Source organism: Vespa mandarinia, chromosome 7, assembly GCF_050613455.1.
Source record: "Vespa mandarinia isolate Hongniang chromosome 7, ASM5061345v1, whole genome shotgun sequence".
NCBI classification, from domain to species: Eukaryota; Metazoa; Arthropoda; class Insecta; order Hymenoptera; family Vespidae; genus Vespa; species Vespa mandarinia.
This window is the reverse complement of record NC_140816.1, coordinates 1287894-1341022: the sequence shown is the minus strand read 5'-3', so window position 1 is coordinate 1341022 and position 53129 is coordinate 1287894. Positions and strand designations below refer to the sequence as shown.

The 53129-nt window shown below is 36.6% G+C and overlaps 1 protein-coding gene across 6 annotated transcripts; it reads left to right on the top strand.

The window, feature by feature from the left end:
• The first annotated feature begins 13855 nt into the window (after window positions 1–13855).
• On the top strand, window positions 13856–51927 carry LOC118440421 (protein tramtrack, beta isoform-like). 6 transcript variants are annotated; one of them, XR_004837831.2, is made up of 6 exons: window positions 16076–16216; window positions 28529–28924; window positions 29036–29777; window positions 29931–29990; window positions 48404–49549; window positions 50245–51927. XR_004837831.2 is itself a non-coding variant. In XM_035863407.2 (5 exons), exons 2-5 carry the CDS (start codon window positions 28706–28708, stop codon window positions 49351–49353), a joined length of 1971 nt encoding a protein of 656 aa, XP_035719300.1. In that variant the 5' UTR covers window positions 13856–14159; window positions 28529–28705; the 3' UTR covers window positions 49354–51927. The 6 variants fall into 6 exon arrangements, 5 of the variants coding, with proteins under 5 accessions (XP_035719300.1, XP_035719299.1, XP_035719305.1 ...); XM_035863407.2 differs by lacking the exon at window positions 16076–16216 and adding an exon at window positions 13856–14159 and having other exon boundaries at window positions 48404–51927; XM_035863406.2 differs by having other exon boundaries at window positions 48404–51927.
• Window positions 51928–53129: the final 1202 nt, after the last annotated feature.

The window sequence follows — 53129 nt, the reverse complement described above, 5'->3', positions numbered from 1 at the left end:
CGCCAAAAGCGTAAGTCGTAAAAGGAGAAAGAAGCCCGGATGATAACCCTATAGCCCTCCGAACTGGCATAGCATCTCTCGGTGAAAGTCTCTCTCTCTCTCTCTTTTTCTTCCTCTCTTTCCCCTTAACGAGAGAATGGAGATGAGAGAGAAGACGAAAACCGTATAAGCAGAGTTCACCGTATTCTCAAGAGGGACGTGAAGGAGAACACTCGCATGGACAAGACGATCGTCATCGTCATCATTTCACCGTTCCCGACGACGGCTTCTCCTTCGAAGAGAAGGAAGAAAGCCAAGAAGAGCAAACGGGGTGCGGTGTTGTACCCTCTTACTCTCTCTCTCTCTCTCTCTCTCTCACTCTCTCTCTCTCTCTCTCTCTCTCTCTCTCTCTCTCTCTCTCTCTCTCTCTCTCTCTCTCTCTCTCTCTCTCTCTCTCTCTCTCTCTCTCTCTCTCTTTCTCATATGCACATATAAACACCATACGTAAAGATAGATAGACGTAACCCATACGTAAATGCAAACATGTGTATACATCTATAATGCGTGTATTTGTGTTCTCTTGTCTTTATGTATACACGCATACACACGCATATACGAGTTGACTCCTCCTCCTCCTCCTCTTCCTCTCTCTCTAGAAGAGCTGCCGCCAAGCGACGACCCGAATCTCTCTCGACGGCGAAGCTGCTTTTGTGGATCTCTTCATGAGAAGCACGTTGGACGCGATTTGTCGGCGTCCGGGGTGCGACGGGAACTCGGGGAAGATCGTAAGGCAATGCACTGTAAGGAGCTCACTTCTCCTCCTTTTCCTCTGTCTCCCCACCCTCTCTCTCTCTCTCTCTCTCTCTTTCTCTTTTTCTCTCTCTCTCTCTTTCTCTCTCATTCTCTCTCTCGTTCTCGCGCCCTGCCCGTTTTCTCTACGTTCCACCTCTGAGTTCACGCTCTCTATCCCTCTCTCTCCCTCTTCCTCCCTTCTCGATCTTTCTCTCTCTCATTCTTTATTTCTTACTTTCTTTCTCTATCCTTCTAGGAAAGGGCGCGTTAGAGCGGGTGCACTACTCGTGATATCCTCGTGATTTCCAACATGAACGTTGCCATTACCTTTCGCTGCTTTGGTTGCTTCCAGTGCGCCCTCTATCGATGAAAATTTTAATGAGGGTTCTCTTCGTTGCATATCTACCGATGGATATCCCGACGATGCGTAGCGATGGACAACGCAGGGGAGAGCAGAGACCAAAGGACTCGGAAGTTACGACGTCCGGTGCTGAGCGATACTATGTCTCGTTTCCTGTTGTCGCTGACCCTTGCCTCCCTCTTCTTTTTCTTTCACCCTAGCTAGCTAGCGTGACCTCACTTCAAAGAATATCGATTACGATTGAACGAATACACGTGAAAACAGCAAGTTTCGATCTAATCATTTTCGAATTTTATTTCATATCTAACAAGGCTGTTTTTATTTTCTTATTCTTTTTTATTAAGTATGGAACTTTTGTCCAATTTGTTCTGAGGGAGAAGGATCATGTCTCGTGATATGGAATACGTGACATTTTTGGAAGAAATACATGAAGAAATGCTTAGGTATTTAAATAAGATATAAAGACAAATGAAACTAAAATACCATTACATGATTTTTAAATGATTTATTTTTAAACGATTCTTATTCGAATAAATCAAATTGAATTTATTCATGAAAAATTACATATGATATACTATCATACGAATAGAAATGAAAAAATACCTTAAAATTTTCCCGTAGTCATATATGTTGTTCATATCGTCGTCGTCGTCGTCGTCGTCGTCGTCGTCGTCGTCGTCGTCGTCGTCGTCGTCGTCGTCGTCGTCGTCGTCGTCGTCGTAGTCGTTCTACAGTTCACTTTCGTTCCGATTCTCTCATCACGTGCGTGCGTGCGTGCATGCGTGCATGAAGCGATGAGCGACCGTCATGCAGGGTCGTTGAACGAGCAAGGGGTACCGAGGACTACAGTAACGACTGTACCGACCAATTTCTCTCGACCCTATACGAGATGCATATATACATACGAACATACGAGTACAGTGCCTCGCAATAATCTTCCCCAAGAGTGTGACATACCTTTGTGTACTTGAGATTTTATTATGAGCTAGCCCATGCCCATATCTTATTTCATAATAGTTATTAATCGAATATGAGTTAATTCTTAAGACAGCTCTTTTCGAAATGATCGATATGTCAGATATTATTTTACATAAATGATTATGATTTTTACCACTACAAATAAGAAAATTTGACGGTACCATGCTTTTAAATTTGCTCGAAATTTGTATTCTTCCTCCCTACCTCTTACAAAATAAATTCTTTCGATATTACCGGACGATGTGCGAGGAAGAAAGTAGGTAGGTAGGTAGGTAGGCAGGTAGGTAGGTGGACAGACGGAAGTCAGTTTAACGGTATCGTTTGAGAGCTCCGTAGCTTTTCTTCATGGTTTATGTACGATGCGTATGTTTAATAAAATTCATGATTCTTTTCTTCTTTTTCTTCTTTCAAAAAATTTGAGAACGTGGTAATTTAAGCAAAAAATATATTTTATTATATAGTATATAGAAAAATATTTTTTTCAATTCAATTTTCATTAGATCACGTTTGAAATATTAATTCATATTATTAATATCTTTCTTTTATTTTTCAAAAAAAATAAATCGATAAACTTTAATAGTAACAATACCGTGATAGCAATTCATTATTGACTCGAAATACGTTAAATTATTACAACGACATGGCTTAGTTACTTCGATTGTGATAGGGTTGTAGGAAAACAATGGGTGTTAGAAAGACGGGGCGTTGACCCCCAAAGAGCCAAGCCGCTCCCACACTACATTACGTCAGGCTACATCCAACGCATTTTGCCTGTCTTCTTTTCTATCGTAACATGAAGTTTTCACTTTCGGTATTATTTCGCGATATTAGATTTTGAAATGTACAGAAAAATAATTTCTTTTGTAATTTCTAAGGAAACGAAACATTTCTATAAAAGATACCTACATAGACTACTGAGAAAGAAAGATATAAAAGCGATAAACATACTTGCATCGAACCGTTGCTCCCCTTTTTTTGAAGGATGATAACAAAGATAAAAATATATTGCTTTATCATTACACTCTAAGGATTTCCACAAGGTATCTGCTACGTAAGAATCTGATAAATCTGTTAAAAAGAAAATAGAAGAATTTCCAAGAATTTGATTTTTATAGATTAACTTTACGATAGAACTTTATAACAGAATTTATGACATCACCTGCGATACCAACAGAGGGTCGCCATAATCTTACTTTTTCGAGTTACAGGTTGCTAACAAAAGGACACAACTGTTTTCTCTCTCTCTCTCTCTCTCTCTCTATATATATATATAGATATATATATATATATATATATATATATATATATATATATAATTGAAATATATAAATCCTTGAGGCTGACTTTGTTCTACAACAAAGCATAGCTGCACGATTATGGAGACTACCTGCTGGGGTACATTAAGGGGTTCTGCGTAAGGGAATTGGTCGGCCCATTCTACGGGAGTAAAGGGGAATTCTCAACGTTGGTAATGGTGATCGTGGTAGTGTTGCTACTGCAACCTGTTGCAATCACCCCGACAGACAGACGCAAAGAGGGAGACTTCTCTGACCGGTCTCAAGCATATCGCTAACTTTATAATAACCATAGAACTTTTTATCTTGGAGTAAAGTGTACAGGTAATACTACGTCCCTTCATTATTCGAATAATGAAAGTATCTGATGCATAATGTCGTAGCTAATTGCCGATTTAATCGAATCCACTTTTTTCCACCATCAAATCAAAAAGGGGTTACTTCTTTGTCGTGGAAATTATATTTATGGGTATCCTTTACTAATTAAGGTGAGAAGATTCTTTATAAAACAGTTTTAACGAACTTAAAACATCATCCTCTTATTGTGAACAAATTAATCATGCAAGATTTAGAATAAATCAAGAATAAAAACGTTCGTTTATATAGAATTAAGAACCGGTGATAAGTCACTTTTTCAATTTGATTGATTTATAATTTTTTGAAGCAGAAACAAGGTCGTGTCTTCTACTCTCTTTGAATCGAATCGAAATCAACTTTGCTACTGCAACCTGTCTACCTGCTCGACCGCAGGAAACACGGGGTGAAAAGGGAGACAAGAAAGGAAAGGAAAAAGGGAAGGAAGGGGAACGAACGGTCGAACAAAGCGGCGTATTCACGCGTCAGAAGTCACCATAGCGTGACGGTAGGGTGGTCTTACAGTAAAGAGAGAAAGGAAGAGAGAGAAAGACCTACAGGACCTCCTTCGGTATTTCACTGTCGCAAGCACTTGTCGCGTATTTATCCCCTGGGAGTAGTCGTCCAGTGTAAAGTCCAACGTCTGCCCCTTTTATCGTATAAATTAAAAGGACGATAAACCGTGTTACCCTATACGTTGAATGCTCTTTTTAACTGCACACATCGAGCGTAAAAAAAAGTAATCATTATTTTGTATATGATAAACACATGTGTATGTGTTGTATTATATCTAGCTTATAGCATATGAGACCATATATATATATATATATATATATATATGTATATATATATATATATATATATATATATATGTATATATATATATATATATATATATATATATATATATCATATAATTAAATCTATATTGTGCTATATACAAATATCCCTATATAATATTTATATTGTATATATAGTATGTAAAATTTTATTACTATTTAATTTTATTACTATTTTTTTACTATTCAATATATAGTATAAAATATTTTAGCGTATTCAAGAAAACCTTATCTTTGCTTTAGGTAAATGTTTCATCATTCAATAGATTAACAGATTTAGAATATAACTGTAGAATGTAATAACGTAAGGTAATATGGATGAATAGTTGAATATATGTATACATATATATATGCCTATATATATTTTTTTCTTTCTTCCGTATAATTTAAAATATATAACCACTACTTGGTGTATACGAAAAATACAGATCAGTGAAAGAATGCTAGAAGAGAACTTGTGTCTTTAGTAGGTCAACACCGATGTCTTCCTTCCCTTCGAAGATTGCGTCACCGTGGTACTCGACTCGCGCCCGCACAGTCAACAGTAGCACGTTCCGCATCGTTGGTATATGTGAAGACCTATCGCATGTATAGAGGGACTCTATTGTAGTATGTGCATATGATCACCCACTAGTCCACCCACCTATAAAACTACAAGCTACGTAACAATGTGACCACGTCAGTTATCATCTTTTCTCAAAAAAAATACATAAAATATGAAATATATACTTGAAATCAAATAATATTTGATCTTTACAGTCTATCTTTAATTAATATATGTAACTATTAATTTATGTAGGAACATCGAAATATTTCAAGAATTTAATAAAATTTTAAAATACATTTTCGACATTTGCTTATAAACTTGTCTCTGTGCTTCTTGAAGAGGAAAACTATTTTCTCTATTTTTTTATAATTTTAACTTAAACTGATTCCTCGATCAATCCGAAAGATGACAATAAAAAGATAGTTGTAGAAGTTCCCTGATGTTTTAAATGTGCTGAAAAATTACGTGATAATCGATAATATCTGTAAATAATCATTTTCTAATTCATTAATTATTTTTATTTTATTCAAACTGTAAACCCAAAACTATAAATTGATTATTATTGTACGGGAATAAGATAAAAGAAATGATCTAGGGAATTTTATTTGTAAAGGAAAAGAGACAACCTCGGTAACCGACTTGAAGATCGATGAACGAAGGAAAGCTTTACAAGCGTTCACATGTAGACGAGTGTTGAAAAAGAATAGGAGGCAACAACGGTAGAAAGGCTATGCGGGTCGGGGTCGAGTCATGTATATCGATGCTCGCTCGCATGAATTTTTCATAATTTCTTACGATTTTGAAAAGCCTGTTGGACGGCATGCATTTATAATTTTATAAATCCAATAACCTTTAGCAAAGGTTTATGACATTCGATCTCTTAGTCTAATGTCAAGCTAATTAAATCAGTTTTATAATTGATCTCAACATATGATAAAGAAAAAGAAAGTAATAATACATCTAAAGTATATGAAGAACGAGTGAAAGTTTAAGTCGACAGAATAGAAGATATCGACGTGGAAGAAGTACTTTTTCTCTTTAGAGTACTACCACCACCACTACCATATTAAAGCTACTGACTAACACGTGCACCGTGTTTCTTTAGGTCGTTAGCGAAGGCGCGATAAGCAGCGAACAATCCTGAACTGAGGAGGTATCGACGCGTGAAAAAGCAAAGGATAAAATAAATACAAAGAACGAATGAATATAGAAGTGAGAAAGGAGTATGACGATCATCCTGAAGGTAGGAGGAAGCTATAGGTAAGAGGGGAAGAAAGGTGAAAAGCAAGGAGTGAAAGATATTGATAATCGAGGAATCCGGGAACTCAGAACTGTTTGAACGGTTGGCTGCCGCAGACGCAAGGTCGTTGTCCTTGGGGGATCAACGACCCCTCGACGAGGGATGCCATGGTGGGGATATGCGTATGCCTCCCCGTCCACGACGACGCCGCCGTCTGGCTATAAGGGCGCCTCCAGGTTGGGTTAGACTTAGGGTTAGACTTAGAAGTCAGAGAACAGGGATGCGGACAGTCACGTAGGTTATATGGATAGATGGTCGGGTAGTAGTCATAAGAAGGAGAAAGAGAGAGAGAGGAAAGGAGAGAGAAGGAAATAGAGACAGAAGGAAAGAGAAGAAGAGAGAAGAGAAGAGAGCGGACAGGAGAAACGGTTAGAGAGAGAGAGGAGAGAGGGAGGATGATGGAGAGCGGAGTAGAGAAGGGTGGGGAGGGGAATGAGAAAGGGGAGGAAGAGTGGGAGGAGAAGAAAGACTCGAGGAGCGAAAAAGAGGTTGAAAGCCAGCCCGGGGATAGAAAGTCTGTACTGTGTGACGACGCAAGGAAGGTGCGTCGAGGTAGGCAAAGGGCTATAAAACATAGCAAAGGCGAGTTTCGCTATGACGACGAAAAGAAATCTCAATATGCCCAATAAAAAGGGCTAATGATGTTATTTTTCTCTTTAGATCGAATTCGCTCGAGGCCATTTACCGGGGTGGTGTATTCTAATAAGTTTCAAAATCGTCCGTGAAAATTTAGTTTCATTTTATTCTCTTTCCCATTCTTTTTGTAACCAGTATATTTATTCCTAATAGTCTTTGAATCATGTTCGAAATTTAACAAGAAGTCTGGAGCAAGAAGATTTCAATGTTAATAAACGATACTTCGTACGAGAAAAGAATTATAAGTAGATAACACTCACTATAAACACCCCACAATCCACTGTATCTGGAATGTAGTGTGATGTAGCCTCTAGGAGCATAACGGAACGTCTTGGGACGATTATAGGACACATGTGGAACATTTGAATAATAATCTAAGCAGAGCAAGGCACATTATTTTGAATACTTCGATATGTATATATATATAGAAAGAGAGAGAGAGAGAGAGAGAGAGAGAGAGAGAGAGAGAGAGAGAGAAAGAGAGAACACGCGTATTTTGCATTATGAATATTTGTTGTCAATAGAAAATCATTCAAATTTCCAATGATATTACTAAAGTAAACTCGATTTAAAGGATTTCTTTCGTTTTTTATTTTTAATCAAAGAAGTCAATGTCATCGATTTTTGAAAATAGATCTAGAGCCAGAAATGTCACAGTTCATAGAAACTTTAACAAAGCACAGGACGATAGTTGAATCCTTTCTGGACGCTGTAGATCAGGGCAACTTGGGCCAGGGAGCAATGGCCCTTTCAGTCATCCCCTTTCTCATATATATAAGTAAAACATGCACGCCGTTGCTCGCAGTTACGGTTACTACCTTTTTCCTTTTATCAAACAAAGGAATTCTTTAACTCTTTTTTTTTGAGTTTCCTTTCTGAAATGTCAAATATTTCGATACTTTTACTGTGTCCTTTCTAAACAAAGAATATATTTATACTAAGAATTTCCAGAATATGTCGGCGTAAAAAATAAAAGAAAATGTTGGATAACCAAAATACTTTTCATTTCATAGAAAATAGAAATAAGAATACAGGCTATCATTCTATTTCCTTCTAACCGTGGTTACTCAGAATATCCTTTGCGGTCGACGATGGATAAGGATATCTACCTTGAACACTGAACGACCATCCAGTCAACGAGGTAAAAGATTAAGACTCGATGAAATCTTATTGACTCGAAACTAGCTTCTCTATTTCTAGCCCTTTCTATTTGTCTTCTCATTAAAATACTTTGCTTTAACTCGGAAGGGCTACCATGAAACATCAGAGGGAAAGTATCGTGCTTCGATGTATGTAAGAGTAGTAAGATTGAATATCGTCCACGCCTTACTCATAGTATAACCAGTTAGATAAGATATAAACACGCGTTACCACTGTTAGCGAAGTTCTTGTTTTTTTTTCCAGATATATGTGACTTTATATTGTGTAAAAAAAGAAAAGAAAAAAATGAGAAAGCTGGAACTTTCCATTTCTATGTTTTCTCTTTTAATACTCATTACCTAGATTTTTTCTTCATTTTTTTTAAGTTATGGGCGTAAAATACATGACACGTGTGTCGGTTATATCGAAGTGAAAGAATGATAGGGATCATTAAGTGTAGCAGCGATGCTGTTGAACGATGAATTGGAGAAGCTCTCTCGCCCTACGACATCTTATTCCATCCTTCGCTTCAATAGTCCTAATTAGGTATATAGCGAAGACATACGTTACGATATCGTACAAGCACACAACGTGGCCATGAATGGGAACATTATCTTAGCTTCCTTACAATATTTGTCTTTCTAAAATCGGTACGATCGAGAGCCTTACTGTATTTGTATTATTAGTTGTTTTAAAAACTCGAGATTGTTGGAAAAATTAGAAAAAAGAAAAGACAAGTACCCATAATCTTCAAAATTTAGATTTTATTTTGGCTATCCTTTCAAAAATCATTCGTAGAACATAAGTTACAAATATATATAGTATTTGTACACATAAGCTACAGTTACATAAGTTGTAGCGAACGTTGGCCTGCATCATCGCTTACGATCGCCTGAAACATTAATGTGATCCATCGTGCTATGTTCCTCGTCCGACAAGGCCATAACGTATATACCTAATATGTACAGTCATAACGTTTCTGTTCACCGAACATTCATTCGAAACAGGTTCTCTTTCGGTATCCTTTGTTAGAAAAAAAGAAAAAAGAAAAATAATGTCTTCTTTAATTGGATGAACGTGAAAACTGTTCACGGTTTAGTATTTATTAATATCTTTTTTTATCTTTTAAAGGAAGACGATTGAAATTCGTTTCCTGTTTATTTTCTTTTTTTTTTTAATCGAGCAACGTAAATCGGTATCATCGTTTAATTCGAAAATATGAAGAGTTCTCAAAGACGCTTAGCTTTTAGAGTTCATTCGAAAAGTCATTCGGTTCGCGTCGAGCTCAAGCACTTGGCCATTTCTCAACCCTTTCTCAGTTACGTCACGTTAAAAAAGCTATTTGGGGTCAACACCCCGCCGCCGCGACACGTGTAGTACTCTTCGACTCGGTCTCTCTCTCCTCTTTCTTCGTCTCTTCTTCTTCCTCGCAAACGGCAGGCGCCATAACTGCCACCTCCTACTCTAGTATCCCTTCTACGCGACTTGGCTTCCATTGGATCTCCAAGCTCCCTAGATACCACCGTTTGGGGCCACATCGAGGATCCAGGGATCACGAGTTGATGTCGCGACATTTCCAATTCTTTTCGTTTTTTCAACTTCACTCCTACGTGTTTACGATAAGAAAAAAAAGATTTCAAAGAATTAATTATGACCATAATACTCTGTTACATAATTCTATTCAAAATGCCATATCGTTTATAGGTAATCATACAGATATCTTCTACGTACTAACGAATTTTTTGCGAAAGGAAACTGTTCGTTACATTCGTCAAGATAGACCTTCTCTTCTCGTTTGGTAGTGAAGAGACTAAAGCAAAGAACATGACTATTTTCTTTCACACGAAAGAGTAAGAGAGAGAAAGAGAGCAAAAAACACTCGTGGCAAAGGAAAATGATACAGCCCTGGCAGTGGGCGCATACGACTGCACATCGAGTTTCTTAGAGTGCGCGCACGAGCGTCAAGCTAGAATCAGCACGCTAGAGGCTCGCTAGAACTAAACGAAGGACACGAACGACAACGACGAGAGAGAAAAAGAGAGAGGGAGAGAGAAAGAAAAAGAGAGAAAGAGAAAGAGTCAGAGTCAGAAGAGTCAAATCATCGCGACGGCAGAGCAGCGAGGACGGCGTTAGTGGCGGTGGCGATGGTGGTGACGCTCCCCTTTACCCGGATTCACGTCGTTTACGTACACGTCTGCACCCCTCCGCCCCGTCTTCCAACGGCAAGCGCGTCGTCCCTCTCTCGCCGTCTCTACACCCCTTAGCAACCGAGCTCGAGCTACGCTCTCCACTCAGTCGCTTCGTCCTCGCTCACGCTCACTCTCTTTCTCTCTCTCCCTCTCCCTCCCCTTTTGCCTTCTCTGCGCTTATGTATCTACTGTGTGCTTCATGTATGTCTTTATATGTATGTGTGTCCGACCTCCGAGTCTTTTCCCCTCCCAACGGCTTTTTTGTCCGTATACGCCTCGTCGTCCATTGCGACGAGCCAGCCTCCAAGCCTTTTTATCAGTCGACCGAAATGATATGCGGGAATTCATCCGCAGCGGAGAGACCAGAGGCTACCCCTCGTGAAACCCGCTGGACAACGCACTGCACCATCCTCACCTGCGTTTCCCACCTTCCTCGATGCTACCTTATTATTTATCCTTCATATATATATACAATATATCCTTGATGAGTCTGAAATCAAAGAAATGAAATAAAGTGCTATATTTTCGGAATCATTTAAATTTTCGGATAAATTAGAAGAGATATACTCGTTGTCAATTTCCCTTATGTTCTTCTCATGATTTGAAATATGTAGTTTCACTATTAGATTATCGATTTTTAAATTGTGGGTAATCGAAAATGGAAAAGCTAAAATCGAAATCTTATCTGCGCATTTAAGCACGCGTGTCGGGGTAAACGTGTCAAGGTGCCGGCAGACGTAACAACGCGGCGAATCCGTCGCAAGATATAGCAGCGAGGATGGATTAAGGCGAAGAAAAAGGAGAAAGCAAGGAGGAATAAGTGGGACGAAGAAACGCACGCCCGACGACGACGACAAGCGTACGATTCAAAGGGCCCGTGAATGGAAAGTTCAAGCAGATTCGCGCGTTCCTTATGTCCGAATTATAAAGTTTAAACGGAAGGAACAATCAAGCTTCTTTCTCTATCTTTTCCTTTTTCTTTCTATTATATCTATTTAATTTTCCATTATCTTCTTTCGTCATTGTTATATTCATCCATTTACGATTTTGTTAACAAGAAAATGAAAAAGAATATAATCCGTTCGTCCTGAATTAGTTAAACGATATAGGATGAATCGTATAATCTAATTGATTAGAAATTCCTTGCTTAACGATTTTCGTTATCTACTTCGAAAGAATTTTTATATTGTAAAACTTAGATAGTAGTAGAACAGATACGAATTATATATTCTGCAGGTCTAAAATCTATAAAAAGAAAATTTAGATGATTATATCGTATTTTATGGAGTATAATAATTATAATACATTTATCGCATTAGATCCCGTTTTAACAGTTCGTAACAATTTATTTTTTGATTACAATTTTATTCGTAATGGAAATAAACTTTATTCTCTGTATCTCACTTCTTCCTCGCTATTTATCTACTTTTCTCGCACTTTTGTGTCGGTAGACGCAAATGCGGTTGGTAATTGTATACCCTACGTTTTAGTCACACTGAGAAAACGATCTCAAAACGAAAAAAAGTTTCTATTCCTCTCTCTCTCTCTCTCTCTCTCTCTCTCTTTCTCTCTCTCTCTCTCTCTCTTCCCTTCTCTCTCCCTCACTCGTGCGGTAGCAGCGCATCCGCGCAGAGGATATTGCGCAGCGCGCGTATCGTACATACGCACGCGCGTGTCCTACTAGCGGACGCGCCTACTCTCTTATATCTAGTTGCCCTTCTTCCTCGTTTCTCTTTTTTCACTTCCTTTCCGGGATGAAAATCTTTCTACTTAGACTAGTTAGCAACTTTAATTCAATAGAAATTCGTTTCCAGGAGAACCATTTCTTTTTTGAATTTGGTAGCCCACCCTTCTGTTTTCTTGTTACGTGATAATAGATACCAACAGAAAAGTCTAGAAAATGATATCAGTATAAAGTTTACTAATCTAGAGAAAAAAAGAAAGAGAGAGAGAGAAAAAGAGAAAGAGAGAGAGAGAGTTTTACAATAGACAACAAGGATTACGACCCTTCCAAAAAAATATTTTCAATACTACAATCACCTACCTCCTTTTTGAACGATTACTTTTCTGAATTTAGCAACGCTTTTTTACCTTTTTTTCTCTCTCTCTTTTTCTCTGTTGACTAATGTTCATAGTCATCCAACGATAAATGCCTCCGCGATGAAACGGAGCGTAGAGCAAAACGGCTCAAATTTCCTTCGGAACGCATCCAATGATCGATCGTGAATCGAGCTCGAATAGAAAACAAATTATTCGATAATACTCGACAATTACAAGTGTCCTCTGAACGATCTTAGAAATAAAGAATCTGCGATAAAGTTAATCGATATGTTTTTGCATGACGACAACGTGGTACATAGAAAAACGGACGTGATAAACTATCGAAACCACGTGTTTACTCCTTCTTCCTTGAACATAACCTCGAACGTTGAAAAATAATTCAAGATGTTTTTTATAAAAAAACATCCTAAGTCAAATCGAACGATAGCATGCATTATAAAACAAATCGTAGCATTTATAAGACATCGGCCGCGAAAGGGTAACGATATCGCACTGAAACGGAGCATACGATGACGTAGCGAGAGAAGAGGAGTAGGAGAGCGCGCGAAAGAGCGGAGAAGTTTGGTTACGAGCGTGAGAACAAAGGGGCGAAAATAAGCGCCCCTTTTGGAGGGCGATCGAGGGTGCGAGGGAGCGAAGGAAAGGGGCCGACGTGGCGAAGACATATACATAGACTCGGGAGGAAGAGAACATAGACAAGTCCGTTGAGCGGGACAGTCGAGAGAGATAGTGGAGTGAGAGAGAAAGAGGAGAGACGAGAGCATGACGAGAAGAGAAGGTGGTGGAAGAGGGGTATGTCGGCGATACGCGTAGTCGCGCGCGCAGGATAGCGCGAAGGCATCGAGGGTGCGGTGGAGAGAGATACGATGAAGGATGGAGAGCGGATGGAGAGGACGAGGGGATGCAGGGCGGTGGGTAGAGGGGACGTCTCCGTCGCGTCGACGACGAACCGAAGAGGGTGGAGTGGGGTGTAGAGAAAGAGAGAGAGGTGCGGAGTAGAATTGTTGGATGTTGCTTGACTCTCTTTCTCTTTCTCTCTCTCTCCCTCTCCCTCTCTCTGTTTCTCCGTCCGTTAGACTTCAGTGATCGGTCAAAAGAGGGCGCTCAAGAGGGAGGCGGGTGTTATCCGAATGGTATGACGATGACAACGAAGACGATAACAGTGACGACGATGACAAAGACAACGACGACGATGACAACGGCGAGGACGACGACGACGTTGAAGCAGTGAAGGGTACCAGGAACGGAAAGCACGGCCGTGGCGCTATGCGGGCGTAGGCGAGGTTCCGTGACGACCGTTCGGTGGCGCAGCAGGAATTCCCCAGCACGGGAGGCGCGTACCGGGTTGGTCGATTAGGTGGTATGTGTGTGGCTCTCTCCCTCTCTGTCCATCGGTCGGTCCGGTCGGCGGACCGTCTCTGTCTGTCTCTTTCTCTAGCACGCTCTTTCTCCTCCCTGGTACTCCCTATCGGTGGACGCGCGGGCGCGCGCTTGCGCCTGTGTGAGCGTCGTGCGCGTATCTGCCCCGAGTCCGCGCCTCGACTTGCTGACATGGCGTCCTAGCGCTGCACGGGCCAAGTCGCACGTCCTCGGTGGAGAGGCTCTCAACCCCGTCGTCGTCGTCGTCGTCGTCGTCGTCGTCATCGCTGCCGTCGTCGTCGAATCGAGTGCATCTCGAGGATGCCAAGGTAAGTCGACGTACCTTCATCGTCCGTCGCGTGCATTTCTACGAACCTTCCGATACGACGAGCCGTGTACGCACAACGGATTCCTCGAAAAAGAAGCGAAACGCCACCGCGACAGCAACGGCGACGGCGACCATCGTCGGATCGTCGTTTGTTCGGGTGTCATCGGAAATAACATCGGGCGGTGTCGATATGCTGAAAAATACATCTCGCGCTTTTGACTTGACTATGATCGAAAGGGTCGTTGCCATCAAACGACAGTCCTTTCTAGCCGAATCGATACTTCGCTCTCTCTGTCTCTCTTTTTCCTCTATCTTTTGTAGGGGGCGAGACATGATCGGACGATTCCTTGCCGCTTCATCCCTTTTTCGCCCTACTTTTACCCCCTCCCCTTTTCCTCGTTTCGTTTCCTCCATTCCTCTCTTCCTCCCTTTTCATCCAGTTCTCTTTTTCCCTCTCTCTCCTCCCTTCCGCCATATCAGTCTCTCTCGCGCTCTCTCTCTCTCTCTCTCTCTCTCTCTCTCTCTCTCTCTCTCTCTCTCTCTCTCTCTCTCTCCCTCTCTCTATGGCACAGTCAAGCAGGATGCTATTTTCTTACGATTCCGCGAGTCTATCTTCGCTTTGCCAACCTCGCTTATGTTCATCGACGTATACGCATGCGCACTCATCATTTGCGATCGCGTGTGGCACTCAGAAGGGTTAATCTCGAATGGAAAAAAAGAGATAGTATGAAGGAGATATTAAGGGTGTAAAAGATAGAGAAAGACGAAAGGAATTAGAAAAAAAAGAAAAGGAGTGAGAAAAGGAAAGGGAAAAGAGAGCGTAAACATAGGGCGGAAAAGAGGTTAGTTTCGTGCTTCTTAGAAAAGGATCATTGAACGAGTCAAGGCAGGCGTGAGAGAGAAAGAGAGAGGGAAAGGGTACTACGTGGCTTATCGAGGCGCATCGACAGCAACGTGCATCGACGTGGATTTTCACTCAGTATCGAGAGAGGGTTGCGTAAATCTTTTCCTCCCCTTTTCTCTTCGTCCCCTTATCTTTGTTTCTCCCTCCCTCTGTCATCCTTCCTCTTCTCATTTCGTTTATAACACATACACAAAGGAAGAGAAAGAGAAAAAGAGAGGGAACATACATACACTCAGCAGGCAGTGAATAGCACGCACGCACGCACATACGTACGGCGTCGTACAGTGTGGCACGATTGGTATATGATGCCGTCCATAGTCGTCGATACGCCCCAGGGTGTCCAGTAAACCTTGCCTCTTTTCGACTTCGTTCGACTCTTTTCGAGTTGAGCCGCCGAACGGAGCCGAATCACTACGAACTGTACCGAGTCGTACCGAAGGAAAGTCGAGTCGAATCGTACGAAGTCGGTAGGATTCGAGTTGAATCGTGTCGTCGTCGTCGTCATCATCGTCCTCCCTCCCCTTTTTGAGCCCGCTCACCCGTCCGCCGTCCATCCTCCCTCTAGTGTTCATTGAGCCACACACGCTCGCTAGTTATACGAGATTGTGGTTGGACCTTCCTTCGTGGGAGAACGTCATTATCGCGCTTCTATCTCTTTCTCCCTCTCTTTTCTTTTTCTTTCTCTCTCTCTCTCTCTCTCTCTCTCTCTCTCTCTCTCTCTCTCTCTCTCACACTTATTGTGCTACCCTTTTTCCTGATTACGCATTTTTTCGCAAAGAGAATAAAACATCGTACCACGCGGTTTCTCTGTATCCGTCCATCTTATTTGCTTGTCCTAGCACGCTCCTCTTATATCCCCTACCACTATCGTATCATCGCCACACCGTCCATAACAGGTGAGTCGACTTCAAATCTTCTCCGTTGTCGTCGTGCCTTACAAACCACCACGCATATTCCTGCTTATCTGAAAGTTGTGCCCTGAACGTTTGTTATTGTGGTGAAAAAAAAAGGAAAAGAGATAAAAGAGTCGAAGTTGTGTGATATGTGCCAATATGAGGATGTCGTCGTTCGTGACGATAACGATGATCAAAGTGTTGTTTGCTTGTGATGGACGGACAAAAAAGTGAGCCAAAAAGGCAGCCGAGAAAAACAAGGTACGTACTGTGACGTCCGTCCCATTCCTGTGCGTTCATACTCTCTCTCCCTCCCTCTCTTTCTCCCTCTCTCTCTATTTCTGTCTATATCTCTCTTCTCTCATATTTTGTTTTCGCTTTTGACCATCGGAAATTATGAATTCGGTACAATTAAATGACGGAAGATATCGCGTATTTGCAACGTGTAACGATTGCTCACATCTGGGGCGATGAGAAAGAGAGAAAAGTGTTGTATGTGTGTCTATCTGTGCATATGGTGGGAGAGTAGGATGGAGACCCGAACCCTCGATAGCGTCTGCTATAAAAGTCGCGAGAACGTATATTTTGTCATCGAAGGCGTGGTTCGTCTAGGGAATCTTGACATCGTGCCTACGTTTTATCTTTTCGACATAATTTTTGTCGTTATTATGAGGATATTTCTGCTAGCTTTTGGTTAACTTCGTTTTCTTTCTTTTCTCCTTCTCCTTCTCCTCCTTCTCCCTCTCTCTCTGCTTCTTTTATTTCAAAACTTTTTTCATTACGTTTGCTGAAATTATCACATGACACTATGTCCATATCAGTCAAATATCTTGCCTTCGCGTGGATGATGATTCATTTTAAAATAATTAATACAAGAAATTCAAAATTGAGCGAAAAAAAAGAAAAAAAAGAAAATAGAAGGAAACGATTTCCAGCGTCGATTCTTGAGAACGTTGGTTATCTCTAGGAGGCATTCGCCTTATCTTTTACAGATACGCATATAAGTACGCGACCGCGTGGTGATCAGGCATGGCTTCGTGCGAGTTCTAACCTACCAAAGTACAAAACACACGTCGTAAGAGATTAGATTTGTTCCACTTTTCCATGATTGCATACCATCCGGTGGTGTACGCTTTCACATTATTTAGAATTTTCTCGTGTATCTTCCGTCTCTTGACGGCAAATCAGACGAATCAATTTTTTTTTTATATATATATATACATACTAATATATACGTTGGCCTTTATTCTCCATTACATTAGCTTTTTCATAGAGTTTGAAACAAAGGGAGTGGGACTAGTTTACCTAAGCGTAGCAGAAGTGTTCGTAGTGACCACGTGGTCTGACAAATATCACGTCACGTCACACACCTCATTTTCATCTTACGCGAGTTCTCTCCCCCTTCCTCTCTCCTTCCGTCTCTCCCCTCCCATACTCTCTAAACACACATGCTTGATAATCATACCGTATATACGCCCTTTTTCTCGATGAACGATCTATGTAAATATCTACGTTCTCGATACGCACGTGTATCGTAATGCCTTCGAAAGTTTCGAATTTATTATGATCGCGATAAGTAGATAAGTTAATGGACTTCTTTCAAGTATATTCTAACGTATTTGCAAGTATATGTGTGATTGCTTAAACGCAATTAGAAGTGTACTCTTATTATCAAGGTTTCATCTTTTTCTTTTTTCTTTTAATTTTTCTTCAATGGAAATATGTTATATGTCTTAATTTTAGTAGACACTTAGAGACTAATTGGTGACATCGATTTTTCCACAATAACAATAAAATTGTTAATACTTGTATCGCACCGTTATGCGTTACGTTACATACCTTAGTAGCGGTACTCGGTAATTCGACAGACAGCGGTGAAACGGTAGTGGCACGGTAATGTGCCTTCTCGGTTTCAAACCCAACGGTACGCAAGTCATTTTTTACCAAATTTTTTTTTCTTTTTCCAAAGAAGAGAATGTGTGCTCTATATCCAAGAGAGAATACTCTTATTATGCTAGTTGCGTCAATCTCGCATAAACGTGACTTTCATAAAGTTCATAAAGCTTTTGATGTAAGTTTCTGCGAAATATTTCCTTCCCTTTATGCGTGACAAAAAAAAGAAAACATGTTATTTGAGATATTTCGTCGCATCGAATCAAAATTATGGTTGATTTAAATAAATATATTGCGCGTATATATATGTGATCAAACGGAAATACAAATGAAAAAAATTAAAATTTAAGAGGATTTAAAAAGCAGTTATGCTCGCATCTTTTTTTTACTTTCTTTCTTTTACTTCTTTAATTAAATTATTTCCATGATTCGTCGATTTAATGCTAGTATATTTCCTGCAATGCGTTGGTAGTATATATTATATCGAAACGTTCACATAAAGAAGAATATTAATGTTGCGCATTTTTCTGCGAATTCCCGCTTAAAGGAGAGTAACGATTTAATCGCAATGCTTGAGAAAGGGGTTGTAATGCGTTAATTATGATACGGTAACGACGACTTTTACGAAATACCCACGAGAAATTTCTTTGTTCGCCTTACTAAAAGATAGTATAGTTAAAAATTTAAATCACAAAGATGGATTTCGATTTAAAAAAAAAAAAAAAAAAAAAAAAAAAAAAATCGATCAATTTAAATTTCCCGCTTTAATAAAGTCACATGACCATTCACTCATTACCGCGGGAAATTCAAAAAGAGCGAATCGACTTTTTATGGATCACGTTTCGTAAAAAGCATAGTATGTTCTCAGTGCCATACAACGGAGAGTGACGTTAAAAGTGGTGAGGCTTCATCGTTCTTCATCTATTCTTAAGGTCTCTGATTGTATACATAGATTTACAATATGTTTGACGAATTCCTGTTTATTAGATAATTGCATTATTAGATTTTTTCACGTATTTTATGAAAAATCTTTTCGAAAGTGAAGTTAATGCTAATTTTATATATATATATATATATATATATATATATATATATATATCGATCAAGGTATATGTGCGTGCTCGAAGATAAAACGTGAGAAACATACGCGTTTATGATGATATTAAATGCGCGACTGTAACGGCGATGATGATGCACACTACATACATCCCCTCCATGAATTCGTTTTATTGTGCGTGCAAACTTCTATAACTGCGTGTTTACAATAATATATGTCTTTATAACATATATGTAATATACATATATGTATACCTCTCTCTCCCCTCTCCCTCCCCCCCCCTCTCTCTCTCTCTCTCTCCTTCCGTCGAAGGAATATCGATTTTCGACTGCGATTTATACGTTTCCTTCGTCAACGATATGTTTAGGTATCCATTTTGCTTGAATATACCGTTAAAGGTACACCAAAATCGTGTTTCTCATTCTTTCGATGATCGGCAGTCTTAATAGCCAATACTGGACGGATGGGATTCCGTTAGTAGGGATACCGTAAATGATGGTAATTAAAAGCCTAATGTAGGACAAGTCACGACGGCACTTAAAGCATACTTTATTGATATCTTTCGACTATCTCTTTAACAATGTATTTTTACATAGTTTACTATGCCATTACTTTAAAAGAATATTTTCTCTTGCTCTTGAATCACGAATAATATCGATCGATTATTATTCCTTAACGTCCAAAGTCTTTCTCGATCCGGCCTACTTGCTTTCCGAGTTTCTTTCTAAATTGAAACACGGTGGTGATCATTCGGAACGGAATGGAACGACCTTCGATTAACGTAGCAAAGAGAACGTGTGTCGAACGCCTTCCTTTCGACACTACGCGTTTTACACTATCTTTTGATACCCCTACTGATAGAATTTTTGTAAATACGTTTTGCGTGTTTATCCAATATATATATATATATATATATATATATATATATATATATATATATATATAGTGTGTATTATAGGTTATACGAGAAAAATATTCAGTTTCTCAAGGATATGTATACTCTTTCGATCTATCGTTAATTAACCTCTCAAAGAAAATAATAGCAGTAAGAAGAAGAATGCAGGCATGTCGAGAATAGAAATAGGAGGAGAGGAACCCTGGTAGAATCAGACACGCGCACACACATAAATCCGCTTTTCTTAATGCTACCAACTATATAAACCGTTTGATTCTTCCTTCGTTAATAACACACCCGCATTAATACAACATCGAGCGGATGAAGGTTCACACGGAGCATTCGTACTAATACAACCATTGCTGTCTTCCGTGCCGTCTAAAAATTCTTGTCGAATATATTAAGAAATTAGAAAAGAGAAAGATAGAGGAAGAGAATGATTTACATTCGAATAAGTTCCGCAAACTTTCTGAGAATATCGTAATGGTTTTTGAAATATTATGTTCAGGATATAACGGTCTCTCTCTCTCTCTCTCTCTCTCTCTCTCTCTCTTTCTCTATCTATCTATCTCTATCTATCTATCTATCTATTTATCTATCTATCTATCTACCTATCTATCTATCTATCTGCGGAGAATTTCATCCAACACTGTCATGTAGGGACATACATATTTACTAAACTCGAATACACATTAAAGCAATAAGGGGATTACTGATAAAATATAACCACAATATTACACGACTGGTAGTCGTGTTGACAAGTTGGTGGGGCTACTGAGTCGAAGAAGTTGTTGCTCGGATCATATATCCTAACAACATTGTATCACTTTTATTGCAACGGTGGTCGTTGCAAGAAAGGAATACGTTTACGAGTGCGGGTAAAGTTGTAACGATACCCGAGAAAGCAGAGTGTAATCGAATGAAAAGGGAAACGTTTTGAAATTCCATTGGATGAGTGATTCGTCGTCGCGTTGTCTATCAAAGATCGTTCATGATTGGTCGGTGAAAATCGGTCGCACTCTCGAACATTCGGTGGGGAAAAAACCAAGGTTGACGCCAATGCGAACGTGGTATGAGAACGAATGTCGTCGCGTCGCCGGAAGGGTAGTGGTCGTTGCAAGAGGGTGACGAGAGGAGATGGGGTTAGGAGAGGTTGGAGGAGATGTAGTTGTGTATTGTAGTAGAGTAGTCTAGTAGTGTAGTAAGTAGTAGAATAGTAGTGTAGTAGATAGTAGAGTAGTAGTAGTGTAGTAGATAGTAGAGTGGTAGTAGTGTAGTAAATAGTAGAGTAGTAGTAGTGTAGTAAATATTAGAGTGGTAGTAGTGTAATAGATAGTAGAGTAGTAGTAGTGTAGTAGATAGTAGAGTAGTGTAGTGGCGGTGGTGGAGTGGTGCTGCTAGTGTGCGCTGGTGATGGTATGGTGGAGGAGGGAAACGAGTTGTCGAGGGTAGAGGGAGGGAGATGGGTTACAAGCTGACGGAAAGAAAATGGCCGACCTGACCTGTCGATGAGTGCACGCACTCGTGCGTGTCAGCAGTGCGCTCCTCTTCTTAAGCGCTCAGTGCGTATGCGCAGAAACGTATTTCCCGAGGGTCGCTAAAAGAGCGCGCTCTCAAAGAATATTTCTTTAATAATGAACGTTTTTAAATTTAAGAGACTTTTACATCTATATTTTTATATACATTTCATCGAATATACAATTTTTTTCAACAAAATCGTCTTACACTTATCAATATTAGTTTTTACTTGACTATCAGTATCTTATTTATTTATCTCTCTCGTTACAATATAACAAACGAAACTATCGTAAAAAGGAATATTATTAACGTTCCGTGAGATTAAAGCGAATAAATAGTTAAATATCTATCCATCGATAAAAGATAGAACACGTAACGCGTTTGTAATCGCGACCAAGATGCAAGTTAAAATTTTTATCTTAAAAAATGAAGAGAGAGAGAGAGAGAGAGAGAGAGAGAGAGAGAGAGAGAGAGAGAGAGAGAGAGAGAGAGTTCAAGGAGACGGAGACGAACGACAAAAAACGTTTAGCACCTTGTGGACTTCGAAAACGAATCGGAAATGTCGTTCCAGGAGGATTCTAAAATGTGGGACATGCGCGCCTTCTTCATGGCCATGTTCTCCCTTCTCCCCTCCCTTCTCCTCTCTCTCTCTCTCTCTCTCTCTCTCTCTCTCTCTCTCTCTCTCTCTCTCTCTCTCTCTCTCCGCCGTGAAATCTTCCGTTAACTTTGTACCTGGAGCTCCCTGATGGTTAACGGATCGGCCCATACCTGTATTTCGCGTCGACTCGTGAGCGGTTACATCCCCTCCTTCTTTCCTCTCCCTTCTTCTTCTCCTTCCCCACCCATTCTTGCTACATCTCCACCCTCTTATCCTTTCTCGTCCTCAGACTTCGCTTGTTTCTCTCTCTCTCTCTCTCTCTCTCTCTCTCTCTCTCTCTCTCTCTCTCTCTCTCTCGCTCTCACACACACACACACACACAAGTTTCTCTATCTCTTTTTCTTTATCCACAATGACGAACATCCGTCACCTTGTTATTTATTTGACTTTATGCTGTACACACGAGAAACAGATGGACAGCTGCTTCGTTATCGCTTTTACTCGATTCGCATTGATTTGCCTTCAAATTATCTGTACATAGGAATGTTTTAAAATTGGCACGACCACGCCCTCGATTCGAGGAACGATATTTCTTTTCCACGTGATATTAAGGATATGGTAAGAATAGCGAGCGCATGTTTCTTTTACCCCGTTTCGAGATATTCTTCAAAGTTGTACCTTCGAGCATTTTTCGAACACGTTTTGCGTTGTTATAGATTCTAGCATAGACGAAAAATCAATCGGCATACATCCAACACGATATATTCAATAGTTCTGCGTTTTGCTATAACAAGCTTTTGCATATCCTATTAGAATTGTTATCGAATTTCAAACTCGGTTCCATTTTTTCTTTTTTCTTTTTCTTTTTCTTTTTCATTTTATTCTTGGAACACCTTCGTAAAATAACCATGAAATTGATTGAAAACTGATTTTTTTCTTTTCTGACTTTTTTACAAAGATTTATCTGTAAAACAATAATTTATCATGTTAATTTTTCGTTTTATAAGCAAGAAAAAACCCCCCTTATATTCTTAGAGAATCCAATACTAGGACCAACATAATACTCCTTTGTCTTTCGTTCTTTTTCTCTCACACACACACACACACACACACACACACAACGAATACCAACGACACATTCACGTATGTCATGATCGTATGTATTTCCTTCTCCGAGAGGACTGCGAGCGGTCGAACTGTTGATCCAAACGCATCCTCGTGTTGTCCCACACCCCACTACGCCCCCATCTTTTGTGGGAGGAGGAGGTGCTGCGACAAGGAAGGGATATATTCGACCGCGATCCACGCTCATACTTGTTTCGAAACGTTCTCTTCTTTCTTTGTATTGTATGAAAAAAAAAACAAGTCAAAGTATTACGAATCCTCATTTTTTCCTCTCTATCCTTTCCTACGAATGATTCATATATTCTATGAGAGTAGAAAATCTAAGGAATTAGAAAAGTAATTCTATCATCTTAAACGCCATCTTGAATCGTTAGAAATTTTCTTTCAAAACATTTTTTCTTTATTTAAATTTGCGCATTTCTATTTTCCCAAATTTTATATATTTTAATTTGATATTTGAATTGTTATTTGTAGGATCTATAATTTTGTTTGATGTATGTATAAGAAAATAAATGTATTATACTTTATGTATGTCTTTAACCTAGTGAGCGAAAACAAAAGTTGTAGCACGAAGCGGCTACAATTGTCTTTTTTTTTTTTCTTTTTAGGCTACGTCTCATTTTTCACCTCGTATCGATCAGCTAGTAAACATTAAGAAAAGATTGTGTTGTTCCATGTCCAACTACCCTCTATATGTGTACATATATCGTTCGGCCTTCGATTACTATCGATGTTTTCTCTCTCTCTCTCTCTCTCTCTCTCTCTCTCTCTCTCTCTCCGACGAAGTTCCGGGATTTTATTGAAATTTTCCACTCGATAGTCTCATCAGTAATATATAAACAAGTGGCGCCCGAAGCGAACGGAAATCGATCGACGAACAACCTTAATCCTGTTGATTCGACGAAATCACGAGAAGTGATAAACGGTAAACAGAGTGGAAAAGAGATATATTTCGTGAAAGACGTCCTCTTCCTAACATCATAACTATTATTGGTATTGTCATTATCATCAAGTTACGTAGGCGCAGTTATATTTTCCTTATTCTCTCTTGCTCGACACTCGATTGCCCTCGAGTTCGAGCCTGAAATTCGGTCGATCGATGGAGCAACCCTACTTCGAGGATAAGAATGTTTGTATATAGGTGTGTATGTGTATGTTGTATGTTTATGTACGTACGCGTATGTTTCCAAATACACATACTAGTTTTTTCTCATCCGTACTATCTATATGATTCTCTCTATCGTTCTTTCTCTCTCTCTCTCTCTCTCTCTCTCTCTCTCTCTCTCTCGTTCTTTCTCTCTCTCTCTCTCTCTTTCTCTCTCTCTCTCTCTTTCTCTCTCTCTCTTTCTTTCTCTCTCTCTTTCTCTCTCTCTCTCTCTCTCTCTCTCTCTCTCTCTCTCTCTCTCTGTCTCTCTTTCTCTCTGACTCACTCAATTCTTCGTTCTTATCGCCTTAATACTCCGTACTTTGCTCAGAGTTTTTTTATTTTTTATTTATTTATGCGTATTATCAAAGTGTAGTTAAAAGCTCATAGACATTAATCAAAAAATAATTATAAATATAAAATAAAAATATTTGTCTGATCGGTAAAATCGTTTTTCTTCAATAGCACAATCGCATAATCAATTATAGTACTTTCCTTCATTATCGACCGTTCGACTCTATTCGCAAGAAAAAAAGAAGAAAAAAGACTGCTCAGTGACGTACGTTGTTATTAGGATTCCCAGCAGAAATTTCGAACGCGCCTTTATCCTTGAATGATTCAGCGAAATACCTCGGAAAAGAGATACCGATACGTGTCTACTGTATCTTTATCTTTCACTCGACAATACCGAGCGATAGAAGCCGCTCGTGAATTATATGATCTATTGAGAAGTTGTGAAACTTAACCTAACCTCACTTCTTTTCTCACGATGTACATATATATAATATCATATATATGTATAATATATATTATCTTATATATATCATATATAATATATATTATCTTATATATATATTATATATATATATTTATTTATTTATATATATGTAAAATGTATGTAATTTCGAGAAATAAAAATTCGTTGAAAAGAATAGAGTACGCTTAGAAAACAATTTCGTCTATCTTCGTAAAAGTTACGAGTTCGACTTGTAACATTAAAATTCATGAAATAAATTTCCATTGCGGGGTAATTCGAAGTCGAGGTATACAAAAATACACATGTATGGATGATATCGGAAATTGCGAAAGGCAATGCTATTTAGTAGACACCAGTTAGTACGGTGTCGCAAGTATATGCGGAAGTGGTGGCGCAGATTGTGACGAGGAGTGGGGGAAGTCTTAAGGAGTCAAGGGAAGAAACGAGGGAGGGTGGAGAAGCAAGTAACAACCGGGGGAGCTAGCGAATCGAGCATTGTAGGTTCTTGAAACGTAGAAGCACTAGCAGTAATAGCAGCACTAGCAGCATGGAACGGTATTCGACATAGCAGCAGCAGCAGCAACAGCAGCATTAGTAGCACTAGCACCAGCAGCGGCGTACATTGTTGTGTTCGCTGTTTCTACGAGTTTCTTTCTCTTCTCTCCTTCTCCCAGTGTGACTCTGCCGCTGCTGGTGTCGATTACGCAACGAGCACGGTGGCCGTGAGAGAAGTGAGTTGCATGCATACGCACTCGACGTATACACAACCTACACACATATGCCCTCGCGATAGAGTTCGGGCTTAAGCGTGGCGCGCATGCGCTTGAGCGTTTAAAGAGAGAAAAAGAGAAACAACGATGCACGTGCGTCGCGCGAGCAACAGGATTCTCGTGCCATGCGCTCGCCAACCTTCTCTACGTCTCGCGGAACTCTATTTTTCTCGTTGCTGGTAAGAACAAAAATATACCATTCTCCTCACTCTCTTTCTTTTTATCTCTTTCTTCTTTTCTTTTCCTTTTTTCTCTTTTTTTTTTTTTTTTTTTTTTTTTTTTTTTTTTGTGGAATGACAAAATATCGGGTGTTATTTACTTTGTTTTCTTATTCTTTTTTCTTTTTCAATTAAATTGTTTATCTCTCTCTCTCTCTCTCTCTCTCTCTCTCTCTCTCTCTCTCTCTCTCTCTCTCTCTCTCTCTCTCTCTCTCTCTCTCTCTCTCTCTCTCTCTCTCTCTCTCTCTCGAAAATGGAGACGATACATAAAACAGAAAATCTCGTTATATCGTCATAGGCGCATACAGCTTGTTAACGTGACGGTGTTGTAAGAGCAGGAAAACCACATACCGCGCCCCTAATTCTCGCCTACGTTGATGCTAACCTCTACAACGAACTCTTGAGATTATCGGTTCCTGTTTTTTTGATATATACGAATAGGAAGTTAGTCAATTGTTCCTTGAATTTTTTCCCGCCATCCTTCTTAAAACACTATATTAAGAGAAGTTCTGTCATCTACCTTTTGTTTTTTTTTCCGTTTTTTGTTTCTTTTTCTTTTCCTTCAACGATACAAGCTTCTTTTCCTAGAAATATCATTTAATTAGTCAATGACGAATAATGGAATTTGTTGTCATTGTCGTCGGTTGAATGTGGCAAAGTCATCTTGTAAAATCATCGGAGATATACATCTTCACGAATTACGCGTTAAAAGGAGAGTAAGAAATAAAGATAGTGAGAAAAGAGAGAAAGAGAGAAGAGAGAGAGAAATAGGGAGCACCTGGTTGCATTGTACATTTTCGCAGAATATATGTTTGTTTGCACTTGTGACAAGTGACCTTCACTTTTTTCTCACTGTTATCGTCGGAATGATATAGTTTTTCGTGAAACTTAAATAAGTAACATTAAGCAAAAATCTCAGTACATTTGTGAAAAAGGAATAAGGGTAGGAAGATTAAGATCATCTTTCCTCGATGTTTAAAAGCTGGCATGTTTGACATAAGGAAGGTGATGCATAGCGATGCGCTATTCACTTTGAAAACCGTAGAATCAACAAGGTCGTCCAAGGTCGCATGTTTAAGGTCACACTTCGCTAGTGCGAATCGTGCTCGCGCGAGCACACGATCCTTGTGCTTATACACACAGATGTGTGAGTATAATTGCATGCGTATGCGTGCAGACGAAATCAGTAAAACACTACCTAGGCATCGATTTGAATATGCGTAGAAAATGCTATTGATTCACTCGGCCGACTTCTTCCCGGCTCATATGTTTCATCAGCTTACTTCTCCTACTGCTGCTGTGATGAAAAAGTGCTCTCCAATTTTTTAATACTCTTTTTTTCTATTCCATCTTTCACTATATTCCCAAGTTTGTTGTATCAGCCATTGATATAATGCAATCATATGTTGATCCTTATATTCTTTCTGCCTTTTTAATTTTCTACCAAATGAACGCCAAGTATGCATTTTATAGCGTTCCTTTTTTTTTTAGAGTCACATAACGGAATTCGAAAAATATCTAATGTGGTCATGTGACCAGAGTTCATCTTTAAATATGGCGTCAAGTATATACTGTTTCTCCTTCTTCCTTGTGAAGGGAGTTATTCTGTTATTTGCTTTGTCTCTTTTCTTATTCTCGTTGCTTATCTTCATTCGATTGTATCGTACGATCGAAATCAACTGAAGGGTGTTTCCTTCGATAGATATGTATATCAGATGCATAAAGTATGTCTATCGTGTCATCCTATAACGCTGTCGTTTCAGAATATCAATGAAGAGGTCAAGAAACTAACCTAAATCTTTGTATATCGATATCAAGGTTATATATATATATATATATATATATATATATTCCTTATTGTTGTCAAATAATAATCTAAATCATAAAAGTTTGAGGATTTTTAGTTCGACATTTGGAAATTCTTTCGGCTATATGTCGCGTCTTTCGAAAATTCCCCTTGAGAGGATCATAGAAAGTCATCCTTTGCCACGCCTTCGCAGTCTTGGCGGAACGAACGTTGCATACGTGACCATGATTGGGTTGGTGAAGGGGTGAGGAGAGAATTACATAAAAGGCACGAACCGAGCGAGTCGCCTATTCGCTCTGCCTACGTTTTCCAGGGTCGTACACCCACGTTCATAGCTCGTACACATCGTCGTCTCCTCGGGGGCTTACGCGCATGATTATGCACGCAGCCGTTATCGTCGTACCATGTATATATAGAAAGAAGACTTGCTGGCTGATTGCAACATAAGGAACAAAAAAATAAAAAAGAAAAAAAAAAGAAAAAGAATATCTCATTCATTTTGATATGCATTGCGTTAAGTGTCCTTAACATTCCGTACAAAGTATCAAGGAGTAATACTTAATCTGTAAAATAGGGTGAATCAGTCGTGTGTCTATAAGCGACACGTACTACTCGTTTGGGTTCCTTCCAAGGTGACGATAAGAAAAGTAGGCTAACTTATGTAACGTTAGAGTACGTTCACCCGTTTCAAAATTGAATAGTTTCTTTTAACGGATTGATCGTCGTTCGCTATGATGTTCTCTTGTTCTAAAGGCTCTATGATAAAGGTTAATTTTTTTTATATATTTTAGGTCGCGAGGTTATAAAGAATGATATATCGTGGCCGATGAAGAAGAGAATACGAATACAAGTGAAAGAAAGAGCGAGTGGCTTCGTCGAGGAAGGCGAAAAAAATCGACGACGAGGCGGCAGCAGCAGCAGCAGCAGCAGCAGCAGCGACACAAGCAAAAAAATCAACACCAGGTCTGATGTTAGCGGATATTAACGGTAACCTGGCGGACCTGAGAAGCGAAGCGATGGCGTCGCAGAGATTTTGTCTGCGTTGGAACAACCATCAGAGCAATTTACTCTCCGTTTTTGATCAATTGCTTCATGACGAATCGTTCGTTGATGTTACACTGGCCGTTGAGGGTCAGCTGCTTAGGGCGCATAAAATGGTCTTGTCGGCGTGCAGTCCTTATTTTCAGGTAAGAAATGAGAGAGAAAGATTAGATGATCTCAAAAAAAAGGAAAAAGAAAATAATAGAAAAGTAAAGAAATAGAGAAAGAAACTTAAAAATGACGTATATCGTTTTCAGGCTCTATTCGTTGGTCATCCTGACAAGCACCCTATAGTTATTCTCAAGGACGTCCCATATGTGGATATGCGAAGTCTTTTAGACTTCATGTATCGTGGTGAGGTGAGCGTCGATCAGGATAGATTAACCGCTTTCCTGAGGGTCGCTGAGTCTCTAAGGATAAAGGGTCTGACCGAAGTGAATGAGGACAAGTGCGATTTGCCCAGCATCACGTCATCACTTCTTGGCAATCAAAACACAATACCTCCACCACCTCCGAACCTTCACCGAATAAACCAAATCGGACCTCATCATCATGTATCACAAAAGAGGTTCCATCATATGTCGAACCATCCGCTTCTTGGTTCAGCGTTAACAGCGCCAAAGAGAAAAAGGGGTAGGCCGAGGAAGTTGAGCGGCTCCTCGGACACGCCAATTGGCGAAGCTAGTACTGGGCAGGACCTACAATCTTGTTCGAGTACTGATCTTGTGCAAGGTTCACCCGAAATGATGGAGATGAAGATGGGCATCGATTTCCAGAGCGAGACAACTGGCAATAATAGGAGTGGTTCTTCGACTAGTAGCAACAATGTCAACAGCAACAATATCAGTAATTCGGCCTCGGCGGCGGCCAATTTGGCTGCCAGTTCGTTGTCATCTGCGAGAAAGGACGAACCAACGGAAAATGGTACAGAGACTCACGAATCGTTAACGCCTAGAGTTAAGAGAGAACCAGAACCAACGCCCAGTACTTCTGCGCAAGGTTAGTCATTTCGTATTATATATGTCTTTATAAAGTACTATGAATCGTATAAAGTTTAATGTTATTCATTCTATTCAAATTCAAAGAAACCTTCAACTAACGTTTATATATTTAATTAATTGATTTTTTATTTTTTTTTTTTTTTTATTTTAGCCTCAGAAGAAACCTTCGCGCGGCCGCATAGTAGACAAGGGAGCGAAAGTTTCAAACAAGGTAAGAGTTCAACAAATTCAGCTTACGTGATTAACAAGATAGTTGCGTGCGTCCTAACGCCAAATCGCTGTTAACGTTGTTTAATCCTAGGCGGGCGCAACTTAACGGCTTTTTTAATAATAATATGCCATGTGGACGAAAATCGTCGCTGACTATTTAATTTCTTTATTGTGTCATTCATACGACACGAGATATAAATATGTCCTGTTGCGATTCTCGTCCGCGTCTTGCTCAACCTTTGATCGTGCGTTAAACGAATAATTAAAATACTCCCTACGGATAGCGAAAATATCAAGATAACATTTTCTCGATCAATTATATTATGTAATTAGAAATGATGTACCTTATCCATAATTTTATACGTTTATGCACCGTTAGTTTTTCTTTTTACATACGATAAAATAAAAGAAATAAACGTGACTACAAATCGAAAATAATTCGTACATGGTGTGCATTGTATGATAATGTCACGATGATTAATATAAAAAGGAAATTATTTTTCTTATATTGTTTTTCTTTTTGTATATTTCTGTTTTTAAATATACACACACATTAATATATATATATATATATATATATATATGTATATATATATTTATTTATTTGTTTATTTATTTATTTATTTATTTATTTATTTATTTATTTACATTTCCCCGTCTTATCGACAACAGTACAACAAACAAAACGTAATGTTTTCTACTCTTGGTTTGTACAAAAGTCGAGAAGACACATCGAACCAGATTGATCAAATGCTTTTGTGTCGTCTGAAGCTTTCCTATTTCGATTAGAAATGTTTCGCCGAAACGATCTGTCGAATTCGGACGACGTTGACAAAATTGTGAATATTATATTACGACTATCTCGTACGATTCGTCGAAGTCGATCGATGACAATTTTAAGAAAAAGGAAGACATATTATTTTACAAACAGCTTTCTTTATACAACTGAGAAAAATTATTAAACAACGAGCGACGTGAATGACGATTTAACAAGTCGTCGTTCATCCTTTTTTCTTTTATGAAACAATGCTTTTACGACATTGTGTTAATGTATTCGGGAGAGGAGGATCGATCACGTGTATATTTAAGTTTAATAATAATATATATATATATATATATATATATATATATATATATGTATATATATGTACGGTGGCGGATGGACGACTTAAACTGCTATACGATGTGCTAATTGATTTAACTTTTCAGAATTTCACCTGTTAACTTCGTCTTACTTCTCTTCTGCGCGACTGCAACGACCCACGATGCAGTATCGCAGCGAAATCTATACCTGGGAGGCTCTTAAATAGACACAATGAATATATACATATTAGTAGAAAAAACGAAAAAAAAAGAAAAAAAAACACGAAAACGAAAATGAAAAAAGAACAAACAAGCAAACAAATAGAAATGTATAAATCCTCGTAGAAGCGCTCACTCGAAATAAATATCGGTGAAATCGGGAGACATAACGTCGCCGGAGGATTTTCGTTGATTGTCGTTAACAAAGAAAATCTTAAAAAAAAAAGGAAAATTTTCTCGGGTGTATGTTCGTTCGTTTATTCATTCGCGCTCATCGGTGCGTTATGGGAATAAAGAAAGTACGGAAAATACGAAGGTAAACATTGGAATCATTTACATGCGCGCGCGACGGTTAATTTCGCATTAAAAAAGAAAAAAAAACAAAAAACAAACAAAGGAAAAGAAGATAGAAAAGAATCTTTTCCTTTTGGATGCACAAACCGCCGCGACGAGAGGGAACTCTTGTTAAAAAAGATTTTAAACATGATTGCGTGTAGTCTTTCTTCATGGGGTTTTAGAGAATTAGAACGATTTTAGAAAACGAAACATAGAGAAGAAAACACGGGAAGGGAGGGGGTGGGAGAGAGAGGTGAAAAGAGAAAGAAAAAGAAAGCAAAGAAACAAAATATCCGTCGTATTTAGGGAATTTTTAACGAGATGATACATAAGTACAGTCGACTTGCGTTAGACGTTCTGAAGATTGACAAGAAATGATGGAAAATCTCATAAGGATATGATCCCATAAACTATTGCCCCCAAACGAGCAAACGGCAAAACATATATGTAAAGGCCGCACCAATTGACTTTACCTTTTTTCTGACACGCTAACAATACTCACGCACTTTTTTCTCGACTCGCTTTGGCGATATTTTCGGACTCGTGTTTGTAATGATACATACATACATACATACATACATACATACATACATACATACATACATACATACATACATACATACATACATACATACATACATACATACATACATACATACATACATACATACATACATACATACATACATACATACATACATACATACATACATACATACATACATACATACATACATACATACATACATACATACATACATACATACATACATACATACATACATACATACATACATACATACATACATACATACATACATACATACATACATACATACATACATACATACGTACGTATGTATGCATATATACAGCAGCATACATACACACATACATACATACAGCCAGACAGACACACAAACACACAAATAATCATCAGATCTCTTGACGTATTGTGCAAGTCGATTGAACAAATTTTTCAAGAGAATGTTTTATGCAATTGTATGTATTATTGTATGAAACTCGAAAGAATGCGAGAGAAAGAGAAAGAGTGAATGTGACTTTGTATGTATGTATGCGTATGTGCGCGCGCGTAAGTGTGCGAAAAAGAGGAAGCTGTCGTCTCGTAGAATCCGTAGATAATTTTCCCGCAATAATGGGGGGATTTTCGGACAAATTTTAGTACGTGCTACCAAATACATGAGATTCCCTTTTGATTATCTGTAGCCTTCAAAAATCAAACCCACCATCCACCGATTCTCGCCGAGAATATGTTATACCCACGTAATGTATAATCGGCCAATGAGCAGCGCCTTGTTTTTTTTTCTTCTTTTTTAATTTTTTTTATTTATTTATTTATTTATTTATCTGTTTTTTTATTGTAATTCTCTAATTTTATGTTCTTATTTTATTATCTGATTTCGTTTCTTCATTTTTTATTTTTATTCTTAAAAGTTTCATTCATTCGTTATTTCTTTTCATCTTTCGTCCTTTTTTTGCTTCTCTTTTGTCTCTCTTTCTCTCTCTCTCTCTCTCTCTCTCTCTCTCTCTCTCTCTCTCTCTCTTCTTCTTCTTCTTCTTCTTCTTCTTCTTCTTCTTCTTCTTCTTCTTCTTCTTCTTCTTCTTCTTATATGGTGTGCCTTTTTTGTATTTTTCTTTTTCTTTTTATTCTGTTTATATCTTTTTCTTATCACCGACGCTATGCATTTCATGTTTCTCGTTCACGCTCGCGACCATATTTCGCGCCAAATTTTTTTCAACGATCTTCCGATTATTTTTATTAGCTTTCTCGATCATTCAATTTATTATATGCTACTACCGCACGAATAATGAGAAACGCTTCGCTGCCATTGGCCACTGGTAAAAGGAGGGGGTGGAGCCAGCTTTTAACGGTGCTTACTTTTTTCTAATATCTTTATTTCATTAAACGCTGGTTAATTTCTTTGCATTCGTTTGTTGCAAAAAAAGTAAAACAAAAAAGTAAATAAATAAATACAATATAATAAAAAAGTGTTATGAGAAAATAAGGAAAGATTCGCGTGCGATTGACACACGCGACGAGTGAGGAGAATGAGAAGAGAGAATTTAAATGAAAAAAAATACATATATAGATATACTAAAAATGAATTAAGTTAACATACATATATGTATACGTGTATATATATATATATATATATATATATATATATATATATACATATACATATATACACAACGGACGACGAACGTCGACGGGTTTTGTCGCTTCCGCCTTCTCTTGCGTTCTCGTTGCCTGAATATTTAACGGCAGAAGAATAAAGCGGAAAAATATGAAGGAGTGAGTGCAAAGGAAGATAGAAAGAAAGATTGATGAAGGGAAGAAAAAAGGTAGAGTTAGATAAGTAGGTAGGTAGGTAGTTTTATAGATAAACGAACAGTTAGCTAGTTAGGTGAATAGCCGGATGGTTGAAATATTATATAGATAGATAGATAGATAGAGATAAATAGATAGATAGATAGATAAATGACAATGAAAATGGGAGGGGGAAGAATCCGAATAACGTGTTATACTTGTATACCTCCGGACAACAATGAAATTTAAACGAAATAAAAATTACAATGGAAGAAGAAAAAATAAAAGATAAGCAAATAAAGTAAAAAATTGAAAGAACGAAAAAGATCAGAGAGAAAGAGAGAGAGAGAGAAAGAGAAAGAGAGCCGTGAAATCAAAAGTGCGACGTACGTCTTTTTTTTTTTTTTTTTTTTTTTTTTTTTAATCTATCGTCAATAAAAAATGAATCTATAAACGCAGGCGCGCGCGCGCGAGGAACAGTGTGGTTCGAAGATGATCAAGAATCGCTCAGTAGTGTGACCGTGAACGTGTTGCTTTGTTCTCTTAACGCAGGTGAGTTGAGATTATCTGAGTCACCGTTTGAATTTACAAGAGATTAATCTTTTGTGCGGGGGAAGCGTGGGAACTTAGGGAGGCCAGCCGCTCAAACGAAAAACTTTTTCTTTTTTTTTTAAAAATACGAAAAACCAAAAAAAAGAAAATTAAAGAGTCGTTTTAAAAATGCCAGAATAAATAAGTTAATAAAAAGAAAAAGCTGAATGAATATACATAATTCTCTGAAAAGAAATATAAAGAAACTACGCATATATTATTTATAATAATATATGAAGTCGAAAGCGGAATATACGAAAATTAGAAATCGTACTTTTTTCTCTCAAGCGTCCTCGATCTCGATGGATCGTGTCTTCCCGTAGAAAAGGATTATGGACTAAACAGGACAAAATAAGATTGGACAAGACGAACAGACTCTCATACGACATACGCAAGATTCTCGAATGAAAGATCGTGCATAGACGTGTTTCGTTGTATATATTATTGTAATGCATATACATAGATCATTTAATCGTTAACAATATTAGTAAAATAGAACAAAGTAGTTGAAACACATTCGTACGTATACGAGCAAATTTTTCGTTTGCTCTCCTACGTATGTTCGTGTGTGTGCTTATGTGTGTATTTAAAAAAATCCACGGACCGAAGTCGCATTGTTATTTCTATATTTTTTCTATGATTAGAAAAAAAAAACAAATCAAGTAGTTCGAGAAATTAACGCTCGATTTGGATTTTTTTTATTTATTTTTTTTTATTGTTTTTTACCATGGACATAACGCGGACCACGTGTAATGTATATTTCATTTTAGATGATATAGAAACGAGAGAGAGATAGAGATAGAGATAGAGATAGAGATAGAGATAGAGACGAACAGAAAGATAGAGAAGGAGAAAACATTCGTTTGTGCGTGCTAACGTGCATACGAGCGCGTATATATTGCAACGGGAGAAAAAAGAAAACTAAATCGGGAATGATATGTTGTAATATGCGAGCGTGATCCGACATTGTTTAGTGGAGAGGGTGGGGGAGTTGGAACGAATAGACTTTTTTAAAAATGCAAATTGCACGATCGTGTAGAGGTGGCGGGAAATTTATTCTTTTTTTTTGCTTTTTTTGGTTCTTCAAATTTGAAAACCGTGATGACGAATTATAGACAAAGAAAGAAAGAAAGAGAGGAAGATAGATAGAGAGACAGAGAGAGAGAGAGAGAGAGAGAGAGAGAGAGAGAGAGAGAGAGAGGGAGGAAGAGGGAGAGATAGTGAGAGTTAGAGATAGAGAAAGAGATAAAGGAGAGAAATATAGAAAGAGAGCGGCAACGAGAGGATGATCGAGCGAAAGAGAAAAAAGTCGGAAGAAGGATAAAAGACACGACGTGTACGGACGTCCTAGAAGCAGATGAAAAGAAATCAAATTCAAATTCAAATTCAAATTCAAATTCAAAAAGAAAAAGAAAAAAGTATTTGAAGTACGAGATGAGATAGCGCGATTCGAAATTTCGGTGACACATTTTGCTGGCTCTACCCTTCCTCTTGCTTCCCCCACAAATTTAGTAATACGTTTATATATATGGAAATATATATATGTATATGTATATACATATATATATTTATTTATTCATATATATTTAATATATATATATATAATATATATATATGTATGTATGTGCGTGCGTGCGTGCGTGTGTGTGTGCGCGCGCGCGCGTGTGTGTATATATATATATATATATTATAATTTTATAGTATACAATCGCATATCAATTAGTTATAATCTATATTATAGAAAAATAATTGATTTTTATTATTAATTACTATTACTGTATTATTTATCACGTGTGAGATATATTAAGGAATGAAATAAAATACGGCGCGGGCTTAGCAAGAACATCTTAAAGAGGAGTCTTTTCTTAAATTGCAGACTCGGAGGAAACGTCGAGTGGCTGTGGTTCGCAATCGCCGACGCATATACGCATCAACTTTGAAAAGTGCTTTCGCAAGGAGTACAGCGCGTCGAGTCTTCAGGGCAAATCGGCTACGTCTGCGGCGACGGCGGCGGGGGAGGATCCCCAACAACATTCCGACTCGGAGTCGGAGCAGAAAATGTCGAAAGACAATCTGAGCAGTGCCATATTTAATCTGGTCGCCGGCGAGTCGGAGATCAGTCAGAGCGACTTCGAGGGTTCGTTTAAGGTCGAAAACGAGAGAACGGAGGGCTCGGTGCGAGACTTTTGCGTTAAGGAGGGCGACGTTTATCGGTGTACCGTATGTCATCGTACCTACACACACATCAGCAACTTTTGCCGGCACTACGTCACCTCGCACAAGCCTAACGTCAAGTACTATCCGTGTCCGGTCTGCTTCAAGGAGTTTACAAGAAAGGACAACATGGTCGCCCACGTTAAGATCATTCATAGTCTTAAGCCGCATATGAATGTCAGTAATAGTGGTAGCAGTAGCATGGGTCAGCAACGGTAGGCCACTACCAAAAATGGCCATGATTCGGAAATCGTTCATTGCGATAATCTCCTGCTGTTGCCTCCTCTCTGCGAGCTGTCGCATCATAAACTAGGCCGCATCATCGAATATGCGATAACAAGAGGATAAGAAATAAGAAAATGAAAATGAAGATGAAGAAAATGAAAATAATGGAGTCGCAGAGAGGAGGCAGAATGCGATCATTAAAATCGCTTCTGCCGACACGAGAAATAATCCTTAAATGGAAAGAAAAACAATGTTCTCGCGAGATTAGGTCGATTGAAGGATTCTGGTAGTAGTTTTGGAAAAAGAAGAATCATGCTTAACTGTTTCATGAGAGTGACACAAAAGATGAAAAGATGAATATTTAAAGAATTATTATGGCTGCCTTGGACGAAGTTATATGGTTCGAAAGAAAATCCTTTCTAGCGTGATTTTAGTTGAGGTTTATAGCTTTCTTCAGATTTATCGTCGAGTAAAAAGTTGTAACGAAGAGAACAGATCGTATATAACGAGATCGAAGGGCTCTACTTTCTTGAAAAGAAAAGTGGTGAAAAGATAGAAGGGGAAAAAAGAAATATTAAGCACGCGTGGAACATTTAAAGTTACAAAACGAACGAGCTTTACCGCATATCTCCCTCGTAGGGATTTAGCGGATTATACACAGATGATTATATGAATTTAACAAAGAAAAATTTATTATTATATTAAAATAACAACCGTTCGACTCATGGCGTCACGTCAACGTGAGTTACACGTTGTTTGGCGGCGGCCAGAGAATGCGGTTATAAAATATAAAATACGAAGTGGGGATTGGGGGGAGGGGGGAATAAGTGTTGTATAAAAATCCAAAAGAAACAAAAAAGTGTAACGAGAAAGAAAATACTAATTGCAGAAAGAGAGTATATTTACTACTTGAGAGACTTAGTATAAAAATAATAATTACGCAGAAAGAAAATCAAACGTGTTGTACGTGTAGTAGTTGATACATTTCTAAAAGAATAATAACATGCGCTTAACACGAGGTTATATATAAAACACGATCGTTTTGGATGCATAAGTACGCGATTATAAGTAAATAAGGGAACCACGTAGACTGAGTAAATGCAATATTACGTACGATGACCGTTCGCCTCCATGTTGTTGAGTCGTTTGTGGATGAGCTTCTTCGGAAAACTCGGTTTATCGCAGTTTATCGCGGTTTATCGTTAGTAGCGCACGTAATTCTTATCGATGATAAAATATAGAAAGAGATAGAGAGGAACTAAGGCAGGAGGGTAAGGGAGTTGTGAAGCGAGCTATAAACGTCGTTACGCGATAAGACGTGTGACGTGTATAATAAGAGAGACCGGGGTTTTTGAAGAGGTGGTGGAAGGCAGAAGGAAATATCGAACGACAAATTTTTGGAGCGGGGCATGCAATTTTTTTGAAAGACTGTAGAGGGACGATTTTAACGACACCAAATACAAGATAGTACTGACATTGGATAGACTGAAGGCACTCTAGTAGTAACTTAACGCCGTGCCATGCTGTATCGTACCCGATCGAGCTATGCACGTCGTCGGTCCGTCGTCGCCGTCATCGTCCGGGCTGACGACGATTGATCTTTACGAAGTCTGTGCGCGTCTCAGGGCATGTTATTAAGATTTAAGTATAACCGCGCACGCGTGTGTATGTGTGTGTGTGTGCGTGGCGTTCCTGTTCTCGCTTATATCTTCTTAAAATAGAGGACGAATGGGGGAGGAAGGGAGCTTGGAAACAAAAAGGAAAGATATAGTGGATGAAATTGAAGAGATATCAAGAAAGGAAACAAAATTTACTAGTCTATCTGTAGAAAATTTAAGATCGCTTACAGGAAATAAAATAAAACAATCGACGACTGTATTTTCTATATACATTATATTATCTCGAGTAATTTCAATGTCGCGTTTTTAAAATATTCTTGAGTCGTGTTTTTAGAGGAAACGAACCTTTGGAGACTGACTTACGTTTTTGATTTATTCAAGATAGTAGCAATGGAAGAAAAAAGGAGGAACAAAAAATAAGAGTAGAAATTTAATCCTGAAGATTGCTCGAATGTGGTAAAAAAAAATGAAAATTGAGAAAGAAATTGAGATCCTTTACTCAAAAGTAACATATTTTGTCTTTGAAAAATTCTTGGAGCTTAGAGCTGGAATAGGATTCGAGGGTGAGAGATAGAAGATATGTACGCAATCGCGAGAGCTTTGAAAACAAAAAAAAAGAAGGAAAACAAACAAAAGAAAAACATTTTTAAATATTTGGCCGAAAGGGTTACGACTATGGCAATGGTGTATAGGCTTAGTCACGAGAAAAAAGCACTAAAATATACAATCGTAGTTGTAATGAAATAATATTTTGCACGTTACACTCTAACGGGGCTCTCTCCAGCCAATATCTGCGTTCGTGGTTGGCCAGTTCCGCAAACGGAAATCTGCCTTACACGTGGACGACGACAACGACGACGACAACGACAACGACGACGATAACGACGACGACAACGACAAGGACGACGACGATGACAACAACGACGATGAATCGTTTGTTGTTACGCGGGAGAGGGGACCGAGACGATGATTTGTATACAAATTTTTCTCTTTCTTTTTTTTTCTTCTTTTCTTTTTTTTTTTTCCTTTTTATTTTTTCAACTAGTTGGACATAGACGTTAGACAAGATTAGAGGCTATACGATAGTATAATTACAATATTACAGCTATTAATTAATTATTACGATAACCGAAACCTTCTCCGTTGTTACTTTATATACATATATATATATATATATATATATATATATATATATATATAAAGAAATATATATATAAATATATATATTAAAAAAAAAAAGAGAAAAAACAGATAAGAACAAAATTAAAACGCTCGCATGAAAATGTAGCGGTGGTAATAGAATGACGACGGGATTAGATAGTTGTACTTGAAAATTTCTACGCTGTCGCCCACGATTGCGACCAGTGTTACTGTTCGTGTTCGTTCGTTATATTCGAGAGATATCAAGTGTTTAGAAAGATTAAACAAAGAAAAAAGGATGGAAAGAAGAAAAACGATAGAGACGATTAGAAATCTAGGAGGGAGAGATAAAAATAATATAAGAGGATATGAATTATATATGTATATATATATATATATATATATATATATTATTATTATTATTATTATTATTATTATTATTATTATTATTATTATTATTAAAAATATTAGAAGATATCGCCGCCAGAAAAGTATAACAAGAAGAACGAATTAGATTTTACCATGACGTTATGCTTTCGATAGGAGGCAAATGAAAAAAAAAAAATAGAAAACAAAGACGAGTAACGTATAGGAAGATAGAAAATGGGAATATCGGGCTGAAACGTGTCGTCGCGTATGCACGTGTGTTTTCCATATTCCGTATTTCTTGGGCTCGATTTTGTATCACGAGAATATATTTGAAACTTTCATGGACCAAAGAATAACAGCTATCACCGTCGATGGTGTGTGTGTGTTTATAGATTGATGGATTTTTAAAGGTAGAGCTTAAGATCGTTTTCGTTCTTTGAAATATAGAACTACTTCGTCGCCTGAAATTGAAATATTTCGTCTTGGAAACACGATTACGGTCAGACTTGAACAAAAAGGGAAAAAAAGGAATCGCTTTATGTTTGAGAGATGGGTCAAAGGTAACCCGTCCAAAGTGATCGTTGTTTATGGTGGTTAGCGAATGGGAGGGATAGGGGATCTAAAAAATAGATGGAAAAGATATAAATTGATATTTGTTCGTACATACATACACATATATCAATACACACACACACACACACACACACACAAAATACAAAAAGTGCAAAAAGGCAGCGGCTAGACAGCTTATATCGATTAATAAAGTAAAACGAAGAAAAAGAAATAACAAAAAAAGAAAAGAGAGATAATGAAAGAAATAAGAAAGAAAACAAAATAATAAGTAAAGTTATACACTCACATTTGATAATCACTGAGAGGCTAAGACTAACTCAATTTTAGATGGCAGAAAGATAAACGATGTTACGTAGGAAAACTCTACGAGAGGGCAAAGAAAGCACGATGTTAATGAGGAGATATCGTGCGTTAGATTATATATATATATATATATATATATATATATATATATATATAAATAAATAAATAAATAGCAGGGTATAGAGATGCTCCTGGATCGCCTGCAAATCTATATACGTCTCTAGTAAATAAATTTCCGCGAACCGGTTGATTAGGTGATTCTTTTAGTTTGTATCGTTATATTAGTCGACTCGTTAGTAGTTGAAACGTGTAAGGAAAAAAGAAAAATGGACAAAAGTAAAACAAATCGAGCGACTAAGTTCGCTCGATGATCGTTGGTCGGATTTGTAGGCCTTTCATAGAGTTACCGTTGGGAAGATGTACGATTTTTATTAGTTCCCATACACATACATATATACGTATATATGTATATGTATATGTATATGTATATATAAAAGTGCGAAGCTACTGTGATCACGATCGAAAAGTTTGGCGTAAGAGACAAAATCGCGAGGAGAAAAACTAGTTAAAAAGAAATCATTTCTTTGACTTTTATCTCGATATATCGGCAGGCTTTATACAAATCAGTTGAGTTTATTTATTTTTAGTTATTTTTTTATTTATTTATTTCTATTTTTATTTTTATTTTTATTTTTTTTTTCTCTTTCTCTTTTCCCTCTCACAAAGATACGTGAAATAACTGTACACCGTACTTATTTGCACGAAAGAATTTTTTATTTTTTACAAGTAGCATAATCTCCGAATGTGTATTCCAAACTCCTTAGTGGCATCTCAAGGCTCGTGACCAAAGAGTTAAGAATTGATGTCTGTACAAAAAAAAGAATGTGTTCAAAAGAAAAAGAAAAAAAAAAAAAAAAAAAAAGAAAAAAGAAATAGGTGAGAAGAACGTAGTAACTGATATCGAAAACGTGTTCTTAAAATTTAATCGTACGCCGACGTTCGTGTTTCGTGCGTACACGCGTTGCCTTCAACGTTGTTATACTTTAGAATTAAGATTGTTGAAAATTAATAATAAATCGCATTATATCGACGGAAGAGAACGTTCGCACCGAGTGCGAGAGAATCGATAAAGATTCTTTTATCGTTTAACGAGAGGTAAAATATTTTCTCTCGCGGTACAAAATTGAAAGTTCAAATCGTCCGAAATCTTTGTAACGAAGAAGAAACGACGTGTCGTCTTAAGGCGTTTTGAATGCAGAAGAGAGAACGTTACTTGTATCTTTCGTTAAAAAAAGGGGGGAAAGGAAACAAAACAATAGGAAAAATTGATAGATAGAATATCGATATCACCTATTGAAAATGTTTATATATGACGTGACTCGTTGATATTATAACACAATGCAGCTATCTCGACGAGTTATATTATGATTTTAATTGAAAAAAGAAAAACATAAAATGTGAGTTTTCAAAACGCGTAATTATTTTGTGCTGTTCTTTTTTTTTAAACGACTCTCTTACGCCAATCGTGGTCGGTATCGCAGTCGTCTCGTTGAAGAATTTCGTGTTAGGAACATATTTTAATTAATTTATGCATCGTGGGTGGAATGGGTTTAAATGAAATTGCATTAAAACGAGAAAGAAAGGAGAAAAAAAGAAAAAAAAGAAAAAATTAAGTAGAGTATATTATATTTATACCCGTGTTTCTTGCAAGGGTGTGTCGTGCCAATGTGTTTATTCTTTGTACTTTCTTCTTCTTCTTTTTCTCTTTCTTTCTTCTTTGTTTGCCCTTTATAAAAGGGAACGTTAGTCAAATAAACTTTTACCATTAAGTTCTCGCGCATCATTGGCACTGGCGACTATTGCAAAGAAGCACCTTGAAAGAGAACGGAAGAAAAAAAATAAGTAAATGATGAGGCTTAAAAAGCAGACTGTACTATCGGATAGATTTTAACACATATACACATAAACGGACACTTACACTTACAAGAATATTCACAGTTCGCACTTACACACACACACACAAATTGTTTCTTCATTTTTCACCCCTCTTTGTCCTTTGTCGCCGCATACGTCCTTTTACTCTTTATCCTTACGTACCTTTGTCTACTTCATCTGCCTTCCGTCTAGCCGTTTCACTGTGTAGATGTGTGTGCGTGTAATTACACACAAATACACACGACACGTTAATTATTGCAGTTATCATCACCATCATCGTCGTCATCATCATTATCGCCATCATTTATTATTATTATTATTATTATTATTATTATTATTATTATTATTATTATTATTATTATTATTATTATTATTATTATTATTATTATTATTATTATTATTATTATATTAATTATTATTATATTAAAAATTATATTATATATATTATTATTATATTATATTATATATATATAAACAAAGGTTATATATCGAATATATTTTAGCGCTAGTTGGTAAAACCTATTAACGTCGTTGCAGTTTTGAAGGAATGCGTCAGAAAATGAGAGTTAAAAAAAGACGAGAAAGAAAGAAACGAAAGCGGTTGACTTTTAATTTTATATGTATATACGTTGAATTAACGTACTTCAGTGGGAACCAGTAAATAATATATAGTGGAGTAATCCCCCGTTTGGTGCCTTTTTAAGCGACATAAATAATGACGATGAAAGAAAGAAAGCGATGCGAAGATGAAAATAATAATAATAATTTAATAAAAAGGGAAAAAAGAAAGAACAAGAGAGAATAAATTGTTATTATAAAAAAAATCGGCGATCGCGGGTGCGCGTTAAATACATACATACACAAATATACATACATACGTACATATATACATCTATACATACATAATATTCATACATACATACATTCATAAATACGTACGTACATACGTATATATACCTGCATGTGCATATCCCTCTATTTCGAGAAAACGCGCTGACGGCGATCGCATTCTAGTGCCAAATAAGAGTTATAAGATCTTATTAAGACGCGTAATAATAATAATTATAAAAAAATGAAAAGAAAAAGTGCGTAAGATAAACAAAAAAAATGAAAATAAATAAATAATAAATAATAAATAAATAAATAAAAGAGCAGAGATGAAAACGATGAAATTTTATAGGGAACTTTTTAGAGAAGACGAGTCTTTTCTGACGCTGGGTAGAATTAGTATATTTTATATGCACTGATTGTTTGATTATGACTATCAATAATAAAAGGAACGGTGTTCAATAGATTGTAATTTAAGAATTTTTAAGTCTCGCTGTGTACCGATGCCGTTGAGAGGCTTGATGCTTGGCGTGCGGCGTTCTCTTTTAATTTGATGTTTCTGTATCAACCGATTTCGGTAAAAAATTAAAAAAAAAAAAAAAGAATACGAAAGAAAACAAGAAAAAATTTCTTTTCTTTTTTCTTTTTATTAAACGCACGCCGTGCATCCGTGCCCCATCTCTCTCTCTCTCTCTTTCTACCTACCTATCTATCTACCTACCTACCTACCTACCTACCTACCTACCTACTTATCTATCTATTTATCTATCTAACATACACAACATACGCCATACGTTCCATGCGCCAATTTTGAATGACCCGCCATTCTGTAACGAATAATTGAACGATAATACGAAATGAAAAAAAAATAAGTGAAAAGAAAGCAAATATTGAGAACGTGTGCATCACGAAAAGCCTCCTTGTTGTTATTTTTATGTTATTATTATTATTATTATTATTATTATTATTATTATTATTATTATTATTATATTATATTATATTATATCATATTATATATTGTATAATTATCGTCGTCGTCATTATGACTATTATTATGATTATTATTATTATTATTATTATTATTATTATTATTATTATTATTATTATTATTATTATTATTATTATTATTATTATTATTATTATTATTATTATTATTATTATTATTATTATTATTATTATTATTATTATTATTATTATTATTATTACTATTACTATTACTATTATTACTATTATTACTATTATTATTATTATTATCATTATTATTACTATTATTATTTTTATTCTCATTATTATTATTATTATTATTATTATTATTATTATTATTATTATTGTTATCGTTGCTACATTTAATGTACAAACGAGTCGACTCAACAAATTCGTTACAGATGATAAGAGAAATTAAACGGAAAAAAAAGAGTCAGAGACACGTTGTCGCGACTTTTTCGCAACAACCAGTAGTTGATCGCATTATGTGACAAAATTTGTATTGTTTGTGCTTTTACGTTTGCGATCCAAGAAAGAATTCTTTTTATTTGTTTTTTTTTTGTTGGGGATTTCGCGCTCTCTTTCTTTGTTACTTTTCTTTTTTTATGTGTTTTACATTTCAAAATCCCGTGCACAAAGCTACAGACACGAAAGAGGTGAAAAGAATAAGAACTCGATCGTCGAATTAGCGTGTTACCACATGACTCGAAGAGAAAAATATGTACATATATTATCTCGGATTACTATTACAAAGAGTGATACGCAAAGAAAAAGATGGAGATCTTCCGAAAATAATCGCATTGAAACAAGAGATAAAGGTAATTACCCGAATCACACACATGCATAGAACAAGTAGTATCGTGTGTATGTAATTAGAATACGCATCGTATATTTGTTATTAATTTTTTTCTCTTAGTGTATTTTTCATTTTTCTCTTCTCTACGCTCATTTTGTTTTTTTCTCTCTTTCGTAGCCTTTTCGTTATTTCACATTGGACGAAAATCGCACGAGTGTCGAACGAAAAGAAAAACATTCGAGTTTCAAATTCAAACTTATCAAATCTATAATCTTTGTTTATTATAAAAAAAGAAAAGAGTAAATTTCTGTACCTGTGTTCAAAGAAAGATTCATCGAAAAAAAAATAATGTAAAGAAAATTAAAAAAAAAATGGTCACACATATACAAGATATTACGAGTGCCATATATAATAATACGTTATATTTCAAGTTAGAGCGAAATTAGATGAATTTTTGAAAAAGAAAGAGACACGAACGCGAAAGTTCCACACACCTTTGACCACATAAAGCAATTTCTTTCTTTTCCGTTCGTCACATCGCAAAAATTTATTTATCATCATTATATTATATATTGTACCTTTGTATTTTTTTGGTGTGTGTTTGTGTCTATATATATATATATATATATATATATATATATATATATATATGTATGTATGTATGTATGTATGTATGTACGTACGTATGTATGATGTACACATATATATCTAACACACAACCAAGTCACCTCGTATTGCAAGAATGAATCCAGCAGATACAATCATGAGACCTTAGCCAAAAATTATTTTTATTTAGTTGCTGGAACCGCAAAGTGAAATCATCGGTGACGTTCCACGTTCGAATATATATATATATATATATATATATATATATATATATATATATAAATGTAATATAAATAAGAGAGTATAAAAAGCAATAATATACGTCGAACGTCGCCATTTAACAGTCCCCCTCTTACCCCCAACACAAACATATAAAATGCAAATGCCAACGAATGGCATTTTTATTTTAAAATTTCCCTTTATCGCGATCACTGTCTCGTCGAGGAAGCTTTGAAAAAATAAAGAAAGAAAGAAAGTTAACATTTTACATCACATCTTTTTTTTTTTTTTTTTTTTTAAGTTCAAAAAAGTTCCGCGACGAGACTCTCGAGATAGAAGTCGAATGATCGCTATTTTTTACGTATCATCATTTTGCATGTGTTGCGTAACACTTATATTTGTTGAACTTATTATTTTATATATATTAATTATTCAAATGATCATCGAGATCGAGAGCGATAATATTTTATATTTACGTTGACGATTTGTATGTATATATTATAGTTATATGACGATGTTAATTGTACACAGCCATATCTCTCAACAACTCGTGTCGATTTTTTTCTGTTCTCTTTTTCTTTTCCTTTTTTTATTTTTTTTCTTTTTTATTTTTATTTTTTTTATTTGCATTTAACCCCTAATTTGACGAGATCGTAAACTGCCTTTTTAAAAAAATATTTATTTTTGTCCTTACACCAGCGACACGAGGACAATGATCGAGACCAGAAATGTTCACGTGTGTGCAATATCTTTAAAAAATGTTTTTCGAAAAAATTTTATGAATATATAAATATATATAAATATAAATATAAATATAAATATAAATATAAATATAAATATAAATATAAATCTGTATGTATTTAATGTAGTCTTATGAACTGTAAATATCAGTTTCACGTTTCGATCGAACATCATTCTTAAACGTTTTCTCTTTTTTTTTCTTTTATTTCTTTTTTTTTGCGACGAAGGAAATTTGAGGTATATCCAAAGTATAATATATACATATATATTTGTGTGTATATTCAATGTTACATCGAGAAAGCATGTGCAAGCTCTTCTCATCGTAGCACCGCAAGAGTCTTTTAGCAGCTATGATTATTATTTTTTTTGTAAGTTTATTTGCGCGGGGTTGGATCTCGACGTATCCCCCACCTTCCCAACCCCTAATATATGCTATGTCTCTGTTTTTATAGTTAAACCTACCGTACTATGATTTCTATTATTGAAGTAGGTATTTTAATAATATGGCCTAAAGAGACGCATAGAATATGTGCATATGTCATAAACACGTAAAACAGACACACGGAACACAACTTATTAAATAATAGTATGATTTTACTTTGTTTTGTTTATCAGCAATGGAGATTTTGTTTCTTTTTCTTTTTTTTATAACCAAATATTCCTTACAAAATTATCCCAAACCTTTTCCAATCGTTTTCACAAGTAGAAAAAATGTATATTATCAAGATTTTACGTTATCATTGATGTATATACAATAGAAAACGTTAATATATTTATGATTTTATCCCGCATCTATATTATTATACAATGAATTTCGTTTTGCATTATTATTATTATTATTATTATTATTATTATTATTATTATTATTATTATTATTATTATTGTTGTTACTATTATTATTATTAATATTATTACTACTATTATTATGTCACAATTGTTTGATTAAATTCAGTTTCGTCCTTATGTTTGCAACGTCGTGCATGCAGAGAATGTATCGAATAGATGTTTTTCACTTTATCGTTGACGAGAGGTCGTCGGTTTTCTTAAGAGGAAATAAATTTAATTTAATTTTAAATATAAAGCAATCGTTCGAATGTTCAAATTAGTTAAAAAATAAAGTTATATCTCATCCGACGGCTTACCGTTTCCATCAATGTAGTCGCTAATAAAATAGTTGCAAGCTAGGACGAGTAGATGTGTGGCAAAATGTGGGAGTGTATGTGCTTGTACGTATGTGAATGTGCTTGAGAATAGAAGAAAAAAAAGTTATCGAGAATATACTAATTATCGTCTTTTCACAGAATTCTCATCATCAACGCCGAGCAAGTCAGAGACGATTACGGAGACATGGAAGGAAAAGACACGAATGGCATCTTCGCATGGTTCTTCCTCGGGCAACAGCAATGCATCTCAAACGGCGGATGGATTTTCTTCTGGAAGAAACGGAGAACGAGGAGCGAGTGGATCATCGGTAGGATCGATGGGTATGACGACGACAACCGGGACAGCATCCTCGGCGATAATAACGACAACGACAACAAATGCGACGATGGCTACGTCCACATCATCGACATCGTCAACATCAACGTCATCATCGACAACCAGTACCACTGGACCAAGTCCTATGGATACGTCAGCTGGTGGGCCCGCAGCTGCGAGCACACCAATCACCAGAGGCTCTTCATCCTCCTCCTCCTCGTCCTCTTCGCCTGCTAGCGCAAGGAGTTCCCAAAGCAACAACAATAACAACAGTCATAACAACAACAATAATAGTAGCAACAACAATAACAACAATAGTAATACGCCACTGGGCACGACGAATTCATCGTCTAGCGGTGGCCAACAAAGTGGTACAGCAACCGGAACCATGTCCGCTCCAACCGGAAGACAGGTGCCTAAAAGACGCATGAGACGTCGCGCTACATCCCACTCGCAGGATCCGGCTGAACAATTGACCGAGATGTCCGTGCGTGGTTTGAATCTCTTTCGTTATGCCTCGATATCAGAAGGAGTCTATCAGTGCACCGAGTGCGCGAAGCTCGACATTCAGAAGACGTTCAAAAACAAATACAGTTTCCAGAGACACGCCTTTTTATATCACGAAGGCCACCAACGCAAAGTCTTCCCATGTCCAGTCTGTAGCAAAGAATTCTCTAGGCCTGACAAAATGAAGAATCACATGAAGACGGTTCACGATTGCTTCATGCCTAAGGACTGCGTCATGCCTTTTGGCTTTTTTCTCCCGCCTTAGCGGGCGGCGGCGAGGCGAGGGCGAGCTGGGTCAAGCAGAGTGCAAAACGAAACTGGTGGTAGATCGGCAGCAACGTCGAACAGGCCTTCGACCAGCGAAACAACAACGACTATAAGTGGTCCCGGTCGCAAAAGAGTTTTTGACAAAGCACGAGATCGACTTAAAAGACGCCTCTCTACCACCAATACATCTTCAAGTAATAATCATAACGTATGAGTGCAACGTCGCGCGATATCATTAATATACTTCTAGAAAATTATAACCGGAGAGGGTATAATAATTGAGGAATTAAATGGGGAATATATCAGAAATTATACATTTTAGATTATATTTAAATAGAAATACACCTGAATATTTTCATTCTTTATAAATATACGAGAATGTTTTTCTAGAAAAGAAAGAACTTTCTAAAAAACAAGGAAGGAAAATTGTTTCTTAGAAATAATTTTTGTTCATTCAAATTTTTTGTATATACTATAAAAAAATCGAATATCTTCGGATGTTCCTATTTAAATCATTCACCCTGTATGATATCTTCATATATTTATGATCAAACTTTTCGAATATTGTTTATTTTTTACACAAATTGATAACATCATTTTTAGACTATAATTTTTGATTTTTTATTATTTGATTATAAATGCATATACACATACGCGCACACACACATAAACTAGAGAGATACATTATTTTTATCGATGTGATTCAAGATATAATTATTCGATTTTGTCGACATCTTAACGGTACACTCGAACCCTTCAGTTTTTCATATTTTTGATCATAAATATATTTTTGATATATTCCCTAATTTTCTTATTTCTTTTTTCGTTTTAATTGCACTAATGTTGCACGATGCTGCACAAGCGCTGTTTTTTTTTTTTTTCTTGACAGCATTCGATACGCTTTGGATCAACCAGACATACGATGATGATGTCCGGTGATGGCGATGACCTTGAAAGGCTCACCTCACCTCCGCCACCGCCACCCAGTTTAACTGTCCTTTCGGCGATCTTGATGTCATATATGGGATTTTCGCACAGGAGACGATTTTTTTCTTTCTCTCTTTCTTTCTTTATTTTTTTTATTTCCTTATTTTCATTCTCTTTTTTCAAATACTGTCTACTGCTTTGAGAAAGACTTGTTTTCAAAAAAAAAAAAAAAATGAAAAGATTTTCAAAATTACGTCAATTCATCGAAGTTTTCGTAACTTTCTCCATCTTGTGCAATAACAGCTGGTGCTTGCGTTCAAGGTGATCTACTTCGCTTTTCACTTTTTCTTTTTTTCTTTGATTTATTTTTGCTTTCTGTTTTTTTTTTTTTTTTATCATGCGCGCATTTTCTCACTTGTATTCGATACCTTTCTGCTTTGCTCGGAGAAACGAAACAAGTCAACAACTTTTCTACGTTCTTCCTTTTCGCTCGATCCCTTTCATCATGCCCTACAAACTTTTTTTCTTTTATTCTTCGAAGGATAATAACAAAAAATGTCTTCCCGATCGGTCGACTCATTGTAACATCTATTTCTTCTTAATGTCAATAATAGAAAGCTAACTTTTATTAAAAATTCTATTAAAAGCCACGCAATATTTTACGCGGGCGTAGTCTGTGCAACAAGAAATATCTTCGTTTTTGTTCGGTTTTCCCCTTCGATACTCCTTGCATTCATTCATCATCTGTTCTTCATGCTCGCGTCTCTCAGTATCGCATCAAGATCGTCAAGAGCAAGATGGTCCTCCCCAACATTTCCAACGTGAAAGAGAGTTTGGTTTTTTCTCATCTTCCACTTTTCATCTTAACGTCCAAGAAAATTAAAAGAAAAAAAAGGGACTAGAAAAACGGAAGTGCCTTAGTACATATCCGTATTCGAATAGTAGTCATCTAGAGATCTTTAAAGGACATATCTTAGACTAACCTATATTTTGATAATTCAGACAATTTAGATAGATAATTAGAGAAACATATAAATATATATTTATATATACATATATAGGAAGAGAGAAGAAAAAATAATGTTTATTATATCAAACGATTCGCAAGTGTTTACGAGGGAAGAATATATATATATATATATATATGTATGTATGTATGTATGTATGTATGTATGTATGTATGTATGTATATTGTATTGAAAAGATGCATGTATAATGTACGGTCTTATTTTTTTATTTTCTTCAAGTCTATGAACGAATCACGGTGAAAAATCATATCCGTAAACGAAGAGAAAAGAGTTTCATCGGCGCGTTTTCTAACTGACTTTTTTTCTTTTCTTTTCTTTTTTTTCCTTTTCTTTTAATATCTTCCAGTTTATTTGATTCCAATGGTGCGTAGAAGACCATATTAGCGAGATATTGTGAGAAAGGAAGAAAAAAGCGTGTATATTTTACTCCAGAGTCTATCAAGCTACAAAACTGCGGGCAGATGAAGAGACACTCGCAGAGTTTATTAGATTAAATGCTTAGTTAAAAGATAAAAAGAGCACAAATTATATATGCTGCATGGCAGCCTCGATATATATGTACAGCTATATTACAGTTTTGGGACAGTGTATAATAGATTATATATATATACATATATATATGTATATATATATATGTATATATATATATATATGTATATATATATATATATATATATATATATATATATATATATATATATTAGAAAATATTAATTATTATCGATTATTACTAATATTCGCACTACTATGAATACTGCAATAATGTTATTTTTATTATCACCGTTATTATGACTTATATTAATATTATATTATTGTTCGATTAAGCATAGCACATCATATATTAACTTTTAGTTACGGACAAACGGCGATAAATGCGATTATATTATTATTATTATTATTATTATTATTATTATTATTATTATTATTATATTATATTATATTATATTATATTATATTATATTATATATATTATATTATATTATTATTATTATTATTATTATTATTATTATTATTATTATTATTATTATTATTATTATTATTATTATTATTATTATTATTATTATTATTATTATTATTTTTGTTAGGTGTGTAAATTTACATGCACAGACGCACGCATACGTTGGAAACGAAGTTTTATTATCTATGCAGATAGTATATATGGTGTCGCTCACTAAATTTGTAAGAAGTGAGTCTCGCCGATTTGTTTTTTTTCTCTTTGATATATTATACTTACGTCATAGATATGTACTTGCGCGTTTGTTCCTCTGTTCGTTCGTTCATTTGTTCTTCGTTAGTTTCATTTGATAAAATATCCACAAGTTACTACTGTTCGATACATCTTTGATATATATGCTCGTTTTTTTTTCGGTACCTGAGGTACATAGATGTATGGTAAAGGATGCTCCAAAAAACAAAAATGTTATTCGTTCCGAGAATCCTTTTCTTTAGAATTATTTTCTTCATCTAATTAGCATCCTCTCTCTGCCAATGCTATATATTTATCAATAATATGTGTATTGTGCATATTGAGTAAAATCTTTATTACCTCGCGTCCAAGGAACATATTTCTTTTCTTTCCTTTTTTTTTTTAATTTTTTTTTTTCTTGAATATGAATTCTGTCTCGGCGATGAAATTTTTTTTGAAGAAAAAGAAGATAAGAGAAATGACGAGAGCTTCGTGTCTATTTTGCATGTGTATGTTGCTGAAGTTTCGGACAAGAAAGAGAAAGAGGGGAAGAGAGAAAGAGAGAAAGAGAGAGAGAGAGAGAGAGAGAGAGAGAGAGAGAGAGAGAGAGAGAGAGAGTACCGAAATAAGAGA

What these genes read in the sequence shown, in the direction of transcription:
- LOC118440421 (XM_035863407.2), top strand. Translation starts at nt 28,706, where the DNA reads ATGTTAGCGGATATTAACGGTAACCTGGCGGACCTGAGAAGCGAAGCG. An exon ending in CGTGCAGTCCTTATTTTCAG is followed by an intron (nt 28,925 to 29,035) that starts GTAAGAAATGAG and finishes TATCGTTTTCAG; the next exon opens with GCTCTATTCGTTGGTCATCC. An exon ending in GAGCGAAAGTTTCAAACAAG is followed by an intron (nt 29,991 to 48,403) that starts GTAAGAGTTCAA and finishes GTCTTTTCACAG; the next exon opens with AATTCTCATCATCAACGCCG.